The 72,089-nt window shown below is 42.6% G+C and overlaps 2 protein-coding genes across 4 annotated transcripts in view; one reads left to right on the forward strand and one right to left on the reverse strand.

The window, feature by feature from the left end:
* Positions 1-19,043: 19,043 nt before the first annotated feature.
* Positions 19,044-33,428, reverse strand: LOC129695362 (uncharacterized). Its single transcript, XM_055632245.1, has 2 exons — positions 32,748-33,428; positions 19,044-22,621 (listed from the first exon to the last, which is right to left on the reverse strand). Exons 1-2 carry the CDS (start codon positions 32,911-32,913, stop codon positions 21,801-21,803), a joined length of 987 nt encoding a protein of 328 aa, XP_055488220.1. The 5' UTR covers positions 32,914-33,428; the 3' UTR covers positions 19,044-21,800.
* A 28,146-nt stretch (positions 33,429-61,574) lies between these two features.
* Positions 61,575-72,089, forward strand: part of LOC129695363 (programmed cell death 1 ligand 1-like) — an 11,456-nt gene continuing 941 nt past the window's right edge. Inside the window, exons 1-6 of one of the 3 annotated variants that reach the window (XM_055632248.1) lie at positions 61,575-61,616; positions 62,255-62,323; positions 65,108-65,467; positions 66,584-66,862; positions 67,298-67,447; positions 69,551-72,089. The exon at positions 69,551-72,089 is cut by the window's right edge and continues 941 nt beyond it. In XM_055632248.1, coding sequence (XP_055488223.1) covers positions 62,269-62,323; positions 65,108-65,467; positions 66,584-66,862; positions 67,298-67,447; positions 69,551-69,591 — 885 coding nt within the window. In that variant the 5' untranslated portion in view covers positions 61,575-61,616; positions 62,255-62,268 and the 3' untranslated portion in view covers positions 69,592-72,089. Of the gene's footprint in view, positions 61,617-62,090; positions 62,324-65,107; positions 65,468-66,583; positions 66,863-67,297; positions 67,448-67,885; positions 68,247-69,550 lie in introns of those variants that run through there. The other 2 variants (XM_055632247.1, XM_055632246.1) reach the window with 2 other exon arrangements.

The following is a 72,089-nucleotide window of genomic DNA, read 5'->3' on the forward strand; positions in this document are numbered from 1 at the left end:
CCTTCCATCACAGTGAGGAGGTGTTGGAGATTCACTGTGATAGATGTTTGTGTAAATTGTGTTAGATTAGATTAGATTAGATTAGATTAGATTAGATTAGACTAGACTAGACTTTATTAATCCCCTTATTCAGGGGAAATTCAGATGTCCTTGCAGCACACTAATAAAAATACAACATAGCATTCAAGAAGAAATTCAACACCAAAACACAAAAACATCTGGCACAAAGTCCAGTCCCCATCCTCTTGTCCACCCAGAGTCGGGCCTATTGAGGCCTCCACAGTCGCCGCCACGGCGCCCGATGTTCTCGCCGGGTGATGGTGCTCCGGCGTCGGGAGAACCCCCAGCGGCTTGTGGGGCTTGTTAAGTGGGGCTTGTTTTTTTTTGTAATGTTAAGACTGTAGAATGACAATAAAAGGCATTCTATTCTATTCTATTCTATATACCAACTCCGAACAAACAGCATCTGTTGTCAGGAACGAACCCGGGCCTCTGGCGCAGTAAACCAGCAACTCTACTGCTGTGCCACAGTGCCGCTCTCTTGAATTCTTGCCACCTGGCTATCTTGAACTGAGCTCTCATAAGCAAAGGATGGATCAGATCTCCTACTCTACCGCTTTGCAGCCTTTGCACTTTTTAAAATCAGAATTTTCCCTGTAGTTATAATACTATATTCGGCACTCTTTTCCCTTGCTCTTTTTGAATTCACATTGAAATATCAACTCAGTGATTTTTCCACAAATATAGTGTGGAATTAAAAGTACAACAGCAATTATAATGATTCACTACGATGGGGTTCGCTACTGCCCAACAAGTTAATAACAAGTTGGGTTTACGTTTCCGATGGTTATGTCATGAAATACATTACAGCACAGTGAAGTGTAGGCCACAGGGCCTGTTGAATTCTATGATCCAAAACATGTTCTAAAGACCATTAGTAGCAGTTTCCTCCACAAGAGTCATTTCTCAAACGTTCAGAAGTAAATGATCATGAAAGGCGGCAAAGTGGTGCAGCAGTAGAGTTGCTCCCTCACAGCGCCAGAGGCCTGGATTCGATCCTGACTCTGGGTGCTGTCTGCATGGAGTTTGTGCGTTCTCCCCGTGACCTGCGTGGGTTTTCTCCGGGATCTCCGGTTTCCTCCCACATTCCAAAGACGTACAGTTTTATAGGTGAATTGTAAATTGTCTCCAGTGTGTGTAGGGTAGTGTTAGTGTGCAGGGATCATTGGTCGATGCGGGCTTGGTAGGCCAAAGGGCCTGTTTCCTCACCATGACTCTAAACCAAACTAAAAATGATTTAGATTTTCATCAATTCATCTACAGGTCTTAGGGGGTTTTTTTTGACAGAAAGTACTTTTTAGCCAAAGATCCCCAGAGAATAGTCTACAAATTCCCCTCTCCTACCATATTTTGGTAATCTTGGCCAATATTTTGACTCCTTGGTGAAGTTTATGCCATTGAGATTATAGACGTTTGTGAACAAAATGTTCAGAGAAACTAGGATGCCATAATATACAGGAGCTGTCCTTCAGGAGGTTAGCTGTCCAGATAAGGACATTGCTTTGATCCAAGTTCCCAACTATGAAAGGACAAATCAAACCTTCAATAATGGCGTGACCACCACTGGGATTACTGAATGTTACTCAACTAACATATTGATTCACATAGAGTTCATATAAATTAAAAGAAAGGTGAAAAGAGTAGGATCGACATTAGTCATCTTAGCCACAGCTAGTGAAACAGGTGGCTATGGAGTTAATGGAGAAAGAGATTAGTTAAAACAAATGTAGGTCCCTTGCAGTCAGAAACAGGTGAGTTGATCATGGGGAACCAGGATATGGCGGACCAATTGAATAACTACTTTGGTTCCGTCTTCACTAAGGAAGACATAAATGATCTGCCGGAAATAGCAGGGGCTCGCGGGTCAAAGGAGGTGGAGGAATTGAGTGAAATCCAGGTTAGTCGGGAAGTGGTGTTGGGTAAATTGAATGGATTAAAGGCCGATAAATCCCCAGGGCCCGATAGGCTGCATCCCAGAGTACTTAAGGAAGTAGCTCCAGAAATAGTGGATGCATTAGTAATAATCTTTCAAAACTCTTTAGATTCTGGAGTAGTTCCAGAGGATTGGCGGGTAGCAAACGTAACCCCACTTTTTAAGAAGGGAGGGAGAGAGAAAATGGGGAATTACAGACCAGTTAGCCTAACATCGGTAGTGGGGAAACTGCTAGAGTCAGTTATTAAAGATGGGATAGCAGCACATTTAGAAAGTGGTGAAATCATTGGACAAAGTCAGCATGGATTTACGAAAGGTAAATCATGTCTGACGAATCTTATAGAATTTTTTGAGGATGTAACTAGTAGCGTGGATAGGGGAGAACCAGTGGATGTGGTGTATCTGGACTTCCAGAAGGCTTTCAACAAGGTCCCACATAAGAGATTAGTATACAAACTTAAAGCACATGGCATTGGGGGTTCAGTATTGATGTGGATAGAGAACTGGCTGGCAAACAGGAAGCAAAGAGTAGGAGTAAACGGGTCCTTTTCACAATGGCAGGCAGTGACTAGTGGGGTACCGCAAGGCTCAGTACTGGGACCCCAGCTATTTACAATATATATTAATGATCTGGATGAGGGAATTGAAGGCAATATCTCCAAGTTTGCGGATGACACTAAGCTGGGGGGCAGTGTTAGGTGTGAGGAGGATGCTAGGAGACTGCAAGGTGACTTGGATAGGCTGGGTGAGTGGGCAAATGTTTGGCAGATGCAGTTTAATGTGGATAAATGTGAGGTTATCCATTTTGGTGGCAAAAACGGGAAAGCAGATTATTATCTAAACGGTGGCCGATTGGGAAAGGGGGAGATGCAGCGAGACCTGGGTGTCATGGTACACCAGTCATTGAAGGTAGGCATGCAGGTGCAGCAGGCAGTAAAGAAAGCAAATGGCATGTTGGCTTTCATAGCAAGAGGATTTGAGTATAGGAGCAGGGAGGTTCTACTGCAGTTGTATAGGGTCTTGGTGAGACCACACCTGGAGTATTGCGTGCAGTTTTGGTCTCCAAATCTGAGGAAGGACATTATTGCCATAGAGGGAGTGCAGAGAAGGTTCACCAGACTGATTCCTGGGATGTCAGGACTGTCTTATGAAGAAAGACTGGATATACTTGGTTTATACTCTCTAGAATTTAGGAGATTGAGAGGGGATCTTATAGAAACTTACAAAATTCTTAAGGGGTTGGACAGGCTAGATGCAGGAAGATTGTTCCCGATGTTGGGGAAGTCCAGGACAAGGGGTCACAGCTTAAGGATAAGGGGGAAATCCTTTAAAACCAAGATGAGGAGAACTTTTTTTCACACAGAGAGTGGTGAATCTCTGGAACTCTCTGCCACAGAGGGTAGTTGAGGCCAGTTCATTGGCTATATTTAAGAGGGAGTTAGATGTGGCCCTTGTGGCCAAGGGGATCAGAGGGTGTGGAGAGAAGGCAGGTACGGGATACTGAGTTGGATGATCAGCCATGATCATATTAAATGGCGGTGCAGGCTCGAAGGGCCGAATGGCCTACTCCTGCACCTAATTTCTATGTTTCTATGTTTCTAATGCATACATGGTTTGATGACACTGGGCCTGTACTCTGGGACTTTGTCGATTTAGGAAAATGAGGGGGACCTCATTGAAACATTCCGAATAGTGAAAGGCTTGGATAGAGTGGATGTGGAGAGGATGTTTCCACCAGTGGGAGAGTTTAGGACTAGAGGTCATAGCCTCAGAATGAATAGACGTTCCTTCAGGAAGGAGATGAGGAGGAATTTTTTTAGTCAGCGGGTGTCGAATCTGTGGAATTCTTTGCCACAGAAGTCTGTGGAGGCCGTCAATGGATATTTTTAAGGCAGAGATAGATAGATTCTTGATTAGTACAGGTATCAGCGGTTATGGGGAGAAGGCAGGAGAATGGGGTAAGGAGGGAGGGATAGATCAGCCATGATTGAAAGGCGGAGTAGACTTGATGGGCCGAATGGCCTAATTCTGCTCTTATCACTTATGACCTTATGGCGGTTGAGAGATTCCATTATCTCATAGATTTGCTAACAGTTCCCGTGTAGCTCTACAATTTTTTAATAAATGGGACGTGAAACATAAACCAGTACCGCACATGGTCAATAACCTTTAGCCTATAATAACATGCCAAACATGATGGCAAATTAAACTAATCTTCTTGATCATGATACACGATTCGCATCCTTCCATTCCATGCATGTCCATGTGCCTATCCAAAAATGTCTTAAATTTCACTATTGTACCAGCCTCCACCACCACCCCTGGCACCATGTTTCAGGCACCCACCACTCTCTCACTTTGAATGGGCACATTTTTACTTTGGCTGTGCGAACTTGGTTATAAATTATTGTGAAATATATAGAATTTACAAAAGATTACTTCAAATGAAAAATACAAGTCACAGGAAGCATTACAAACGCTTCAATTACAAGAGTTTTTCTATCACATTGCAAAGATGTGTGAGTTTGTAGGTTAATTGGCCTATGTTTTAATGTAAGGAATGGATGAGAAAGTGGGATAACATAGAACTAATGTGAACGGGTGGTCGGTGGGCGGTGTGGACTTATTGAGCTGAAGGGTCTGTTTCCACACTGCATCGTCAAATTAAACTAAGGGCTTTGGCTTTAAAGAGTAAATTATAGTTTTCTACTGAGTTTTTTAATATTTACTTTGCTTATTATTAATGTTGTACAATGTTGTAATAATTAGCAGATGTATCTTGTTCATTTTAGTGTTTTGATGTCCGTTGGAAGGTTTGTGTTTCATTGCTATGTCTGAATAACCTTGCATGATGGTGGCATAGGATGGTCAGTATGAGTATACCTTCCCAACTTTCATAAGTTATTATCCTGTGTTAAGACAAGGGAAAAGTGGCCAACCTAGGTGTGAGGAAAGGAAGGCTAATGAGTGTAAATGTGCGATGAACAGGATGTAATGGAAGTGCATCTGTGCTCATCTTTCCTGACTATCACCGGGCATCATTATATTATTTCCTGCTCTGAATTTGAGAGTGTTGGAAGATGCTTCTACTGCTGACCTCTTCAGCCAGCTTCAGCCACACCACCTTTACTACAGCAGCAGGTTTCCTCTTCCTGTTGATGGCGGCTAGATTAGCCCCAGAGCTTCATTAAATCTTCGTTAGTTCATAACTAGGCAATATCTGTTGCAGTACTAATTTCTCACTTTTGCTATCTCCTCCGAATTAACCATTGTTTTTTTTTTACACAGATTGACATGTTGGGACGTCCTCCGAGTTTCACGCCCAATTGGTCAAGTCCCATCTCCAAACCCACCATGGCTCCAACCAATGTTCAATTTTGATAGAATTACAAAATGCTACGTGCAACAAGTTTGTGTCATGTGGCCCTCAATTGGTTTATGTGGGTGTCAGATTAAAATTAAAACAGTGGCACCATGAAGTACTATGGACTTTGTATAAACGTTGGACTACGTACTGCGATTTGCACTATTATTGTTTGGTTAACTGGTATAATATTCATAATTTGCTGCATTATTGTTTATTGAACATTTAATGTTCCCATAAAATCTGCAGAATGGAAGGATTTGATAGTTCTGTTCCCTGTGTAAATGACAACTAACCACTCTTGACTCAACGAGAAGGCAGAGCTGAAATAGGAGGGTAAAATCTGCCACCTGGTGTACATTTTGACCATGTAATGTAATAAAATGTGCACAAATCAATTCAGCTTTAGTAGTTCGGTTTCATTCAAACTTGGAAACACAATTCAACACACTGGCATTACTTAAAAATTGGGACGAATTTCCAACCATGGTGAAACACTTTATGATGGATGTTGAAACTGTCGAGAAATATACCAGCAAATTACCAGCATGGCAACTTTGCTGGTTGTAAAGGAATAGGTAATATTTACTAGAAGTAAAGGCTTTGTCTACATGCAGAGGTTTAGGTTTAGGTTTATTACTGTCACTGAGATATAGAGAATTGATATCCAATTTGATAGACTTCAATCATGTCCACTCTTGACCTCCACAGCTTTAGGGTGAACACACCCAATGTCACCAGTCTCTTCACATAATTGAATTGGTCCACCCTAGGGATCACACTGGTGAATTTCCTCTGTACCCGCTCCAAAGAGATGGTGGAAGGCTGCTTTTTTTGGACTGAAAGAGGGTGATGGTGGAAGGTTGTTTTATTGGATTGGACTCCTGTGACATTGGGCCTCAGAGTTCAGTGCTGGGCCCATTGCTGTTTGTCATCTACATGAACGATTTGGATGAGAACGTACAAGGCATGATTAGCAAGTCTGCGGAAAGACACCAAGGTGGGTGATATTGTAGATAGTGAAGATGGTTGTCAAAATTGCTGCAGGATCTCAATTGATTGGGCAGGTGGGTCGAGGGATGGTTGGGTGAATTTAATAGAGTGAGTATGAGGTGTTGCATTTGGGGAAGTATAACTGGGCAGGACCTACACAGTGAATGACAGGGCTTTGGGGAGTGTTGTAGAGCAGAGGGATCTCGGAGTTCAATTACATAGTCCCTTGGAAGTGGTGTAGATAGGATGATCAAGAAGGCTTTTGGCACATTGGCCTTCATCAGTCAGAGTATTGAGTACAGCCGTTGGAAGGTCATGTACAAGATATTGGTGAGGCCACATTTAGAATTTTGTGTACAGTTTTGGTCAGGCTGTTATAGGAAAGATGTTGTTAAGTTGAAAATTGTGTAGAGATAATTTTCAAGGATGTCAGCAAGGCTCAGCCAGAATGATCCAGCCTAGAACCTGGAGTGGTAAGTGTTTGCTGCATTTTGGGGGAATCTGGGTTGGCTATTCCTCTGTATTATTCAGTTTAGAAAAATGCAAAATGATCACACTGAAACTTACCAAGTTTTTCTGGTGAGGACACCCTTCCTGGATGAGGACACTAGAACCAAGGGTCAGCCTTAAAATAAGAATCCGGCCAGTTAGGTCTCAATTCAGGGGATATTTCTTCACCACACAGTTGTGAATCATTTAGAGTTTTCCACCCTGGGGAGTTGTTATGTCTAATGATGTGCAGATGATAATAGAGAACTAATTGATCACCCTCCTCCAATGAAACAAAATGCTTGCAAAAGTATAATTGGTCAGAGAATGAAATTGAACTGAATCAATATCACTTGCAAATTATCTTTACTATTATTTAGAAATTCATCGTGAAGATAAGAGCACACAGACCCCCCACTAGAATTACTTTACTGTGGAACATAAGATGAATCTGATGAATTTAGCAATCGCACGTGAGTTGACCTCACCTTCCCCATTGTGGGAATAGAGGTCAAAATCATAAGTGACAGGAGCAGAATTAGGCCATTCGGCCCATCAAGTCTGCTCTGCCATTCAATCATGGCTGATCTACAGGTGCAGAGGTCATCAGACTGTTCAGGATTTTCCAACCATCATGGACAAGAGGTCCTATAGGAGCTGGTAATCCCTACAACCTGATTCCCAAAATGGGCTATTAGCAAGAAGTCATTGTTGGGAGCTTGAATTCAAAGAACCTACACTTCTGTCATCAAATTGATTCATTGCAAATTCTTATATACATTTACATCCATCCTACAAACTAGAACACATTGATGTCACTGTAGAACTGCACACAAATTAAAGATCTCTCCAGCAGTACAGCTAATTTGACAACATTTTTCTCGGATTGTCATTATATTTCTGCCCATCCTTGTTTGGGTGAGCCCACTTGGAAACACCGGCTGCTGCTTGACCCCTTGCTTAGTATCAGCAGGTATTTCCCCATTTTCATTGGCAACCATGAAATAAGGTCGCTGCCCATAAAATGATTCGAGCGAGTGAAGCACATCCTCGTCGGTCATCTCCTCAATTTTCTTCATATTCATTGTCCTGTAGAATTCATAATCACGTGTTTCTTCACTGGAACCTAGAACTGAAATATAGATCTATGAGTATCAGCAAATTATTTTGATTGATTTTACATTTGTCCTCCCATACCTGACACACACACACCCATTCTCTACTTCAAAGAGTGAATGCTTATAAGGTCATATGGTCATAAGTGATAGGAGAAGAATTAGGCCATTCAGCCCATCAAGTCTACTCCACCATTCAATCATGGATGATCTATCTCTCCCTCCTAACCCCATTCTCCTGCCTTCTTCCCAAATTCCCTGACTCCCACACTAAACAGCAGAGTTCACAGTCTCTGCTATTCAAGTAGTTTGTTGCACAGAGAAAGTTATACTAATTGTGGACTATTCTGACTATTCAACTGGATAGAAACTAAAGGCATATTTTGCATTAGCGGTGGCAGAAATGTAGTTACAATATGAGTCAACAAATGAACATTTAATTTTAGTCTCAATTCTAGAGTTAGACATTCAGAGCAGCCCCAGAGAAGTCCCTCCGAATGTTGCAATGTGGCAAAGTGACCATGCCTCTACAGTTGCCCAATATCCAACAGATTCGTTGTAGTTTTACAATAGTTTCATTTATTTTGCTCTGGGCTTAGAACCAATGATTTTGTGCTCACGGATGGCAGCCTCACTCGAGGCCATTGTGGTTGGAGAGAGAGCTTCAATATTGGCGAACTGATTCAACTACCTGTAACTACTTGTCCAATATTCCATTGAAATGCACATTATCTTGTCAACCTCACATCCCTACACAACACTGGAGAAAACAGGAGGTGTGAAGAAATGCTGCATTTAATCATAGAGCTCTGGGACCAAAATCGCACATTTACAAAACTCTCAGCAGTGTGAGACTCTTAGTGACTGTAGCCTTTTAAGAAACAGGTTAATCTCCCAATTTGAAAGGTATTAGGGATGAGGAATAATGCCTGGTTTAGCTGGCAATTCCTGCATCCTATAAAGACATGAAAACAATGAAACATTGCCGGGCCTCTGCTTCCCAAATCATCTTGTTGTATTGTACATTAAAACAATGACCAAGGCTCTTCCACTGTGCCACTTAACTCACTTCAGCAGTGGACCTGCCTATGTGTGAAGTACATTTCCAATATCTCTCCAAGGATTTCCCCATCATTCTCCCAAAACCTAAATCCCCATCATGTCGACTAGCAATGAAAAGGCTCAGCCCATTAAGTCATTTGCCCTAATTGACCTTATGACCTTATGACTTTCCGTGGTGATCCAGCGGCAGGAATTCTACAACCACACCGGGGTATCCCGAACAACGGATGCTTAAATGTGGAAAAAGAAACAAGATTATTAAATCTGAAGCAGAGATCTTGAGATCAAATTCTGTGTTAAAGTTATATGTCGAAATATTAGTACATTTGATGATTAGTACAAGTGTCAGAGGTTATGGGGAGAAGGCAGGATAATGGAGTTAAGAGGGAGAGATAGATCAGCCATGAGTGAATGGCGGAGTAGACGATGGGCCGAATGGTCTAATTCTACTCCTATCACATATAACTTCATGACTAATTCTTAGAATATAGAACAGCGCAGCAAAGGAAAGGACCTTCGGCCCACAATGGTTATGCTGATCACATCTGCCTGTACCTGAACCATATATTCCCTGCACTTCCATGTGCCCATCGAAAAGCCACGTATTTCCGGAATCAGAATCAGAATCAGAATCACACTTTATTCACCAAGTATGTTTTGCAACATATGAGGAATTTCATTGGCCAGGTCAGTCTTACAAGTAACAGATCAGTCAAAAACACATTTTAACATGAACATCCACCACAGTGACTCCTACACATTCCTCACTGTGATGGAAGGCAAATTAAAGTTCAAGTCCTTCCTTTTGTCCTTCCTCGGTCGGGGGCCTAGAGCCTTCCGTTGACGGGATGATCTTGACTCCCGTAGCCGGCGGCGTTCGGAATGTGATCCGAAAATTGATCACATCTCCGGGAAGGTAAGAACTTGAAAAAAAGTTTCCTCCAATCCCCTTCCCCCTCCCCCCACATAAAACATACCAAAGAACATTAAAACAAAACTTTTAACAAATTATTGAATCATTACTATGTTGTTCCATGCTCTTTCACATTATGTGAACCAACTATAAAGATAACATTATTGATTTTAATTTAGTAATCTTCTAGTTTATTTCTATTAGTTGTTTCTATTGTTCACTTTGTTCCTGGCCAATATTCTATCCCAATTCCTTCAAAACATCCAGCTTTTATTTCTTACTGCCCATTACTTCCAACAATAGGTTCCTATGATGCTTACCACTTCTTTTCCTCAGTCTTTGTTTGAATACTTTTGTACAGCATTGGTATGTTCATCTTTATTGCAAGAAGTTTTGGTAAAGTATTCAATGCTCGAGGTTGGGCCAGATCGTGTTGGCTTCGGCTATTGGTTTCAAAAGGAAGAAACTACATTAGTCTGATGTCGTTTCTTTCCCTTGAAATCAAAAGACGTAGCCAACACGATCTGCCCCAACCTTGGGCATTGAATACAAAAGTAAGAAGGCTTTGGTCCAACTTGTGGAACCTTGGTCTGACCTCTGTCAGAGCACTGCATGCATTTCCGGTCACCCGTTTAAGGAAAGATGCGATAGGACTGGAGAAGATGCAGAAAAGGAGATTCATCAGGATGTTGTCTAGGATGGAACTGTTCAGTTATGAGGAGAGACTGGAAACGCCAGCTCTGTTCTCCCTGGAGTCGAGGATGTTAAAAGGAGTCATGGGTGTGATATATAAAATTATGAAAGGTATACATAGGGTGGACAGCTGGAAACCTCTTTCCATATTGGAGGTAGATAAAGCTTGAGGATAGTTTGCACAGAACTACTGTAAATTCCAGCCTTGCTCAATGGATTCATCATTCTCCTCCACCACTGGACCACTGAACATTAAAGAAATTTCCCACATGGCAGGGATTTCCCAGATTATAATGGGAAATTTTGTTCTGAGTCCATGTCAGGTCATTCTTTAGAATGGGCTTCATTAGAAGACTGGAGATCAGACATGATTTAAATATATATTGTTTTCATTACTTTGTTTGATTATTGAAATTAATGTATTTAATTAGTTTGATTTAATAATGTCATCTGAAGGGGAGACCCTACCCGAAAGGTCATCTGTCCATTTCACTGCATAGATTCTGCCTGGCCAGTTGGATTCAAAGGTTCAAAGGTCAGTTTATTGTCATGTGTACCAATTAAGGTACAATTACCTCCAGCACTTTGGGGTTTTTTTACATTTAATATTTATATCTATATAATGTAAATGGCCTAATTCTACTCCTATAACTTGTGAACTACCTGTGACATGATCAGAAGATCAATGGTGTTGATATTTGCAACTTTAGATCTGAATTATGGCGCATATTGTGGGTCATGTTGTGGTAGTTCACAAGTTATAGGAGTAGAATTAGGCCATTCAGCCCATCAAGTCAACTCTGCCATTCAATCATGGTAGTTATTGTTATAAAATGACCAATGACCAATCAGGTGCCCATATCCCTCTGCCAAAGAGGAACAAAAAATAAACCTTCAGAATGTATTTTTTCCCTTCACCAGTACACACCCATTGGTTATAATTAAACATCCCGACAATACAGTTAGCCAGATGTAGACACCTAGTAAATTGGTCAAACATTATTAAAAATCATTGTCTCAGGATTGACAGCACCAGGACTAAACCCTAATGGCCCTGTCCCACGGTATGAGATCATTCCAAGAGCTCTCCCAAGTTTAAAAAAAATCGAACTCAGGGTAAGCATGGAGAACGAACGTAGCGGGTACGTCGGAGCTCGGGGACCTCTCTTAGTGGCTCATAACGTTAACGGCAGGTACTCGAGAAGGCTCGCTAATGGCAGGTAAGCACGTTAAGACTCGTAAAGGTTTATCAACATGATGAAAAATGTCCAACAGAGAGCCCCGAGTACCGACGAGTGGCCATTACCGTAAATCTCCGAGATCGAATCAGGGCAAACTCGGGAGAGCTCTTGGAATGAACTCATACCGTGGGACAGGGCTTTGAGTGTATTGGGGAAAAAAGTCCGAAACAACAACAGGCCCATGTGAAATTTAAAGTAGCTGGAAAAGTTGATAAGCAGAGCAGGGAAATAACAACCTGAAGCCTGAACTCGTTCAATGCTGGGAATGGTTCATCTGAATTGGGAACTCTTTCTTGAAGTTATGATTTAATATAATGGGGATTGATCCTATTATATATTACAGCTTCCATAATCTGAGAAAACACAGACTAAAATGGATAACTAGATACGAAAATTATTTAAAAATTAAGTGTTAAGTAAATAATGCTGGTAATAAATTAAATACATCCCCATCGGCAATGGTGGACCTTCAGTATTCCGACAATAACGAAACAGGAAGAAAACTCCATCACACAATCTTGCCACTGGGATATTTATTGTACATATCCAGATGTAGGAAGTTCCATGTACATAAACAACAGTTGGCTGAAAAGGAAGCTGGCTAGGAATTTCCTCAGACTATCTCCAACTCCCCCTCGGTAACTCCAGATAGAGTCATAGAGTCATAGAGACATATAGCGTGACAAACAGGCCCTTCGGCCCAACTTGCCCACACCGCCCAACATGCTCATCTACACCAGTCCCACCTGCCTGCTTTTGGCCCATATCCCTCTAAACCTACCCTATCCATGTACCTGTCCAAATGTTCCTTAAATGTTGCTATCGTACCTGCCTGAACTACCTCCTCTGGCAGCTCGCTCCATACACCCACCATCCTTTGTGTAAAAAAAAAACAAGGCAAAACAAGATGTTCCTTGGGTTTTCTTCATCCGACGTCCATGATATTGGAGATGTTCCAATGAAATACCCATCCCTCAATGAGTGCCTCAACCCTTTGATTGCCAGTTTCGGGTGGATTGGTTCTTTAAGTGTTAATTGTAACTCACTTCACTTGCCAAATCTGAACAAATAGACTTGTGCATTAAGGAAAGCCCCCAGAAACATGTAAGGAAAAATTGTAAAGTATTTGGCATGTTCTATGGGTAATTTCAAAACTATTTTACATTTCCAATATTTCAGTTTGAATTTTAATCACTCAATTCTCAATCTGACATTACAATTCTACCCAAACCCTATCTATCTTCCTGTATTAATGATTAGTAACAATGTACAACTGACTCCTAGAAATTGGCTACTGGGAAATTTTAACAAAACACATAATGATTCTGCATTAGGGCTGCGTCTACAGATCCAGAAGGGGCAAGAGGCTTCTGATACATATCAAGGTATGAGTGTTAGTGCCTGACTTTAACATCTCTCCATTAGGTTCTACATTTCACTCCACGCCTTCCTTCCTTTCACTGGAATTTAGAAGGATGAGATGGGATCTTGTAGGAACATAGAACATTCTTAAGGGATTGGACAGGCTAGATGCAGGAAAAATGTTCCCCAAGTTGGGGGAGTCCAGTTTAAGAATAAGGGGTAGGCCATTTATGACTGAGCTGAAGAAAACATTTTCACCCAGAGAGTTATGAATCTGTGGAATTCTCTGCCACAGAAGGCCAATTCATTGGATGTTTTCAAGTGAGAGTTAGAATCAGTTCTTAGGGCTAAGGGAATCAAGAGATACAGGGAAAAAACAGGAATGGGGTACTGATTTTGGATGATCAGCCATGATCATATTACATGGTGGTGCTGGCTCAAAGGGCCGAATTACCTACTCCTGCACCTATTTTCTATGTTTCTATGTTCTATGTTTCCTTGTCAGATTTCACCATTGGCATCCATTTCTCTTCTCCACCTCAAGTCTTGGTTATTATCTCCGTGTTTCTTTATCATGCCTGATTTATCTGCTAATCAACCCCTCCTCACACGGACAAGCATAAAATGCTGGAGTAACTCAGCGGGTCAGACAGCATCTCTGGAGAAAAGGAACAGGTGACGTTTTGGGTCAAGACCCTTCTGAAGGGTTGAGTTACTCCAGCTTATTGTGTCTATCTTCGGTTTAAACCAGCATCTGCAGTTCCTTCCTACACCCTCCTCACATGGGTCCACTTATCAATAGCTCTTGCCCCACCCCTTCCCCTCACTTCTTTCTACCAGCTAGTATTCTTTTATTCCATCAGTCTGAAGAAGGATCCCAACCCATAATGACATCTGTTAATTTCCTTCCACTGATAATGCCTGACCCGCTGAGTTCCTTCAATACTTTGTTTAATTTTTGCACAAGATTCCAAAATCTGGAGTCCCTTATCAGTCTGAAGAAGGGTCTCGACCCAAAACGTCACCCATTCCTTCTCTCCAGAGATACTGCCTGAGCCGTTGAGTTACTCCAGCTTTTTGTGTCCCTTATCAAGGTTGACTAATTGAGTTAACCTGTTTGTATTGCTGTTGAGGCCAATTCTAGCGTTCTGACTAGTGAAGCTCAATAAAAATAAAGATGAAAACAGAGACCTTCCGGTTCGAGTAAATTTAACAGCATTTCAATCAGGAAGCTAACATGATCAGTGTATTCCTCACGATCTTGGAGATATATAACACGGAAACATGCCCTTCAGCCCACAGAGTCCACAATGACCCTCAAGCACCTACTTACACCAATCCACATTAATCCCATTCTACCCACATCCTTCTCAACTCTTCTCAGAAGATAGTCACAAAAAGCTGGAGTAACTCAGCTGGACAGGCAGCATCTCTGGAGAGAAGGAATGGGTGATGTATCAAGTCGAGACTCTTCCTCAGACGCGAAACATCACCCATTCCTTCTCTCCACAGATGCTGCCTGTCCCGCTGAGTTACTCCAGTTTTTTGTGTCTATCTTCTGTTTAAACCAGCATCTGCTGTTCCTTCCAACAAATCAACTCTCCTCAGAATCTGCCATTCATTACCCACTCAATTTACAGCAGCCAATTAACCTTACAGAGGAGCACTCAGAAGAACTCCACAGAGCTGCCGAGACAGCACCTGAGGCTAGGATTGAACCCAGCTCTCTGGTACTGTGATGCAATATCTCTACTTCCACAGCAGGACCTTGTACTGCTTTAAATCAGAGTGTAACTGCAATTACATTTACCTACCCTGAGGAAGATCAGAAACTATCTTTCCAATTTCAATCATTTCAATACTCACCAGACTGGAGAATAAGTAGAGAGTCTTGGTCATCACCGCCACAGATATGAAGCACAGTTTTTACATAATCCTCGCCACAAAGATGCACAAAATGTGCATCTCGGTCCATTGGCATTTGAGAATCAACGAAGGACAATAGCAGCCCAGTAGCTATTAAAATCACCAGGTGCTTCATTTCAGCCATTGCTCTGAGCACTTTGTTACCTGTACCTTTACATTTATTCTTTTCTTCTGTTAATACTAATGTTGCTACTGTGTAGTGACTTATCACTGTCTCGCATTAACCAGTGGTCTCATTGTCTCACTCGCTTTGAAATTTTTCCAACACTTCAAAACCTTAATGTCCTAACCAAATCTAACTACAACTTGTTCCCTGATTAATGTTTAGTCTAATCAATCAGTGCCCGGAACTGATAGCCGATGGTTCAAAGGTCACCCGCAGATATCTCAAGACCCGCGAGTGTGTAAAACATGGTTCACAAAAACAACTCCAGACTGGAATGGTGCAGGACACAGGCAGAGCAGGAGGCAAACCGTGAGGCCACTGTGCCTGCCACATTGAGTTGAAAACCATTTTGGATCTCTAAACTCTGACCTGCACCACCTTGGAACCTCTTGTTCTTTAAGGTGCGATTAGACTGCAAGTATGGTGAACACCTGGGGTAATTAACATAGAACACAGAACACCCAACAGTAAAGCACAAGAACAGGCCCTTTGGCCCACATTGTCTGTGCCGAACATGATGCCAAAACAAACTCTTATCTGCCTGAACATTATCCGTTTACCTCCATTCCTTGCACAGCCACATGCCTATCCAAAAATCTCTTAAATTGCAGATGGGCAGGGAATGTAGAGCAAGCAAGGACACTGCAGAAGGACTTGGACAGGTTAGTAGAGTGGGCAGAGAAGTGGCAGATGAAATTCAGTACAGCAAAGTGCAGAGTCATGCATTTTGGTAATAAGAATAAAGACGTAGATTATTTTCTAAATGGGGAGAGAATCTAGAAATCGGAGGTGCAAAGGGACTTGGGAATGCTGGTGCTCAAATTTACCGCTGACAGCATAGACACGTGTTTATATGTTTGATTTACATGTTTTTGAATAACACACCACTTTTCAAGCAGTAATCTGCTGGTAAAATGCGAGGTGCTTTATGATGGTCTTGCCCTAAGGCAGCAATGATGAACTTGTAACAATTACAGCAACCATCTTCCTTTGTGTTCACAATGACTACAGCCAGTGAACGTTTATGTCCTCATTCTCATTGGCTTCTTTGGTTTAGTTTAGTTTAGTTTAGTTTAGATCAGTTTAGTTCTGCTTAGTTTAGTTTAGGTTAGTTTATTTTAGGTTAGTTTAGATATACAGCATAGTTTGGGAACAGCACTATTTAGGACCGCAAGAAATTGCAGAGAATGGTGGACGCAGCCCAGGCCATCACACAAACTAACCTCCCTTCCATTGATTCCATTTACACCTCATGCTGCCTCAGCAAGGCCACCAACAGAAGCCAATTAACCTACAAACGTGCACGTCTTTGGAATATTGGAGAAATGTGGGAGGCCTTATTTAAGCCCTTTGATAAGGTGCTAAAGAGGCTGCTGAAGTGATGGGGCGGCACGGTATAGTTGCTGCCTTACAGCGCCAGAGACCTGTGTTCGATCCTGTCTATGGGCACTGACTGTATGGAGTTAGACAAAAATGCTGGAGAAACTCAGTGGGTGAAGCAGCATCTATGGAGCGAAGGAATAGGCAATGTTTCAGGTCGATACCCTTCTTCAGACTGATGTGGGGGGGGAAGAAGAAAGGAGGAGGCGGAGACAGTGGGCTGTGGGAGAGCTGGGAAGGGGAGGGGAAAGAGGAAAAAAGCAGGGACTACCTGAAATTTGCGGTCAATGTTCATACCGCTGGGGTGTAAACTACCCAAGCAAAATATAAGTTGCTGCTCCTCCAATTTATGGTGGGGCCTCACTCTGGCCATGGAGGAGGCCCAGGACAGAAAGATCGGATTCGGAATGGGAGGGGGAGTTGCAGTGCTGAGCCACCGGGAGATCAGGTTGGTTATTGCGAACTGAGCGGAGGTGTTGGGCGAAGCGATCTCCAAGCCTACGCGAGGTCTCACCGATGTAGGGCAGTTGACACCTAGAGCAGCGGATGCAATAAATGAGGTTGGAGGAGGTGCAGGTGATCCTCTGCCGCACCTGGAAAGACTGCTTAGGTCCTTGGATGGAGTCAAGGGGGGAGGTAAAGCAACAAGTGTAACATTACCTGCGGTTGCAAGGAAAAGTACCAGGGGAGGGGGTGGTTTGGGTGGGAAGGGAAGAATTGACCAGGGAGTTATGGAGGGAGCGTTCTCTGCCGAAAGCCGAAAGGGAAGGAGATGGGAAGATGTGGCCAGTGGTGAGATCCCGTTGGAGGTGGCGAAAATGGTGGAGGATTATCTGTTGTATGTGACGACTGGTAGGGTGGAAGGTGAGGACAAGGCGGAATCTGTCCTTGTTACTAGTGGGGGGATGGGGAGTGAGAGCGGAGTTACGGGGTATAGAATATAGTAGAAGAGGGAAACCCCCATTCCCTAAAGAATGAGGACATCTCCGATGCCCTGGATTGGAACACCTTGTCCTGGGTGCAGATGCGACGTAGACGGAGGAATTGGGAGTAGGGGATGGAGTCCTTACAGGAAGCAGGGTGGGAAGAAGTGTAGTCCAGATAGCCATGGGACTCAGTGGGTTTATAGTAGATGTCGGTCAGAAGCCTGTCAACTGCGATGAGATCTAGAAACTGTAGGGAGATGTCAGAAATGGTCCAGGTGTATTTGAGTGCCGGATGGAAGTTAGTGGTGAAATGAATGAAGTCAGTGAGTTGTGTGTGGGTGCAGGAGGTAGCACCAATGCAGTCGTCGATGTAGCAGAGGTAGAGTTCGGGGATTGGGCCACGGTACGCCTAGAACAAGGATTGTTTGACGTGCCCGACAAAGAGGCAGGCATAGCTTGGGCCCATGTGCATGCCCATAGCTACGCCTTGGATTTGGAGGAAATGGGAGTAGTCAAACAAAATGTTGGTAAGGGTAAGGACCGGCTCTGCTAGGTGGAGGAAAGTATCAGTAGACGGGGATTGGTTGGTTCTGCGAACAAGGAAGAAACGGATTTAAGACCCTCCTGGTGGGGGATGGAGGTGTAGATTGACTGGACATCCATGGTGAAGATGAGGGAATGGGGGCCTGGAAAACGGAAGTCATGGAGGAGACGAAGAGCGTATGAAGTGTCTTGAACATAGGTAGGGAGGGATGGGATGGAGTGGAGGTTTGTGGAAATAATTTTGGTGGGACATGCACAGGCAGAAACAATGGGTGTGCCAGGACAGAGAGGTTTGTGGATTTTGGGGAGAATGTAAGATCGGGCCGTGCGGGGCTGGGGAACGATGAGGTTGGAGGCTTCGGAGGACAGGTAGCCGGAAGTGATGAAGCCAGTGATAGCGTTAGAGATGGTGGCCTGGTGCTCGTCTGTGGGGTCATGGTCCAAGGATAAAAGACTGTATGGAGTTTGTACGTTCGCCTTTTGACTACATGGGTTTTCTCCGGGTGATCCTGTTTCCTCCCACAATCCAAAGATGTACAGGTTTGCAGGTTAATTGGCTTTGGTAAAAATGTAAGTTGTCCCTAGTGAGTAGGATAGTGCCAGTACACGGGGTGATCGCTGGTCGGCACGGATGGTGGGGGCGCTGCGAAACGGCTGCCTGCCAGCAGCATGCTAGTCAATTCTACTTTTTTTGTTTTTTTTAGTATACCCAAATGTATGTTTTAATGTCTCTCGGTGTGTCTTGGGGTGGGGGGTGGTGAGAGGGGATAAGGGGGGAACCGCTTTCGGTCACCTCCTCCACAAATACGTTTTCCATGTTGCCTCCCTCGCAGCCTAACACCAAGGATTGGTGCAGCCTTTCCTGGAGACAGGCCCGGAGCTTTAGCAGCGTGGACATTTTCATCGCGTAGCGGGCGAGCCCTTGCCGGGGGTCGCCAGAAGGGGGTGCTCCGATCGCTATCCCACGGCAGCCTGAAGTCGCGGACTGCGGTGCTTCTTGCCGCGGGCGTGGATTGCGGAGCTTCCAGCTGGCGCGGCGTCTGGAGCCTGGGAACCCTCATTGGGGATCCCGGAGGAGAAGAGCTCCGACAGCTGACCCACGGCCTACAACAGCTTGAAGCCGCGGTCTGTGGTGCTTCTTTCCGTGGGCGCGGCGGGGACTTACTTACTTTCCATCCGGAGCTGGAGCCCTCACCGAGAATCCCTGTAGAAGAGCTCCGACCGCCGGCCTATGTCATCTTCAAACTGCAATCTCCGGTAGGGAAGCACCGATTCGGGACTTACCTTGCCTGTACATCTGGCCGCCCGCAGCTACGACTGCGGAGGTTTATGGTCCCGACCACGGGGAAAAATGGAGGAGGAATGACTGAACTTTGTGCCTTCCACCATAGTGATGAATGCTGTGGTTAATGTTTTATGTTAAATTTTTATTGTGTATTGTGTGTTCTTTTTTTATTGTACCGCTGCTGGCAAATTCATTTCACTGCACTTCATTGTGTATGTGATGAATACATTTAACTATTGACTATTGACTATTGGACCTGGTGGGCCGAAGGACATGTTTCGAGTCTAAAAGTCTAAAGTTGAGTATTTGAGGGAGAATACTAGATTGGGTAGAAGGCTAGCCAAATAGAAGAAGGCAAAGAGTGGGAATAAAGGGGGCTTTTTCTAGTTGGCTGCCAGTGACTAATGGAGTTCCTCAAGAGTTGGTGCTGGGGCCACTACTCTTCACATTGTATATTAATGCTTTAGATGAGGGGATTGAAAGCTTTGTGGCCAATTGTGTGGATGATACGAAGATAGGTGGAGGGTCAAATAGTGTGGAGAAAGCAGGGACTCTGCAGAAGGACTTGGACAGGTTGGGAGAGTGGGCAAAGAAGTGGCAGATGGAATACACTGTAGCGAAGTGTGGAGTCAAGCATTTTGGTAACAGGAATAAAGGAGTGCACTATTTTCTCAATGGGGGGGAGAATTCTGAAATTGGAGATGCAGAGGATCTTGGTGCAGGATTCCAAAAGGTTAATTTGCAAGTTGAATCCATAGTAAGGAAGGTACATGCAATTTTAGCATTTATTTTGAAAGGACGAGAATATAAATACAGGGATGTACTGTTGAGGTTTTATAAGGCGTTGGTCAGACCGCATTTGGAATATTTTGAACACCTTTGGACCCCATATCTGAGGAAGGATGTGTTGACGTTGGAGAGGGTCCACAGGAGGTTTACGAGAATGATCCCAGGGATGACTGGGTTAACATATGATGATTGTTTGATGGCACTGGGCCTGTACTTGTGGAGTTTAGAAGAATGAGGGGGAATCTCATTGACACTTACCGAATAGTGAAAGGCCTGGATAGAGTGGATAAGGAGAGGATTTTTCTTCTAGTGCGAGAGCCTAGAACTAGAGGGTTAAGCTTCAGAATAAAAGGATCTACCTTTAGAAAAAGTGGTGAATCTGTGGAATTCATTGCCACAGATGGCTGTGGAGGCCAAGTTATTGGGTTTTTGTAAGGCAGAGATTAACAGACACTTGACTGGTCAGAGTGTCAAGGGTTATGGGGAGAAGGCAGGAGATTAAGGTTGAGCGGGAAAGATAGATCCGCCATGAATGAATGGGAGAGTGAACGCGATGGGCCAAATGGCCTACTTCTGCTCCTATGAATTTATGGACATTAAACCGGAGCAACTGGAGAAAACTCACGCGGACACAAGGAGAATGGACAAACTCCAGGTTGAGAAGACGAATATGGAGAGAAGGCAGGTACGGGATACTGAGTTGGATGATCAGCCATGATCATATTGAATGGCGGTGCAGGCTCGAAGGGCCGAATGGCCTACTCCTGCACCTAATTTCTATGTTTCTATGTTTCTATATGTTTTAAATAGCAGTCAGTTGCATTACTTTTGTTCTCTCCACAACTCTGCAACTTATACTACATCTCACTTTCCCTGATCAGACAAAGGATTCTTGACCCAACCGTTCAAATTCTGTTTCTCTCCCAATTTATATTGCTGACCTGCTAAATGGTTGCAGCAATTTCTGCTTTTGTTTCTGTCATGAAAAGTATCCAGAATCCTAGGAAACTGATCCCACTCCATTGGTTGCACAAATGTCATCAGTCAGAGAATGAAAGGCAACTGAAATAAATGAAGAGTGGGAATGATTTTTACTACATTTAGAAATTAAGTGTTAGGACAAGACCACACATACCAAATACAGATCCTGACATAATTATTTTACTGCAGGTATGCAGATAAATTTGATGAAATTGCACTACTCTGTTCAAATTTTCCCAGCCCTTGTTGGAAATACAGGGTCAGGTGTTATTAGACTGTTGAATATTTTCAAACTATCTTTCAAAGCCATGCAATTCTGACGTCTAAAATAGGTTATCGGCAAAGTGTCCTGGTCGGGAGCTTGAATTTACAAAACGGACCCTTCTTTCTTTAAAACCACTGATTCTGCATTCATGTGTTACAAACATATGTCAAAGTACAGAAGGTCTCGGATCAAATGTTGCCAAATAGAATTAGCACAGATAATTACAACAGCCAGCATGGATATGACGAGTCAAAAGGCCAGTTTCATTGCTAGAAGACTACGACATTCTACAGACTAGATTACAGTTGACATCACTAGATGTATGAGCATATTGTATAGATTTCTTTCGCTGTACAGCTTATTTTGCAACATTTATCTCTGAGTACAACTCTTCTTCCTGTCAACATTATTTTGCGGAAACTATTTGGAAAAGCAGGCCGCTTCTTGTTCTCTCCCTCAGCCTGATGGACATCATGCAGTCTCCGCCTGTCGTAATACGGTTTCCGCCCATAATACGACTCAAGCACTTTCATCACTTCGTCATCCGTCATATCCTCGACCTTCTTACTTTCCAATTTCTGGACATGGTCCATTTTCTCTCTTCCCCGATCTCTTCCCCGATGGTGATGTCGAGGTGAAATAAAGCCCTCTCTCCGCCTGTCGTAATACGGTTTCCGCCCATAATACGACTCAAGCACTTTCATCACTTCTTCCTCGGTCATATCCTCGACCTTCTTACTTTCCAATTTCTGGACATGGTCCATTTTCTCTCTTCCCCGATCTCTTCCCCGATGGTGATGTCGAGGTGAAATAAAGCCCTCTCTCCGCCTGTCGTAATACGGTTTCCGTCCATAATATGACTCAAGCACTTTCATCACTTCTTCCTCGGTCATATCCTCGACCTTCTTACTTTCCAATTTCTGGACATGGTCCATTTTCTCTCTTCCCCGATCTCTTCCCCGATGGTGGTGTCGAGGTGAAATAAAGCCCTCTCTTCGCCTGGAGTAATACGGTTTCCGTCCATAATACGACTCAAGCTCGTGAATCACTTCTTCCTCGGTCATATCCTCAACCTTCTTACTTTCCAATTTCCTGAAGTGGTTGATTGGATATCTGTTCCGATTGGGATCTAGAGCTGAAATAAAGCTTCATCTGTAAACACGGATCACTGAGACTGTTTTCACATTATTTGCCTCAGTCCCAGCTATGCATTGCTTCTCTTTGCCCAAGAATGTGTTCGTTCATCTCACCCCATGACTGCTCAGACCCATACTTCAAATGTAACATAATGGGAAGAAAAAGTCACTGATGGTTAGCTATTTTAATTTGTTCACTCGCATTTGATCAAATTTGTAAATGTTAACAAAAATAGGAACTCTTGGCACGTTTACACAGTTTATGGCAATATGGAGGTTTAAATACACACAACATGCTGGAGTAACTCAGCAGAACAGGCAGCATTTCTGGATAGAAGGAATGGGTGATGTTTTGGGTCGAGACCCTTCTTCAAACTCTTGACGTTTCATAATGAATAAAGGTCTCGACCCGCAAAGTCACCCATTCCTTCTATCCAGAGATGTTGCCTGTCCCGCTGAGTTATTCCGGCATTTTGTGTCTGCCTTCGGTGTAAACCAGCATCTGCAGTTCCTTCCTACACATGGAGGTTAAAATGCCTGGCAATAGATCAGAATGTTAACTGTCATGATTCAAGAGTACAACATTCAATACCATAAATATCAAAAAGGACACATCCCACCCTGCCAACCACCTTTTTACTCTGCTTCCCTCTGGGAGGCGATTCAGGCCTCTGCAGGCTCGCACTGGTAGACTAAAAAATAGTTTCTACCATTGTGCGCTAAAAGAGCTTAACTCCAATAGTGAACACTGGGAAGCAAGAAGTTACTTCGAGGAATACCGCTAAATTATTTTAATGTCTTTTAAAAATGTATTTATATTCTACTATTAACTGTACATATGTGCATTGGTGTTGTGTTGTATTTCTTTTAACGTAGGAGAAGCAAATGGAATTTCGTTGCTCAGTTTTGTGCAATGACAATAAGCATATTCTATCTATTCTACTCATTTAGGACAGTTACCCTTTGCCCAACTTTACACCTGCCGATGTTAACTTCTATATTTTTGCCCATAACCCAGCAGATTCGTTCAAGGGTTGTTGAATGTATACTTATTTTCCCGACAGGATAGGCGTCATGTTTCTGGACTTCCAGCAGAGCTCTGACTCGACGAGATGCAAAGCTCCACCATTGAGGATCTGAGTCACTATCTCTTCCCCTGGTATTGCTTCATACAAATGGTGTGTGCACATTGTAGAAAGCCATGCCTTTGTATAAAGCTCGGCATGGATGAGTTGGGCTGAATAACTCTGGGCTGTATTACTCGATGACTCTGTTCTTGCAATGTTCACATCCCATGACTTCTACATTGGATCAGTAAAGTAACCTGAGCAATGGGTGCTAATCCAATGATGGGACAAGGATACTGTCTATCACACACAATGGCTCTGCAGCAGTGCAGCTTAGTTTTTAGTTTTAGTTTTTAATTTTTAGAGATACAGCATGGAAGCAGGACTTTTGGCCCACTGAATCGGCACCAACCGTCGATCCCCGCACATCAATCCTAGGGACAATTTACACTTATACCAAGCCAATTAACCTACAAACCTGTACGTCTTTGGAGCATGGGAGGAAACCCGAAGATCTCTGAGAAAATCCACGCGGTCACAGGAAGAACGTACAAACTCTGTACAGACAGCGCCCGTAGTCAGGACCGAACCTGGGTCTCTGGCGCTGTAAGCGCTGTAAGGCAGCAACTACCGCTGTGCCGCCCCCAGCTCCAGTGACCCTGGTTCAATTCAGCCCCCCAGTGTTATAGACACGGAATTTGCACCTTCACCCTGTTTCTTCACACATCCCAAAACAATGCCGGATGCTTGGCTGGTTACTCCGGGAGACCGTAATGATATAGCAATGTTACAAAATTTTGAGATTTAAAAAATCAAGTCTGCAATTTATCCCATCAGATAAAGCATAACAATAAGTTTAATTTGACACCTAATTCACTTTCATATCTCAAGTAATAAAAAAGTTATGGCCATTTTCATACTCGGAAATTAGCATGTTCCCTATTGATTTTCTATGGACATAACAAAAAAACTGTGATCGTGGACAGTCAAAAGCCCATAACCTTCTTAAAAATTAAAAGAACTGAATGAAATTTTCAGTTATCATAGATTGAAGCATTCTGAAACAAATATAAAATAATCTTACTTGGATGACCTGAAATTAAAGCATATAATTAGTTAGTTACCCAATTGTAGCTAATTTCAAACTTCAATTACTATATCTAAACATCTATCCATTTCTTAATAAATGATTAACATTTTTAAATAGCCCAAGTGTCCAAATAATATTCACAAATAATTCACAATAAAACATGATTTTTAAATCTCATTTATATCAATTTATAGGCCAAATGGAAGGAATTTAGTGTTCAATTGCTGTAAATTAAAGTCAATATAAATCGGCTTTCTAGTGGGTTCCTGCGAACGCGCTGGTTTAGAACGTTCACATTGCGCTGGATTTGTGCCCTCAAATGCCCAGAAAAATACTGCGGGATATAAAGAGCCCAAAATGAACTACTCGCTATAGAAAACTTTAATTACAGGGTTATATACAAGCCCCATTTAATGTAAAAATAAGGTACATACCTTTAATTGTTTGCTTTATAAAACCCTGGGGCTGCGAGAGGTTGCGGAGTGAGAGAGTGATTTTTAAACTACTATAAATATTATACAAGGCCATAAAAACTAATAATACCTTTTGCGACGGGGTCTTTCAGCGATTTTCCGTTAATGATTTACTAGGCTGAACATTTTCGATTGGAACAGCCTAGTAAAAATCGCGTTTTAAACCCGCCCCCTCTAAACAGCGCCAAAATCGCGCACACGGGGCAGGGCAGATGCTCAGCCACGATTCAGGTAGGTTTTGTAACATACCTAAATGATAGGAGAGTCATTGGATTGGTGTGATTTGTGAGGGAATAGATGGGATAAGTAAATAGGAGAGGAACCAGGGTTAATAAGCTTGATCTTAGAGAGGGCATCGATTCCACAGGCTAAACAAGCTGCTTCCCTGTCAGGAAGAAATAAAAAGAAATGTAAGTTGGATTATTGCTCAATGGGAAGGTTGCTCAGCCCACTTGTCCCCTCGCTTGATATCCAGTGGTTGGATCTGCTTGAATGATGAATGGTTCATCAGCATGCATATCACAGGGAAGTAGGTCACTAACAAATGGAAACAGTGCAAACAGGGTTGCAAAAGATTAGTTTTTCTGCAACAATATTTATTTGATTAGTACTTTAGCCCGTATACGCTCATCCACTCAGGACAGCAATTAGTAATACCATTGTTGAATTCTCCACCATATGTGTCCTGCACTCACCAATGACCAGAATCCTACCTGGATCAGGAATGTAAGAGCCCAAAGTGATGTGAGAAGCTGGTTCACACTGAATTATGGTTCTCCAAACCTTTTGTTGCTTGCTGCACCCATCCCATCATCACTTCCACTTACCCACGGCCACTTATCGATGGACACCATGATTGAATGGCAGAGTAGACTTGATGGGCTGAATGGCCTAATCCTGCTCCTAGAACCTATGAACTTATGAACTTGGGGAATGACTCCTGAGCTTGCTGGCAATTCCCAAATCTCACCCAGGAATAAATTAATCAACCAGCCCTATTTTATCCAAGTTGCTTCAGTCAATTAGACCAATGCTCCAGGCATCGCCACTGTCCCTGGCAGCACAGCCAGTTGTTCCATAGCCTTCGTGTTAAGGAATTAACAATCTGCTGGAGTAAGTCACTGAGTCGAACAGCATCTGTGATGGGGATGATTGACGTTTCAACATGAGAAGTCCTGGTGCAGGGTTTGCAATTCCCCTCACAACTGCTGCTTGACCCATTCAATTCCTCCAGCATTATGTTGCTCCGGATTCCAGCATCGACAATCCCTTGTGTATCCAGCCTTTATGTTAAGGTGCATTCTTCATATTTCCCCTACACTTCCCACAATTGTCTGGAAATTTAAATTCCCATCATGTTGACGTGGATGCTAAAAATAAAAACCAGTCGACTAAGTTATTTGTCCTATTCCTTCTTCTGATTGGTGCGATCAACCGAGATGCTGAAGAAGAATCCTTACCCGAATCGTCACCTGTGCATGTTCTCCAGCACTTTCTGCCCTGTTGTGATCAGCCTTGTACTTTATTTGTACTGCCTCTAGATGGCCCCATAGAGCAAGGGTTCCCAACCTGGGGTAAGTTTCCTCCCAAGAGGTAAATTTCACCTACCCAGGGGGTAAATTTGTTGATTCTGAATTTGTACATATTTTTTCTCATTGGCTGACTGTGTTTGGTTCTGGTATACCAGTATCTGTTCATCATTAGTTGTTCATAAATAAGTGAAATAACATTGTTATGTGCTATAATAGTTGCCTGGGGTAAACGGGACGAAAAAGGTTGGGAACCCTGCCATAAAGCCTTGTAATGTCCACTCCCCCCATGGATGGTTCATTGTCATGTGGTCTCATTTCCTTCCAGACACTGGTGACCAAACAGGATCACTTGGGCACAGAACTACATTCTAAGCTCAACTCTACAACCAGTAGAAACAAAGAACTGCAAATGCTGGCTAATACATGGTGCTGTAGTAAAACAACGGGTCAGGCAGCATCTCTGGAGAACATGGATAGGTAACATTTTGGGTCACAACCCTTCTTCAGACTTACGGGCTCAGACCAACCAGTATTCCCCAGGAGTACAGCCCTCTGCTTGAACCGTGAAATGATTTAAATATTTCCGAGTAGTCTTGCAGACCAACTCACCACTATTCACAGGGATTCTTGCAGAGCGACTCACAAAGAATTCCACACAGTCATGAAAAGGAAAGAAAACTTTATGATCTTAAACAAAAATGATCAAAGAGATTACATGGATGGATAATTGAAATCGGTAAAGGGCTTGTCCCACTTAGGCGTCATTTGCGCGTCAGTGGGCGCCGCGCGTGAGCGTGCGTCACTGCCTACATCACCACGCACAATGCGCTCATCACGTGCACGTCACGACGCGCGTGTCATGCGTCGTGATGCGTAAATGATGTCGCGTAAATGACGCCCAAGTGGGACAGGCAATTTAGTCATGACCGGAAGATGACTCACACAACGGGTTCATTTCAATGTTAGGATTGCGAAAAATGGGTAATTACAAATTAGAAAATTAACAGATACAACCGGAAAGAAGCATAATTCTAATTTGATATCAAGTTCTATAATTAACCATGGCATTATTTTCAAAAGAAGCAGTAACCTACTTGGCTAACAGCCTATGACGAAACATTGACTTAGAGGCTACAATCTTTGGTTATCTACACTGAATTATAAATATGATTAAAAACTATTTCAGGTGAAACATAAAGCAATTTTATACGATGGCATGCCATGCCTGCAAAACCTTTTGCTGTATGTTGAACATGCGTGTTGAAAATTATCACCCTAACACATGAAGCTATTTCTCAACTTAATCTGAAATTGGCTGATCCTTTAGGGAAAAGAACGGCTAATGTCCTGTAAAACACAGATTGAAAACAAAGGTTATAGAGAAAGTTATTGACATATAATTTTAAAGTAAATAATATTGGTAAGAGATACTAAAAAAAAATCCAATAGCAAGAAATAGCATAGACTAAGCAAATTAGTAGAACTTTTAAATCCTTGAATCTTGGAAGCAGGTGAATTGGGAAGGGAATCTCTATCCTTCATTTCCAGTCTTGGAGCATTTATTGCACAGATCCAGACATGATTATCTCAATGGCCAATTAATATTTGCTGCACAACAATGGTCAGCATTCAACATTCTGGAGCAGACTTTCTTTAAACAGCTGCCATTCCCCTATGTAATCCAGTGGTAGAATGAACCTTAAGCCGGCCATCATATTGCAACAATTCCCAGCCTTGAAGAGCTCCAAAATTTCTGATCGGAGGTTACTGGTTGATTAGCTCTTTAGATGTGATTTATAATTGACTTAATCTGCCTGAAACTGAACAAGTAAGCTTGCACACAAGGGAAGACCATTTAAAATATACAAAGAAACAAAATCTGTACTTTTAATAATTTATTACTTGAGAGATAAAGTACTTTTGTGGCTAGGGGTGCTTTTATAGGGGTGTACAAAATCATGACGGGAATAGATTGAGTAAACACACAGTCCTTTGCCATATAGGGGAATCAAGAACCAGAGGACATAGGTTTGAAATGAGGGGGGGAAGATTTAATGGGAACCTGAGGGGTAACTTTTTTACGCAAAGGGTGGTGGATGTACGGAACAAGCTGCCGGACGTGGTAGTTGAGGCAGGTACTAACACAACTTTTAAAAAACATTTAGACTGGTCCATGAATAGGATAGGTTTAGAGAGATACGGGCCAAAATCATGCAGGTGGGAATGGTGTTTGTGGGACATGTTTGTCAGCAAGGACAAATTGGGCTGAAGGCCCTGTTTCCACACAATATAGTCATAGTTTAGGAATGTTACAAAATGTTGAGATTTTTTAAATCAAGCCTGTATTTTATCCCATCAGATAAAGCATAAAAAGAACTTTTATTTGACACTTAATTCACTTTCATATCTTCAGTATTAAAAAGTTATTGCCATTTTCATACTCGGAAATTAGCATCTTGTTCCCTATTGCTTTTCCATTGCCTTAACACAAAAGCTGTGATCGAGGACGGATCATAACTTTCTTAAAAATTAAGAGAACTGAGTGAAATTTTCAGTTATTATAGATTGAAGCATTCTGAAACAAATATAAAACATCTTCCTTGGATGACCTGAAATTAAAGCATATAATTAGCTAGTTACCTAATTGTAGCTAATTACAAAATTGACGGAAATAGTAATAAACACCCCGACTGCCTTGAAAATTCAAAAATGTGGTATTCTCAAGATCAGAACTTTAATATTATTGTATTATATTTTGTATGTCCGTAACAGATAGGTGAATAAATTACAATTTCTAGCAATAGACCAAGTCTTTATGGAGAAGATCAGTTGCTAGCTGGTACATTGACATATCATAATCAGTAGCATCATCATATTCCTCAGGTTGTAACCAATAAGCAACTCTGTACACCTTGTTTTTCGTCAACTTTTCAATTTTGGCATTGTAAACTACAAGTTTTTGCTCTTCAAACCATGCATGACATGCCTTTCTGCCCACTACTTTCCCATTAAGAATGTCCTGTACATTTGGAGTAGCAAAAATTCGGATAATCTCTGCGAAAGCTGTCTAAATCAGTCTCTTTTGCTGGGCATTTGGATTGACAATTTTGCATTTCTTCTTCGGAGACATCTGTTTATAATGTAAAGGAAAAAAACACTGAACAGCATTAACAGAAACAAGTTATTATTTGCAATTTTAGAAAACAGGTAGAAATGATAAAGTTAAACGCTAAAACAAATAGTAAATACCCAACAACAAATTCACATTCATCAGTTTCATCAAATCAGTTAAATTCATCTAATCAATTAAATTCATCAAAATTCAATTACTAGATCTAGATATCTATCCATTTCTTAAGAAAAGGTTGTTTTTTTTTTTTAAATAGCCTGTATCCAAATAACAAACTAATCCCATTCACACAAGAATTCACAATATAACATGATTTTTAAATCTCACTGTCATGAACATATGCAAAAATGGAAGGAATTTAATGTTCAATTCCCATAAATTAATCTAGAAACACCCACTCTCAATATAATCCAAATTCTTATTTTTTGCACAATACATGTGACTAAAACTGTTGTGGATATATAGTATAAAAATATTGATTATGGATAGACAATTACACAAAATGTAGACGATTCAGATGCTCTTATGACATGATTGTCCAAAATAAATGAGAATTTTAATCATCTTGCGAGTGGCTGTTTCTGGAAGGCAATCGATTGGAACATTGCCGCTGCCATGAATTTTAAGCCCATATCGGCAGGCGAGACATGGCCGAATCATTTGGGGACTAAATAACATTTTTGCATCGTAAAATTAGACTACAGCCATCCCAGGAAACAAGATTATATGTGAAATAAACAACCTACCCTTTGTTTTGTCCTGATATTGCGATCCGTCACGTTGAAAGCGTTGAGGGCGTTCGGTCACGTTTTACTTTAATCCAGCGATTAATTTATCCAGCAATTTAAAAAGAAAATGGGAACGGAAGTCCGATCGATTTTTCTTCATCGACTAGCAGCCCGAGGAAGTCCCTCTCCGACAAGCGATACAAACCTGTATTTTAATCCCGCTCCCCCCCCCCCCCCAAAGGCGCTGGAGTCGCGCACACAGCCCGTGGCAGATCCGCAGCACCGCTGAAGGTAGGTTTTGTAACATCGCCACATAGTTTCTTACAGAGTGGAAAGGCCCTTCAGCCCTCCGAGTCCATTCGACCAGCGATCACCCCGTAGTCTAGCACTATCCTGTACACTAGGGACTATTCAACATTTAGCAAAGCCAATTAATCTACAATTCTGTACATCTTTGGAATGGGGGTGGAAACCAGAGCACCCAGAGAAAACCCCAATGGTTACTGGGAGAATGTGTAAACTCCATACAGGCAGCATCAGTAGTCAGGATCGAACCTGGGTCTCTGGCACTGTAAGGCACAACTCTACCACTGCGCCGCTGTGCTGCCCTAATATGAAACATTTAGACACAGTATGGGAACAAGCCCTTCAGCCCACCGAGTCCATGCTGAGCATCAATCCCCTGTTCGCACTAGTTCTATGTTATCCCACATTTGCATCCACTCCCTACACGCAAGGGGCAATTTACAGAGGCCAATTAACCTACAAATCCTCACGTCTTTGGAATGTGGGAGGAAACCAGAACGCCCAGAGAAAACCCACACAATCACAATGAGAACATGCAAACTCCATATAGACCCCAGCTTAGGATCGAACCTGAGTCTCCGGCTCTGTGGGGCAGCAGCTTTACCAGCTGCGCCACTCTGCTCGCAGTACCCATTTTCCAACATTTCTGTTTTAATTTACGCAGTTGAGTCAGTTGTCTCATTTTATAACATGCATTTATAAATTTACCCCTTCCTCATCCACTTACCTGTACTGGTAATCAGTGATTATGCATGGCTGACTCACAGCTACGGGCCACGGGGAAACACTGACAAAAAAAACACTCATTGTCTCTGCAATAGGACAGCCCATACAGAACCAGAGGCAGTAGGATAATGGAATCCTAACAAGGTACGAGTGTCAGACTCAGGTTCAGCAGGAATCTCTTGCAACAACTGACTAATTCATTTTCCTCCCCTTTATAAAAATTTGCTGAGGCCAATTCTATCTCCACTGACTGACGAAGCTTCAAAAAGTTAGTTGAAAATCAAATCTACAATCTTCTGATCCACATGAATGTATCAGTCTATACTTTAGTCAGGAAGATCAACGCTAATCGTACCTCAGCATTAGAACACCGCGGACAATCTCTTGCACTACCATGGTGGTGATCTAGGTGTGTTTTGCACTGGTGTCTTGTTTTGCACAGTCTTTTTACTGTCTTGCAGAACCTGTGTGTAATGTTTGTTTGTGTGTGTTGTCTGAGACGATGTGCCGGCAATGGTGCTACAAGCAAGATTTGCACTGTGTTGGAAAGAACTGCAGATGCTGGTTTACACCGAAGATAGACACAAAAAGCTGGAGTAACACAGCGTGACAGGCAGGACCTCTGGATAGAAGGGATGGGTGAGACCCTTCTTCAGACCGAGTCAAGGGAGAGGGAGACACAGAGATAAAGAAGGGCAAGATGTGAAAACGAGACATCAAAAGAGACGAGGGCAAGGAAAATCAAGGATTTTCACTGTACCTGCACCTCACCACACTTTTACATATGACAATAAACTTGAATTCAATAGCTCATAACTAACTTGACAACTTATTTTACTTGTCTGAATTTTATATTCATGAGAGTCCGGATGTTTTTTATATTCTATATATATTATTTATATATAATGAAGGATCTTTCAATATTATTGATGAAGATTATGCAGTCGCTGGATTACTCAATACAAGACAAAATTCACCTCACATTCTAACTGTAAATACACCTGAACTCTTGCCTTTTTGTAAACCATTGAATACGACCAATCTTGACTGATAGCATTGCATTCTTTACTCACCAATAGAGTTAGGAAGGATAATCTTTCGCTTGTGTCCCTCACAAACACGAAATGTTTCCATGTAATAATGATTGCCACATAGATGTGTATATTTCCTGTTTATGAACGATTCTACAGAGTTTACAAAAGCCAGCCCAACGACCAGAATGGGCACCAGATGACTCATTTTAACTGTTTTAAATACCCTGCTACTTGGTTGACCTGGACTACAATAGTCACCTCTCCTCTCTCAGGTTTATAGCTTTGCTCACTCAGAGTGATTCATCACAGTTCTGCATTAAACTACTCTTTCATTTTCTAATGACTTTTGAAAATTCTCCAACGCCTCAAAATCATAATGTTCTAACCGAATATAACTACAACTCGTCCTTTGACTAATATTTAATCAAACCAATAGGTCTCTGTAATTGATAAACAACAACTCACAGGAGCAGGACTAGTCCATTTAGCAACTACTCCAGCTCTCAGCCAGCCCAAAAACATCAACAGACAAACGTCTAACCAGTTTCCTGGAATCTACGTGTTGGCAGTTTAATTATGCAGGCAGGAACTGCAGATGCTGGTTAATACCGAACATAGACAAAAAATGTGGGAATTACTCAGTGGGACAGGCAGCATCTCTGCATAGAAGAAATGGGTGATGTTTCGGGACGAGGCCCTTTAGTTTAGTTTAGTTTAGAGATACAGCGTTGAAACAGGCCCTTTGGCCCACCGGGTCCGTGCCGACCAGCGATCCACGCATATTAACACTACTCTACACACATTAGGGACAATTTTTACATTTACCAAGCCGATTAAGCTACCATTTTTCGGACTGACTATATTGGTAGGTTAATTGCCCTCTATACATTGTCTCTAGTGTGCAAGTGAGAGCTGGAACCTGAGGGAGAGTTAATAGGAGTTAATAAAATGGATTAGGATAGGATTATTGTAAAAACGAGTAGTTGATGATGGGCACTGTGGGCTGAGCCACCTGTTTCCATTTTGTATCTCTCTGCGACTCTGAGAACAACATCCTTATAAAGAGATCAGTACGTGCCCTGTGCCTCTGGGCATTATACAGAGGCAGAGGCAGGTCACACTGACAATCAATGCATTACATTGATTTGACACTAGTTCTGGCATTTTGAACCCCCTTGCTCCCACCTGCACTATCTCTCACTCTTCATTTCAAAGACAAGAGATGGCATGGACAATACAGAACACATCAGAGAGCTCAAAATGAACGCCCGCAATGATATGTGGACCGTCAGCAGCAGCAGATAAGAATGCCACTTAACATGCAACCTAAAAGAGAGCCACAAAGTGCTGGACTAACTCAGCGGGTCAGGCAGCATCCTTGGAGAACATGGATAGCTAAAATTTCAGTGTGAGGCCCTTCTCCAGTCTGAAAGAGGGTACCAAGCCTAAATGTGCAGAAAGAAACTGCAGATGCTGGTTTAAATCAAGGATAGACACAAAATGCTGGAGTAACTCAGCGAGACAGGTAGCATCTCTGGAGAGAAGGAATGGGTGATGTTTCGGGTCGGGATCCTTCTTCAGACTGAAAGTCACGGGAAAGGGAGACAAGAGATATAGACGATGATGTAGAGAGACATAGAACAAATGAATGAAAGATATGCAAAAAAGTAACAATGATAAAGGAAACATACCATTGTTAACTGTTCAAGAGGGCTTGAACAGCGGTGAGGAGGCAAGGCCCAGACCAAGGGTGAAGCGCAGTGTTGTGGGTAAGTGCAGCAGTGAGGCTTTGTCTCAAGAGGCTTCAACGAGATCGCTGAGAAAAAGGTAAGAGCAGATTAAGGTGAAGTCTGTTTTTTTCTGGTAATTCTTCCGAAGTTTTTGCTGTCGTAAGAGATGAAAGATGAAAGAAGGTGATCTTGGAATGCTCCTCCTAATGGATGTTGGGTGTCAGTGCCCCTGAGGACTGTTCCTATAGTAAATGCGTTCAGCTGCAGCTCCTTGAGGAATGCTTTAAAGAACAGGAGCTGCAGCTGGATGGTCTCAGAATTATCCGGGGGGTAACATAGATAAGGGTGTTACCGTGGGATAGTCACGCTCAAGGTGCCGGCAGGAAGTAGATGGGTGACCACCAGGAAAGGGTCAAGACAGAAAGTGCAGGAATCCCCTGAGGCCATTCCCTTTGGATACTGCTGTGGTGGAGGAGTTGTCAGGAGAGTGCAGCAACAGCAGCAGTGGTCCAGCCTGTGGTGTCATCCCTGGCTCTGAGGCAGAGCGAGGAAGAGAAAAGTCAGACAGAGCCATAGGGATAGGAACTCGTTAGTTAGAGGCACAGACAGGATCATATTGAATTGCGATGCAGGCTCAAAGGGCCGAATGGCCTACTCTTGCACCTATTTTCTATGTTTCTAGGATGGCTTGTGACCTCCTTGCCATATGGTAGGCTTATGCCCCTGTCCCACTTAGAAAACCTGAACGGAAACCTCTGGAGACTTTGTGCCCCACCCAAGGTTTCCGTGCGGTTCCCAGAGGTTTCTGTCAGTCTCCCTACCTGCTTCCACTACCTGCAACCACCTGCAACCTCCGGGAACCGCACGGAAACCTTGGGTGGGGCGCAAAGTCTCCAGAGGTTTCCGTTCAGGTTTCCTAAGTGGGACAGGGGCATTACTTTCATAGGTCAAGGAAGTAGGTATAAGTAAGGGTGCACAGGAGGGTTATTAGAATGACTTTGGAAAGGTAGTAGAGGAGGTTTACCAGCATTATACCTGGACTAGGGAGTTTTAGCTATAGGGTGAGGTTGTCAGCCTTGGATTGTAGATTTAGCTCTTAGGGCTAACGGAATCCAGGGATATGGGGAAAAAGCAGGAATGGGGTACTGATTTTGGATGAACTGCCATGATCATATTGAATGGCAGTGCTGGCTCAAAAGACTGAATGGCCTACTCCTGCGCCTATGTTTTATGCTTCTATGTTTTCTCTGGAATAGCAGAGGTTGCAGACATATATTTTTTAGCTAGTTTATTGTCACGTTTACTGAGGTACAGTGAAAAGCTTTAGTTATGTGCTAACCACTCAGCAGAAAGACAATACATGATTACAATCGATCCATTTACAGTGTACATGATAAGGGAATAACATTTAGTGCAAGGTAAAGGCAGCAAAGTCCGATCAAAGATAGTCCAAGTGTCACCAAAGAGGTAGATAGTAGTTCAGGACTGCTCACTGGTTGAAGTGGTTTTGGTTCACCTGAAAGTATATAAAATTACTAGACTAAGTAGGACCCGTCGGGTCCCATGTTCACACGGGAGGGCTGGTCCCCCAACGCAATATTCCACCTCTCCACCAATTCCAATATTGGTGGCCAGTGGGGGGTATGGAAATTGGGGGCCAAATGGATTATTGGGGTGGCAGCTCAGTCACTCAAGCCTGATGTGCTGGCAGCTCACATCACGGCTGGTGGGCTGGCAGTTGACTCACGGCTATTCCTTGAAATTCCATTTCAAGCAGGGTGCAAGGCCACCAAATTCATGTTCAGTTTCATACCAGTTCAAGCAGGGTACAAGGCCATCAAATTCAGATGCAGTTTCCTACCACTTTAAGCAGGGTGCAAGGTCACCGAATTCAAGTGCAATTTCATACCACTTCAAGCAGGGTGCAAGGCCACCACATTCAAATGCAGTTTCATACCATTTCATGCAGGGTGCAAGGCCACCAAATTCAAATGCAGTTTCATACCATTTCATGCAGGGTGCAAGGCCACCACATTCAAATGCAGTTTTATACCATTTCATGCAGGGTGCAAAGCCACCACATTCAAATGCAGTTTCATACCATTTCAAGCAGGGTGAAACCACCATAAAACTACATAAACACCACACTCACAGTTCAGTAGACATTCAGCGTATTCAGTTGATTCACAGCTACACAGAGTCATGACCTCTCCCTCTCCCATCTTGCAGCGACTGAGCCACACCCACACTTCCGGGTTTTATAATCCCTCCCCCCTCCCACCAGAAGGGGGTTGGCCTTCGTGGCGTGATTGACAGGAACAGTTAGACAGGCACATGGATAGGACGGGTTTAAGGAACATGGATAGTCTGGGTTTTTTAAGGGATATGGACCAAATGCGGGCAGATGGGACATGTTGGCCGATGTGGGCAAGTTGGGCCGAAGAACCTGTTTCCACACTGTATTACTGTGACTCTAACCTGAGGGGTAACTTTTTCACACAAAGAGTGGTAGGTCTATGGAACGATCTGCTGGAAGAGGTAGATGAGGCAGGTACTATTGCAATGTTTTATAAACATTTAGACAGGTACATGGATGGAACAGGTATTCGAGGAATATGGCCCAAATGCAGGCAGGTGGGACTAGTGTAGTTGGGATGTGCAGTGACCTTTGAGCAAGTGTTAGCGGAGTACACAATCCGTGACAGTAAATGCTCTCACTCTGATCGTACCAGTCATGTTTCTGTATCTCCATGTGTTCTGGGAACAGAAGATGGTCCTGACAGTGCATTGACACATGCTACTCCTTTACAATTGGCCGTGAAAGTAATTGTCGAGGACGCCAAGGAACATCACGTCCAGTCCAGTTCTCAGCGGACAGGATGTAGGCAGGACAGATGAACAGATCAGAGTAACTCCCAGCAACTCCACAAGCAGCGTTTCCAAATGTCCAGTCACCATCTTCTGGTTTATTTAATTTAGTTCAGAGATATAGCGCGGGAACAGGCCCTTTGGTCCACAGAGTCCTCACCGACCAGCGATCTCCGTACATTAACACTGCCCTACACACATTAGGGATAATTTACACTTACACCAAGCCAATAAACCTGCAACCCTGTAGGTGTTTGGAGTGCGGGAGGAAACCGAAGATCTCAGAGAAAACCCACGCAGCCACGGGGAGAACGTACAAACTCCATACAGACACCACCCGTAGTCCGGATCGAATCCAGGTCTACTAGCACTGTAAGGCAGAAACTCTACCTCTGTGCCACTTTTCCGCCCTGGTTACCAAAGATTTTGACAGTGCCACCAAAGGTCACAGAACACTGTACATTGCAAATTGTCTGCACTCACTGTGAAACCACCATGTGGAAACTACATTAGTCTACATGGCTGCGCCACACAAATGTTGGATTTGTTTTCCATTGAAAGGACCAGTATCACTGACAAATATTTCAAATAATCATATAGAGTAGGTTCATAAGTTATAGCAGCAGAATTAGGCCATTGAGCCCATCAAGTCCACTCTGCCATTCAATCATGGCTGATCTGTCTTTCCCTCTCAACCCCATTCTCCTGCCTTTTCCCCATAACCCCTGACACCCTTACCAATCAAGAATCTATCAACCTCCACCTTAAAAATATTAATTGACAGCCTCTGCAGCCTTCTGTGGCAATGAATTCTGAGGCTGGAGGGACTCTGGTCCTAGACTCTCCCACTAGTGGAAACATCCTCTCCACATCCACTCTATCCAGGTACAGAACGAAATATGACCATTGTGCTCTAATTACAAATTGCATATTCTCAGTGGGAAATCACATTACAGAATTGAAATCCAGATATTATAAAGCCCTGCACATAACTCTCCATTCACTTAAATTTGCTGCCTGTAGGATACATTGCCAAAACATGGGTGATCAAACTGCCTGAGTTATTGCAACAGGAGCAGGCTTGTCTAGATTGGGTAAATACTGCCCAGTGGGATGACTGATATGGCGCAAACTCCAACCATCAAAGCATTATCCTCACTCTTCCTCATCTTCCCTCGACCTTTCCTTGCAATTGCAGACACATTCCTCCTCTAATATCTCGAACTCACTATCCATAGCAAACTTACCCAGCACATCTCCTTTAAACCTTGCCCTCTTCCCTTCAAACTATGCCCACTAGTCTGTAATATTTGCACCCTGGGAAAAAAGGTCTTCTTCTTCTTCTTTCGTTTGAGGCAGCAGAGGTTATGTAATGCTCTCCAGGTGCTGTAGCCAGTTCAATATGCTGTTGTTGAGGGCCATGAGGTCTGCCCCTCCACCAGGGGGGCGGAGGACAGCGCAGTCGAAAAAGGTTCGGACTGTCCACTCCATCTATACCTCCCATAATTTGTTCTACCTCAATCGTGTTTCTGCTCAAAAACAAGTAACAGAAAACATTCTGGAGAAAACAATCCAAGTACGTTCAACCTCTCTTTCCAGCTAATATCCTCTACTCCGGGCAGCATTCTGGTAAACCTCTTCTGCACCCTTTCCAAAACCTCACATCCTTCCTGCAATGGGGCAACGAGAACTATGCATAATACTCCAAATATGGCATCACCAAAGCTGCATTATAATTTCTTGAGCAAGAAAGAACTGCAGATGCTGGTTTAAATCGAAAGGTAGACACAAAATGCTGGACTAACTCAGGCAGCATCTCTGGAGAGAAGGAATGGCCGATGTTTCGGATCAAGACCTTTCTTCAGGGTCTTGACCCTTATACTCAATCCTCTGACCTGTGAAGGCAAGCATACCACACACCTTCCTTACCACTCGATTTAATTGCATCGCCACTATCAGGTCGCTATGCACTTGGATCCCAAGACTCCTTTGTACATTAATGCTGTACATTTAAGATGAGAAGAAAAGGATTTAATATGAAGACAGCTTCACATAGTAGGTGGTGGGTATATGGAATGAGCAACCTTGAGGAAATAGTTGAGCCACGTACAAAAAACATTTAAAAGACATTTGGATTGGTACATTGACATGAAGTATTTAGAGGGATATGGGCCAAATGCAGGTAAATGGGATTTGCTTCAATGGAGCCTCTAGGTTGGCATAGACAAGTTGGGTCAACGAGCCTGTTTCCATGGTATATGATTCTATAACACAATATGTTTAGTTTAGTTCAGAGATACAGTGCAGAAACAGGCCCTTCAGCCCACCAAGTCCATGCTGACCAGCAATCCCTGTACACTAGCACTATCCGACATATACTTACAATTAACCTACAGACCTATACGTCTTTGGAGTGTGGGAGGAAACCAGAAAGGTCACGGAGAGAACGTACAAACTCCGTACAGACAGCACCCGTAGTCAGGTCTCCGGCTCTGTAAGGCAGCAACTCTACTGCTGTGCCAGTGTGCCGCCCCATGTGATAAACATATGTCAAAGCCTGGATATTTCTGCTAGTTTAAAATAGAAAGATTAAACGAGAACTTACCGTTTGAAGTTTGATCTTTATTTTATGAGAAGCTGAAGGGAATACGTGAAGAACCCGCCAGTCCGCATGTGCGTCAAACTTTAGAGCAGCTGTATGAAGCCACAGAATTGTTGCTGACCTAAGCTATAGAAAGATTAACGAGCTGAGAACTACCGAATGATCTTTATGAGAAGTAGGGTTGGGAGTGGAGGGCCTTTGACTGAAAACCCCTTGTCTGAGTCGCCAGAGTGCACAACACAATCTCTTCGACCCGCCACTCAATCAGGAATACTGGTATTGTGAGCCTACGGATTATTATAAATACATTGTTGATTCACAACATGAACCTGCAGGTCAGATTAAAAATGTATATTATATGCCAGACCAGCTTCCTACTGGTAACTGCCTATCCCAGAGAGGATGGCAATGATGATTCTAATGAACCAGCAACTCTACTAACTGAGGAGAAAATAAACCATGTGTTGAGGAAGACTTCAACTACTTCATTCTACTGAGCAGTCTGATAACCTCAATCACAGATGATGATGAGGCAGTGCTTCCCTGGTCAATATGACCCATATGGCCAGCCAGTTCCATGATGGTTTACCCCGAACCAGGGTAACCAAACTGTTCATATGATTCAAACTGCCTGTACGTGCTTCTGTTAACATGGGGCATTTCTCGTGTCACCATCTGATTCTTCAGATGTTCCAGGCAAACGGCCAATCATATCTGGCATAGATGTGGGGACAGCATCCCCTTGACCCAAATCGTCCGACAGGGCGTCCCACAGACTTGGCTTTGACTTTGCCGGGACTAGCTGTGCAGATCGTGCTCTATCGGTATCATCATTGTACTTATCATCATTGTACTTACTAGACAGGTTGCACCTGCTAGTGACTCCGAGTCCTTACTCCCTTCTGGAGCCTCAACGGAGTAGTTCAGGGAGGAAATAGAGCGCAACCCTCAGCGTACTAGACAGAGTGGGAGAAATACTGCAACCCTGCCAGGTGTTGTCACAGTTCATATGATTTAAGCAGAAGCATAGCCCTATTGGTTCATAGATTTGACTGCTTTGTTGATCCCCATGGTTGGGGCCTTTTATGAAGGATCTCCAACAGTCCCCTCAACTGAAGGGAAATTATCATGACGCACCCCTGCACTAGGTATAGCGCCACAGGTGTCTAATAGACACAGCTGAAAAAAAGCTTCCCAAGCCAGGAGCTCCGAACAGCCACCTGCTCCAGTGGAGTCCCATTCTGTGCCGTAATGGCAAGTCAAATTTTTCTACACCATATGGTGTATGATAATAAATGTCCTATCTGCTGCGATAGTCACAAACGTGACCAAACTACAACCGCTATTACAAACTGCCAGCTCTATTTTTAACTACCTTAATCAGCCCTTCAGATTTTGACTTAAATTAAAGAACTATGTGCTGGTACCAGCATATGCTGCCTCAGCAGCATTTCTATGTTTAAAAATTTATAGGCGCTATGGCAGCTGAGGTTACCTAACGTTCGCTGCCCTGGCCACGGCTAACACGGCCGCTGTTAACTTATAGCAGCGATTTGAAACCTAGCCGTGGCTATATTTAAACACCATCTGTTGCTAAATTTAGCAGCGAGCTCCCAAGCTCTGCCGGCAGCCCCGTCTCCTAATGGAGTTTCCACGGTGGCTTAAATCTGGCCACCTACTCCCGTATAGAGCCCAAAGCCGGCAGGCAATAACAAAACCGAGCTCATATGGAGCTTCCACGCTGGCCTCCTAAATCGGCCGCCTGCTCCCGTTCGGAGCTCCAATGGCGGCAGTCACCTCCATCAGCTACTCCGGGACCGCTATCGCAGCGGCCCGCCGAAAGTAAAAATTACTTACCTGCCAGAACAGTTGCGAACTGCTCCAACTCGCCGCTTTGCATCTTGCATATTGACGTGCATGCGGACTGGCGGGCTGTTCACGTAGTCACTCACGTGACTTCGAAATAAAATGAAATGTGAGCCACTAGGTGGCAAGGACAAAGTGCTGGAGTAAATCACCAGGTGAGGCAGCATCTCTGCAGGACATGGATAGGTAACATTTCGGGACAGGACCCTTCTTCAGATTGAACCCAACTAGAATCATTGCCTATCCTTTTTCTCCAGTGTTGCCTGACCTGCTGAATTACTCCAACACTGTGTTCTGTGCAAGATTCCAGCATCTGCAGTTCCATGTGTCTCCACTAGGTGCTGACATTGCTACACTGCCACCTCCAGAGCAGGAAGCTGTTTCTGGGCTATTTTGGGTGAAATTGAAGAGAGACATAAAATGCTGGAGTAACTCAGCGGGGCAGGCAGCATCTCTGGAGAGAAGGAATGGGTGACTTTTCAGGTCGAGACTTTTCTTTGGCGATGCTGCCTATCTCTCCGAGTTACTCCAGCATTTTGTGTCTATAGAAACATAGAAATTAGGTGCAGGAGTAGGACATTCGGCCCTTCGAGCCTGCACCACCATTCAATATGATCATGGCTGATCATCCAACTCAGTATCCCGTACCTGCCTTCTCTCCATACCCTCTGATCCCCTTGGCCACAAGGGCCACATCTAACTCCCTCTTAAATATAGCCAATTAACTGATCTCGACTACCCTCTGTGGCAGAGAGTTCCAGAGATTCACCACTCTCTGTGTGAAAAAAAGTTCTTCTCATCTCGGTTTTAAAGGATTTCCCCCTTATCCTTAAGCTGTGAACCCTTGTCCTGGACTTCCCCAACATCGGGAACAATCTTCCTGCATCTAGCCTGTCCAACCCTTAAGAATTTTGTAAGTTTCTATAAGATCCCCTCTCAATCTCCTAAATTCTAGAGAGTATAAACCAAGTCTATCCAGTCTTTCTTCATAAGACAGTCCTGACATCCCAGGAATCAGTCTGGTGAACCTTCTCTGCACTCCCTCTATGGCAATAATGTCGATTTAAACCAGCATCTGCAGTTCCTTCCGACAGCAAGAGTAGTGCTGATTGATGATGAATTTACTCTCGATATTGATGCTGTAAGTGTAGCGCTTCTATGCCCTCTACATGAGCAGCGCCCCAGGTTCATCAACTTTAATTCCCTTATAGGTGTTAGTTAACCCTTAATTTAAGTATTTATGCACTCTTTTAATTTGGACAATAGGGCACCTTTAATACAATATTAAATGGTATACCTTACTGTAGAAACAGTTAAAATAAATCAACTGACAACTATGTTCCAATCAATTACCTTCACATTTATTCTATTAATTAAAATTAATGATATGTTGGTCAGGGAAATACAAAATAAAATATCAATAACCAAAAATATGGTGTTTCTCACACGGATATTCAAACAACACCACTCAATAAATCAATCTTTTATAGTACCTTTAAGTACTAATTACTATGTGGGCCCACACACTCACTCACACAAGCCGGCAACATTAAAAACAAAACAAGAATAACCCCACGTTGCAGGCCTGGTTGAAGCTGGAGAGCGTCGCGGCCAAATACAGTGGAAGCCGACAAGTGCACAGTGCAGAAGCTCACAAGATGGCGGGGAGTTGGCTGACCAGAGAGGACCCCATGTGGCAGAAATCTTCCTTTTCCCTCGTTGTCTCCAGGGCTCAACTAACCACTGCTCTCACTCTCCTCGTAATCACAAAGTCCACACAGCGACAGTCTTTAGTCCACCCCTCCGAGCTGAAGGGATAGCAGTTAGCCTAGGCTTCTTCTGTCTTCTTCTGGACTTCTTCGCTCTCTCTCCTGGACTTCAATTACCCACAATTCCCAGCTCCCGCCCCCAAACCAATCACCACACAGGAAAAATGATCTAACTCATTAACAACAAATCAAAATGCAGAACACATATTCACAGCAAAACTTATATAAATGTCTTAATTAGAAAAACTAATATGAAGTTACACAGGGCTACATAAGTAAGAATGTCATTGTTTTGTTTGGGGATATATGACAATAAAACACTCTTGAGATGGAGAATTCTTCTTCGGAGATAAGTTACTCCAGCATTTTATGTCTACCTTCGAGTCATAGAGTGATATAGCATGGAAACAGGCCCTTCTGCCCAACTTGCCCACACTGACCAACATGTCTCAGCTAACCCAGTCCCACCTGCCCATGTTTGGCTCATATCCCTCCAAACATGTCCTATCCATGGACCATGGAAGTTGATGGGAATGTGAGGAGAATAAAATGGGGTTAGTGTGGGAATAAGGACGCTTGCAGGTCGGTTCGGATTCAGTAGCCCAAGGCCTGTTTCCATGTCGAATGTTTCTGATTAGAGTCATAGAGTAATACAACATGGAAATAATCCCTTTGGCCCAACTTGCCCACACTCACCAAGATGCCGCATTACACTCGTCCCACCTGCCCATGTTTGACCCACATCCTTTTAAACCTTTCCTGTCCATGTACCTGCCCAAATATTTTGACGCTTCCTGCCCCAACTACTTCCTCTGACAGCTCATTCCATATACCCAACATCCGCTGTGTAAAAAAATTGCCCCTCAGGTTCCTATTAAATCTATCCCCTCTCACCTTAAACCTCTGCCCTCTGGTTCTTGATTCCCCTAACTTGTATAACAGGCCCTGTGCATTTACTCTATCAATTCCTCCTATAATCTTATACAGCTCCATAAGATCACCCCTCATCCTCCTGTGCTCCGAGGAATGAAGTTCTAACCTATTCAACCTCTCCCGATAACTCAGGCCCTCAAGTCCTGGTAGCATCCTCGTAAATCTTCTCTGCACCCTTCCCAATTTACCATTTTTTCCTATAACAGGGTGATGAAAACTGAACACAATACTCCATATGTGGCCACACCAATGTCTTGTACAAATGTAACATAACATCCCAACTTCTATACTCAATACTCTGACTGATGAAGGCCAAAGTCCAAAAGCCTTCTTGACCACTCTATCTACCTTTAACGCCACTTTCAAGGAACTATGTTGGTCCCTCTGCAAGACAACACTCCCCAGAGCCCTGCCATTTACTGTAAAGCTCCTGCCTGAGTTTGATTTACTAAAACGCAAAACCTCGCGCTTATCTGTATTAAACTCCATTAACCTTCTTGAAAAAACTCAATCAGATTTGTGATACACAATCTCCCAAGTATAAAATCATTATGCGGACCATCCCTAAATGCCCCATGTCTATCCAAATACATATATATATTATCCTTCAGAGTATTCTCCAGCAACTTGTCTGCCAGAGACGTTAGGCTCACTGGTGTCTAGCTCCCAGGCTTTTCCTTGCAGCCCATCTTAAAGAGAGGCACAACATTAGCCACCCTCCAGTCTTCCAGCTCCCATATCATTAGCCACCCATATCTAACGATGATTAATATATCTCAGCCAGGACGCCCACAGTTTATTTTCTAGCTTCCCACAGTGCCATTAGATACATCTAAGCAGGCCAGGGAGATTTATCCATCTTCACTTGCCTTAAGACAAAGAGGAACTAATTAAAGTCAGTGCTCAGGTTCAATCGGCAATGTTAAAATCCACGGACAAAGCCAGAACTCTTGGTGTAATCATGGACTCAGACCTGAATTTCAACAGCCACTTTAAGACAATTACAAAGTCAGCCTACTATCCCGTTAACAATATGCCATGGGTTAAAGGACTTATAGTACAGCAGGATTTGGAAAAACTTGTCCATACATTTGTCTTCATTAGACTTGACTACTGTATTGCTGTCTTCACAGGTGTCCCTAAAAAATCGATTAGACAGCTGCAGCTGATTCAGAACGCTGCTGCTCAGTCCTCTCGAAGATCAAGTGGATCACATCGCTCCAGTTTTGAGGTCTTTACACAGGCTTCCAGTCTGTCAAAGAATCGAGCTCAAAATATCACTGTTGGTTTATAAAGCACTGAATGGCCTACGATCAAAATACACTTCTGATCATCTGCTACATTATGAACCATCCAGACCTCTGAGATCGTCTGGGACAGGTCTGCTTTCTGTCCCCAGAGTCAGAACTAAACATGGAGAAGCAGCTTAGTTTTTATGCACCACATATATGGAACAAACGTCCTGAAAAATGCAGGTCTGCTCCAACTCTCAATTCTTTTAAATTGGGGCTGAAGATCTTTCTGTTTGACGCTGCTTTTAAATAAATTAAATAATTATTTATTTCTTACACTGCACTGTAACTTTTATTCTTGTATTTTATACTTGTCTTATTCTATTTTAGCTTGTTTTTACTTTCTATTATTTTTAATGACTGTTTTTAATTGCTTTAGATTGCTTTTTAATGGTTTGTGTAAAGTACTGAATTGTCTTGTCGCTGAAATGTGCTATATAAATAAATTTGCTAGCTTGCTTAAGACGTCCAGCACCTCCTCAACTGCAGTACTGACTGTCCTCAAGACACTTCCTGTCCTGTACTGTCCTGTATTCCCCAGTCTTCACATTTTTCTCCAAACCTTCCAACGGATTTGCTTTTAAATGCGCCCACTACTGCTTCGACCTAATATTAACCAATCAGGCTTGCTTTTCAACACTCCCCCGTCTCCAACCTGAACTTTACTCTGACTTCTATGGCTTCTGGATGTTCAAGAGGCCGGACTGCATTCCTGTGACTACAAATCTGCTGGTGTATGTCAGCCACGGATGTTAGAGTAGGAAGCAAAATCCAAAAATGCAGCAAATACTCAGCAGGTCACAGTGCCTGCAGTGAAACAGGTGTTTACAGGTCAACCTGCCAGCCTTAAAATGAGTTTCCAAAACATACAAAGAACATTCTATATTTAACCTGGAATAACAGGAAATTGATTAAAATGGTAAATCATTTTCATTCTAAGAATTATGTTAAGAATGATGGCAATCAAACTGCGCCTTCTTTTCATTGAGATCCCCGTAGATATTAAAATGTCACAGTTGTTTCATTCCCACCTTGTGTTACAATGGGTTTCAATTCTTTAGAAACTTCCTTATTCCTTCCAGCAACTTCACTGCAATAATGAAATGAATTGAGGCTGGATCCAGAACATATCATTGCAAATATTTCTGTAATCACTGAGTTAGATGACTCATAGAGTCATGGAGTCTTAGTGTGAAAACAGACCCTTCAGATCAACTTCCCCACACATCCCAGCTACACTAGTCCCACCTGCCTGCAGTTGGCCCATATTCCTCTAAACCTGGTCTATTCATGTACCTGTCTACATTTTTTAAAACGTTGTAATAGTACCTGCCTCAACTACTGTACCTCTTCCAGCAGATCGTTCCATACACCTACCACCCTTTGCATGAAAATGTTACCACCCAGGTTAGAGTCGTAGAGTGATACAGTGTGGAAACAGGCCCCTCGGCCCAACTTGTCCACACACTGGCCAACATGTCCCTGCTCCACTAGACCCACCTGCTCGCGTTTGGTCCATATCTCTCCAAACCTGTCCTCTGGTCCATGTACCTGTCTCACACTCTCATGATTTTTTTCACCTGCTGCTTCCATTTTTCTATCCATTCAACCAACTCTCCTTGACAATGGGATCTCACTCTCATCTATGCTATCTACATTACCACCCACTCTTGTGCCATCTGCAAAAACTTGCTTACCATGGTCAAGGTTATTGTCACGTACCAATTAACGTTCAGTGAAATTTGAGTTACCATACAGCTATACTAAGTGAAATGTACATGTACATCTTGAAATAAGTGGCCACCCCAGTTAGCTGGAGCTCAACATTAGAGAAAAGTCTTCAACAAAGTGTCACGGAAGAGATCTCTGGAATATTAATGGAATGTAATTATAGGACCGATAACCAGTTGTGCAAACATTGATTGGGAAACCAGAGCTTCTGGGTTTTTTGTCAGAGCACTTGGAAGCGGAGGGAGAAATTATTTCTGGGGTGATTTCCTCTAGTTGGGAACTTCAATATTGGCAAACCTCACTTGAGGAGCGGTAATCTGCTTGAGGGCACGGTCATTCTGTTGCCTCAGACATCTGTCTCAGACAATGACTCAATGGGATATAAAAAGTGAGGTGGAGCACCATGGATTTGTAACAATGATAGACACAAAATGATGGAGTAACTCAGCGGATCAGGCAGCATCTCTGGAGAAAATGGATTGGTGACATTTTGGGTCAGGACCATTCTTCAGAACCGAATCGAATCATCACCTCTCCATTTTCTGACTCTACACTTTGTGTCTACCTTTGGTATAAACCAGCATCTACAGTTCATTTTTATTACCTATGCATTTGTAACATGTATTTTCAGGTTTTGGTGAATTTCATTAAAAATGAAAACATCCTCGCCATCTTTGGAAAACGTTTCTATATCATAAAAAAAAAAGATTCATGCCATCTTTGGAATCTTTGGAAGAGATGAAGTCCAGATTGCTCACCACAGACATCCAACAGCCCGCACGGAACAGTTTTACTGTTTTAAGTTTCATTATATGGAGCTTAGCATTTTTAACACTGGTACAAGTGTTATTAACCTCACAAACCCAATGGTCTGCAGTTCCCTCACTTTACACAGCTGTTAAATCTGGCATTTTGTTTCAATTCTTTAAATGTCCAGAGATATTGATAAACTATTGAAAATCAAATAACAATGTAAATGTTTTTTTTAATGTACCATGTTCTTTTGGAAAGTGAACATGAAAATTAAATCACTCGGAAACGCATCTAAATTATTAAAAGCATGAGTGAAATGAAGAAACGTAACCCATATTCCTTCTTCACAACTGAATGAAGTGAGTCAGCAGAAATCCCACAACATTTGGCAACAGGATGATTGTGCAGAATCTGCAATGTAAAATGCTGGGAACCCTCGCAAACACATAATCCATGGACAGTCCTCCAGCAGGGAATAAAGACTGAAGATCCAGCAAGGACAAGTCAACAAGATCATTGTAAATTATAGAAACACGGAACTTCAAGTCAGAGATCCGTCACCAGAACAATGATGATGATACCTTATTGTCACGTATTTAGGTACAGTGAAATTCTTTGTTTTGTATATAATACACAAGTAGGCAATGAGTCCCCACATATCTGGCACTGTCTAAGTTACACAAGTAATTATTATAGCCTCTTTGTTCTTGGTGCCCAATATCTTTTAATCATTATTATTGTACCTGCTTCAACTACCTCCTCTTACACCTCTTACTTGTTCCATATGCCCACCTCCCTCTGTGAAAAAAATTGCCACTAAGGTTCCTATTAAATCTTTCCCCTCTCATCTTAAACCTATATCCTCTGGTAAAATACCCTGTGTGTTCACCCTACCTATTCCCCTCGTGATCTTCTTGGATCTTATTACACCTCTAGAAAACACCCCTCATCCTCTCTCTATAGTTGGGATCTCAAGTCCTGACTACATCCTTGCAAATCATCTCGGCACTCTTTCCAGCTGACCAACATCCTTTCAAAAGCAGGGTGCCCGAATCTGAACACAATACTACAAATGCAGCCTCAGCAAAGTATTTTTCTTTCACCCTGAAGAAGGGTCCCAACCCAAAACATCGTCTGTTCATCCTCTCCACACTTACTGCCTGATCCGCTGAGTTCCTCCAGCTCTTCGAATTTTGCTCAAGTTTCCAGCTTCTGCAGTTTCTTATGTCTTTTTGCAACAGTTTCAAATTCGACATTCATGATACTAGCTATATATTCCAGATACATTTGACTTAAATGTATTTAAATACTTCTGCCACAGTGCTGAATTCCAACTCAGTGTCTCTGAGTCATTAGCTTAGATGCTCAATTACCAGCCCAGTAATAAACACACTATGTTATGGTATGGTATAAATATATCTGTGCTCAGTCAGGATGGTGCAATGGGGCCAGAAGGTTGAAACATCATTGTCATCAACCAGATTGCAATACGGTAAAGGTAATTATAACCCAACCTGCAGGAAACAGACACAAAGTAAGTTTCACGCACTCCACACTTTGAATTTTGTGCCAAGTAAAATTGGTCTTGGATAATCAGTGAGGTTTGCAATCTTGTAGGACGGAACTGCAGATGCTGGTTTAAACCAAGATAGACACAAGATGCTGTAGTAACTCAGCAGGACAGGCAGCATATCTTGATAGAAGGAATGGGTGACGTTTCAGGTCGAGACCCTTCTTCACAAGAGCAGTTTCTTCAGAAGAAGGGTCTCGACCGGAAACGTCACCCATTCCTTCTATCCAGAGACGCTGCCTTTCCTGCAGAGTCACTCCAGTATTTTGTGTCTATCTGAGGTTTGTAATCTAATTAGTAAAAGGGAACAATGCAGATGGACAGCCAGATTGGCAAGTTTGAGGCAAGGACTGCTAATTTTACTTATCTTTTCATTTAACATTCTATATTTACTAATCAGGTTGATGGCATTCACTCAGAAGTATATTTGACCTGGACAAAAATCACTTGGAGATGATTTTCATGAGTCCCAGGTTAATGATAATTTAAGCTGGGTCTTCTCTCTTTGATGTCTAGGAGGCTTCAAAGGCAACCATATCCAGGTGAACTAAATATAGAGGGCAAATGGTCACAGTCTTTTCCCCAGGGAAGTGAAGTCTGAAACTAAAGGGCATAACTTTAAGGTGAGAGGGGAAACATTTAAAGGGGACATGAAGGGAAACCTTTCCACTCAGATGGTGGTGAGTATATGGAATAAGCTGGTTGAGGAAGTGGTAAAGGCAGGTACCATTACAACAATTAAAAAATAACATTTGGACAGGTTCGTGGATAGAAACCTAGAAACGTAGAAACATAGACAATAGGTGCATGAGTAAGCTATTCAACCCTTTGAGCCAGCACCACCATTCAATATGATCATGGCTGATCATCCAAAATCAGTACCCCATTCCTGCTTTCTTCCCATATCCCTTGATTCAGTACTTTTTCCCCAGATCCCTTGATTCCTTTGATAGGAAAGGTTTCGAAAGATATTGGCCAAATGCAGATAAATGAGACTAGCTAAGATAGGCAAACTGGTCAGCATGGGCAAGTTGAGCTGAATGGCCCATTTCCCTGCTGTGTAACTATGAATGTGACCTTATGAAAGTTGAAGTGTTACCTTCCACTTTATTCTGAAAAGCAGTTTCAGTTATTCTACTTCTTAAACTATGAGAAAAGTTTGCGAAGAACAGACCAGTATACCCTTGATTTTGGTAGGCTAAGGATAATCTAATCAATGAGTGTAAAATGATAAAACGATTTAGCAAGATATGGAGTATTTACAGGGGTGAGTTCAGAAGATGGAGACATTCAGAAGTGATGTTGGCATATAGTCTTTCACAATTGGTCTGAAAATCTGGAACACACTCTCTTTCCCAATGAGCTGTTGAGTCTAGATCCATTAAAAAATCATTAAAACTGCCTCTGTTTTTTTTTATTGGAACATGGTACTGTGAGGAATCAATGAATTAAAATGCATAATTCCCATAACTTCATGGAACAGGTTCTAAAGATCAGTGGATTATTTCTGTTCCCCTATAGTAAAATTATGGGCAGCACAGTGGTGCAGCAGTAGAGTTTCTGCCTTACAGTGCCAGAGACCTGGGTTCGAACCTGATTATGGGTGCTGTCTGTACAGTGTTTGGAAGTTCTCCCCGTGACCATGTGGGTTTTCTGCTTTTCCCCAGGTGCTCTGGTTTGCTCCCGCATTCCAAAGTCGTGCAGATTTGTGGCTTAATTGGCTTCTGTAAATGGTAGATAGTGTGCAGGAACAGAAGTAGCGCATGGCAGATTACTGGTTGGTGTAGACTCGGTGGACCAAAGGGCCTTTTTCCACGCTGTATCACTAAATGAAACAAAACTATTCCAATGATCAGATGTGAAAGCAAATGGAAATATTTTGTAAATACCCGTCCACTCTAACCCCTTACCAAAAACAAGCAGATGATGAAAAACATACGGGGCCTTATGTTGGGGTGAAACAGGGGGGAAATGGGGGCAGGAATGAGCCAGGGATAAAAATGGAAATTCCAGTGTGGTACCTTCTCGTTAGTGTGATTGTTTAGCCATGCACGTGACAACATTAGTTCCCTCATTACTTCATATTCAACAGCTCCATTAACCAACTTCCCTCTTGCGGAACGCTTGGGTCACAGAAATAGAAACTGTTTTGTTTTCATCGGCAAGCCAATAAAATAAGTCTGAAAACAGTACGTGTAAATCACAGGTGACTTTTTGCATCTCTTTCAAAGTTTCTCGTGTTGGCATTTGGAATTTAATGAATTCCAAAGAGAGGTGTGAATTTGCTGTACACTATGGTTACATTCCATTGTACTTTCACAGTGTGGTTGATGATACTATTATTTATTATTTGTTACAGGATGACAATTGCTATTGTAGTTTTAGGCTCATGGGCCTAAGAAAGGATTCCAAGCCAAGTGAAGGGGGAAATGTGAAAACTTTTGAGAAGCATAAACGGGCAGCACGGTCGAGCTGCTGCCTCTCAGCGCCAGACACCTGGGTCCGATCCTGTGTGGAGTTTGCACGTTCTCTCTGTGATCACGGGTTTCCTCCGGGTGCTCCGGTTTCCTCTCACATCCCAAAGCCATGCAGTTTTGTAGGCTATTTGGCCTCTGTAAAATACAAGTCGTTTGTAGAGAGTGGATGCAAAAGTGAGATAACATAGAACTCGAGATCTGATATATTAAAAAACACAATTGTCAGTCCAGAATGCACTAAAAAAAAGCAGAATTAAAGGAGTTACCTGAATCAGAAATGGATAAATAATTTAATTAGAAATATATTATATAACAAATAGATTTATTAATAAAGTGCTTACTAATCGCAATCTGGTGCGTGAACAAAGCTGATAATATGTTACAGTCGGAAGCATAGAGTTGTACAGCATGGAAATGGGCCCTTTGGCCCATCACATCCATGCTGACCGTTTTGCCCATCTACATCTGAATAAATGAATGACTACCGTATTGTTACATGTGATAAGTAACAGAGTAATTCTTTGCTTGTATACCCAAGGTATACAAATAGTCGCCACATAAAGGGCGCTAACAAAGTTACAAAGTATCGACACCAGCTCCCCTTCTGTTCTCCCCCCGCCCCCTCCTCACAGCTGTCCCCCCACGCGGGGTCCTCCTTTGTTGCTTCCCCCGGCGGCGGCCTCCTCACTCCCAGGTGGTCCGTCCTCATCCATCTGTTGGCCTCTCCTATACAGTCGCTGCACAGACCTCTCCATTATCACCGCCAGGTCCTCACGAGATGCCTCCGTGGCACCGACCCAGGCCCCAGCCGTGTCCTCCGCAGATACAGCGGCCGTTTCACCGCGGGGTCCGTCAACTCGCAGGACTCTGACCCACGAGGCTTCACCGACCCGCAAGGCTCCAGCCTCGGCTACTCCGCGGCCTAAATCCCACTTGCCCACATTAGGATTGTGTCATTCTATGCCTTGCCATTTTAACTATCTGTCTCAATGCTACTTGAACATAGTGATTACATCTGATTCGTCTGGTATCAATTTCCAGGTACAACCACTCTCGTCGAAAACGTTCCCTGCAGATCCCATTTAAAACACGTTCCTCTTACTTTAAACCTATACCTCCTGTTTTAGCTAACCCTTCCAGGGGAAAAAGATTTTGATCTTCAGATAGATTCGACCTTATCTACGGCTTTCAAAATCATAAAAACCTCTATCAGGTCGCCCCTCAGCCACCTTCACTGCAGGGAAAACAAGCCCAGCCTATCCAATCTCTCACCTTAACTAAATCAATCACCTCAATCACTTGGCCTGCCTGATTCCCTATTAGTAGGTCAACCTTTGCCCTGTGTAAGAAAGAACTGCAGATGCTGGTTTAAATTGAAGGTAGACACAAAATGCTGGAGTAATTCAGCGTGACAGGCAGCATCTATGGAGAGAAGGAATGGGTAACGTTTCGGGTCTGAAGAAGGGTCTCGACCCAAAACGTCACCCATCCCTTCTCTCCAGAGATGCTGCCTGTTCTGCTGATTTACTCCAGCATTTTGTTTTTACCTTCAACATTTGCCCTCTTCCTTGTGAGGCCCTCTGCATATTGCCTAAGGAAACACATTTGACCTATTCTACCCCATCTATGCCATTGGCACAATGACAATCCCAGTCTACATTGGGAAGGTTAAAATCCCCTACTATGACAACCCCATTAGACTTGCAGCTGCCTGCAAATGGTCTTCCTTTTGTATTTTAACTGGAAATATTTGCCTTGTAAATTTGAGTGGTGTATTACTGTAATGATGCACAGGGAATAAAGATGTGGTATTATTATATGAGTAGTGCAAAATGACAATATAAATTTCCATTGAGGACGACCACCTCCTGCAGCCTAACACATAGATGACCATTTTGACTTCTGAGAGGCAATATTCTTTCACATTACTCATATAACAATACCACGTATTTTGTTCCTTATGCATAATTTACAGTAATGCACAACTTGTTTGCCTTTTTCGCAATATACTTACATCTCATTGGTTTCTCTTTAATAACATCTGTCAGAGATATCTTTTTGCCCCCCTGATTTCCATCTTAATCCCCTATTAGGGGCTCCTCAACCCCCTATTAATTTCACTTCATCCCAGCTGCCTATAAGTAACCTATGCCGCCTTTTTCCTGACCAGGCCCTCAATTTGGCTTGTCAACCAGGGACTTACTCCCACCAAGAACACACAATTATTGAACTCTCACTATCACACTTTTAAAAGCATTACTTTTTCCTGATGTCCCTTTGCCTGCAAGAGTCAACTCCAACCAAGTTTTAAAAGTTTCAACCTAATGGTAATCAAAGCTGGCCGAGCTACAGTTTACAATTTTTACTTATGGGCCAGCCCTGTCTTTATCCACAACTACTTTTATGCTAAAATAACGGTGACGTAGTGGTGGTCACGGTGACGCAGCAGTAAAGTTGCTGCCTTACAGCGAATACAGCGCCGAAGACCCAGGTTCGATCCTGATAACGGGTGCTGTTTGAACGGAGTCTGTACGTTCTCCCCGTGACCTGCGTGTGTTTCTCCGAGATCTTCGGTTTCCTCCCACATTCCAAAGACATACTTGTAGGCTAATTGGCTTGGTAAATGTAAAAATTGTCCCTGGTGGGTGAAGGATAGCGTTAATGTGTGGGGATCACTAGTTGACGAGGACCCGGAGGGCCGAAGGGCTTGTTTCCGTGCTGTATGTCTAAACTAAACAAAACTAAACTAAACTGTTGCCCCTGGCCCCAAAAGACTCGGCCAATGTCACTTCAATCACTTGCCCTGACAAATTTCCAAAAAGCAGGACAAGCTTTGCCTGGCGGTGGAGGCTGGTTCTCTGGATACTTTCAGGTGCGAGCTAGATAGGGCTCTTAAAGATAGCTGAGTCAGGGGATATGGGGAGAAGGCAGGAACGGGGTACTGATTTTGGATGATCAGCCATGATCACATTGAATGGTGGTGCTGGTTCAAAGGGCCGAATGACCTACACCTGCACCTATTGTCTATTGTCTATTCCTGGTAGGGCTCTCAACATATTGCCTGAGGAATGGTTAAAATCCCCTATAATGACAATGCGATAAATCTCACAGCTGCCTGAAAATGATCTTCCTGGTTTTAACTGGAAGTACTTGTATCGTCAGCACGAGTTGTGCATTACGGTAAATTATGCAAAAAGAACAAAATGTGTGGTATTTTTAAATGACTAATGAAAAATAATAGAAAATAACAATGTAAATGTTTTAACTTATCTTGTTTTCAACTGGATTCTCACAATCAACTTCCCATTTCCATCTGATTTTGCCAGTAATGATCATAGCATACGAACAGGAAAGAACAGCTCCATACACGTCTCTGACATTAAAGAGGTTTTGATCATCTGGGAATGCAATGTAGCAGTACTGAGGACAGACAACTGGAATCCATGAATTCAAATTGCACTTTGCATAGCTGTAAGTGTAAATTTAATAGATGTTTAATCCTATCCGGAATGTCTTAAATATAAGATAGACACAAAATACTGGAGTAACTCAGCAGGACAGGTAGCATCTCTGGATAGAAGGAATTGGGTGAAGTTTCGCGTTGAGACCCTTCTTCAGACCTCTCCCTCAGTGTCCTAAATATAATCTCATGTCACCCACCCTTAACACCCTCAGAATCTGCCAAGGAAAAGGAAATAAATGGAACCAAAACAATATCAGACAATCACAGGAATAAATAAAGTCATTTTATCTGCAGCAACAACTATATCTTATGCTATTAAAGAGTTAGGAATATCTGAAAAGCACAGTGTCTTCTAGTAAACAGATATAATGGAGAAATGTGCATTTAATTCGTGCAAGCACTCATTTAAAAGTTTTAAAAGTTGCTTTAAATTAAACAACATAAAAATAGGCCCTTCAGTCTGCCACAACACTACCTCAGCAATGAATTGTTGTGGACTTTTTAAGGTTACATTATGTACATTGGCTTGCACTATTATAATCTGGTTACCTTGTATAAATGATCATTTATTGCGAATGTACATTTAATTGGTTTGTTGTAATGTTAATTTGCCTGTAAAGCTGCAACAAAAATGCTTTGATCACCCCGACTGCTGATGGTTCGACTGCCCCGACCGCGAAAGAATAAAGAGGGAAGAAGCTTGGACTTTATCGTCTTCAATCACAGTGGGGAATGTGGGGAATCCGCTGTGGTGGATGTTTATGTTAACCTTTATGTAGTTGTGTGTTGTGTTGGGTTTTTTTAGTATGGCTGTATGGTAAATCGAGTATCACTGTACCTTAATTGGTACACGTGACAGTAAAAGACCTTTGAAACCTTTGACAGGTTACAAACACCTGACTTACTTTCAGCCTATACATACAAACTAGCATTTGGCTGGCAGATGGGAAGGTCTATTGGCTGCTGCAGGGCTGCAGGGTTTTTCTCTGGAGCTGTTGCTCCACAATGCCAAAAAACTATATTCTGCCCTCTGGTATTTTTCTCTTCACTGATTGTATTATATTCATAAATAGTATTAAATTAATACTGGATAGCACGCCAACCAAAGCTTTTCACCGTATCTTTGTGTATGAGGTAATAATAAACCAATACCAATCTTCTACCGTGTGGGAACTATGCTTACTACCGCATCTCTGACTTGAAAACTGTTTGGGTTACTGTCAGTTCGAGGGAATTGAAACCTGTCAAAACCCAGTGAGAATGTGTATTGTTTCTAATCAACAAAAGTAGAAAATAAATCAAGAAAGGGTGATCTACAGACAGAACAATGTGAACAGGCAGTACAGTAGCGTAGCAGTGGAATTGTGCCATACAGCGCCAGAGACCAGTTTCGATCCTCACATCAGGTGCTATCTCTACAGAGCTTGTATGTTCTCCCTGTGGCCGCCTGATTTTCTCTAAGTGTCCCAGTTCCACCACATTTCAAAGACGTGCAGGTTTGTAGGTTTATTGGCTTCTGTAAATTATCCCTAGTGTGTAGGATAGAACTAGTGTACGGGGTAATCGCTGGTCGGCGTGGACTCGGTTGGCCAAAAGTCCTGCTTCCACGCTGTGTCTCTAAAATTAAAACTAACACTGAAAGCTAACTGGAGGAAAATGAATACTGATAGAGCAAGCAAAGGTCTCCTGGACCTGGACAAGATATCATGGAATATAATTGCTAATTGTGTCAGCTATCCACAAATGAAAGAGCCCCTCCAAGTTTAAACACTCTGAAAAATCCAAAACATCCCGCCATGGTGGAAATTATTAATTCCAGGCATTACATGGTTTCCACCAACACCATTAGTTTCAAGTCTCCATTTACAATATTTACCAACTCTTTGCAAAGGAACTTTCTGAATTCAGGAAGAAATAGGGGAAGACCATCTAGGTGCTCCAGCCTACTCCATCATCCAACATGATCATGGCTTCGCTATTTTTCTTCATTTTGGGGATTTTGTCATTGCTGTTTGGGCTAACGTTGTCCATCCGTAAATACCTTTGACAAGGTAGCAGTGAGCTCCTTTCCAGAACCACTGTGGTCCTTCTGATTAATGCGTTGGGTAGGGTGGTCTAGACCCACCAATGATATGCTTAATGATCAGGATAGTGTGCAACTTGGAAGGGAGCCGGCAAGTGTTGGTGCATTTGATCGAAACATAGGTACTACAGCATCCAAGCCAATGTCTCTCATTGTTATTGTATTAATCTCCTCTTTAACCAGCAATGCCACCCCACCTCCTCTTCCTTTCTGTCTATCCTTCCTGACAAATCGAATACCCCTGCATCTTTAGTTCCCAGCCTTGGTCACCCTGGAGCCATGTCTCCGTAATTCCAACTATATCATATCCCTTAACAACGAACTGAGCATTTAATTCATCCACCTTATTTTGAATGCTCCTCACATTAAGGCACCAAGCTTTCAGATTAGTTTTTCTTATCTCCCTTCTACCTTTTGCTTCTGTCCTCCTTTTATGGCCCTCTGTCTCCTTGTATTGGGTCCCATCCCCCTACCCTGTTAGTTTAAATTGGTCCTTTCCTCCCATCTCTTTCCCGTTAGCTGCATGGTACGTGTCCACGTCGTTGACTCCACCCTCCCCACTGTTTAGTTTAAACCCACCCGTGTAGCACTAGCAAACCTGCCTGCCAGTATGTCGATCCCCCTCCAATTAAGGTGCAACCCATCCCTTTTGTACATGTCACCCCTGCCCCAGAAGAGATCCCAGCGATCTAGAAACCAAATCCCTGCCCCCTGCAGCAATTCCTCAGCCACACATTCAGATCCATATCTCCCTGTTCCTCCCCTCACTAGCATGAGGTACTGGAAGCAACCCAGAGATAACTACCCTAGAAGTCCTACTTTTCTGCCTCCTACCTAGTTCTCTATACACATGGTGCAGAACCTCCTACATCATTTGTAAAACTACAAATGCACAACTACTTCCGGCTCTCCCCTTCCCTCACGAGGATGGTCTTAAGTCCGTCTGAGACGTCTTGGACCCTGGCATCATGGAGGCAGCACACCATCCTCGAGTCATCTGTTGCCACAGAATCTCCCCTCTGCCCCTCGGACAATGGAGTTACCCACCACTATGGCTCTGCCGGACGTCGGTCTTGATGGTCGCGTCTCAGTGCCAAGATTCGAATCACAGACCTGTCTGCCACTTAGACTGAAAACTTTGTCTGCCCCAACGGCTCCCAAGAGGGCGTACCTGTTTTCACAAGGTACTTCAACCAAGGTCTCCTGCACTCCCTTCATCCCCTTTCTTTCCATCTCTACCAGTCGCACCTCCTGCACTCTTAGAGTGACGAACTGACTGTAGGTCCTGTCCAGGAAGCTTTCGTCATCCCAGATGGACCACAGGTCATCCAGCTGCTGCTCCAGTTAGATAGACACAAAAGCATCCAGGAGAAAAGGAATAGGTGACGTTTTGGATCTGGAGGTCCAGACTGAAGAAGGGTCTCATCCCGAAACATCACCTCTTCCTTCTCTCCAGAGATGCTGTCTGGCCCGCTGAGTTACTCCAGCATTTCGTGTCTATCTTCGGTTTAAACCTGCATCTATAGTTTCTTCTTATACATTTGATGTCCTTGTCCTTCTCTTGGTGGTGCTATTTGGGGATTTGGAAGATGCTGTAAGTGTGGACCATTTTGTAGATGGTAATCACTTCAGTCATTGTAGCTTGTGGTGGAGCACATGAATGTTCAGTGAGATGGAAGGGATGACAAATTAAAGAAGTTGCTTTGTCTTGGATAGTGAAAAGCATGAGAAGTGCTGCACTGATCCAGGCAAGTGGAAGGTATTCCATTGTGTTTCAGGCAAGTACCCAGCCAATGAAGGGAAGATCATCATCATCATCGGTGGTCATTCGAAACGAGTATGACTGTCCTCTCATGGAGGATGCCTGTGCGTGACTTTGTTTAACTTGGGGAGACTGGTGCACAGGCAGCCACCACATGGTCCTTGACAGACCTGGGTCAGGATCCAGTGGCATGGAGTCCAAGACAACCGGGGACCTTTTCCTGCTGCAGCCTTCATCCGCCTTCCCAGCCATTGTGACGCTCCACTAAGGTCAGCCATCATCCTCCGCCTGTTCCACTGTTGAGGTCTTGGTTGGATTGCTCTTTGTTAGGGACCTCCCCCTCGACCTTACTGCCATGGGTGGCCCTACCAGGAGCATAGCTCCAGATGGCATAGCTCTCAGGATCTCAGGACCACACAAGTTTCTCCACCACGACAAGGTGATAATCCACGGAGAAGGGAAGATAGGTGTCATTCATTACAGTATTCAGAACCTCTGACCTGCTTCTGTAGTCATTATATTCAGACATGTGGTCAATAGTGATGCCCAGCAGACTGATGGAGGGCGAGATCTCGGCTTGGTCTAGGATAGGTGGTTCAACTCATTATCTGAGACTTAAGACGCACAAATAAACATAAAATTATTAAGGGATTGTACAGCCTATATGAAGGAAAAAATGTTCCCCATGTTGGGGGAGTCCAGAACCAGGGGTCACTGTTTAACAAAAAGGGCTAGGCTAATTAGGATTGAGATGAGGAAAAACATTTTCACCCAGAGAGTTGTGATTCTGTGGAATTCTCTGCCACAGAAGGCAGTGGAGGCCAATTCAATGGATGTTTTCAAGGGAGAGTTAAATATAGCTCTTAGGGCTAACGAAATCAAGGGATAGTGGGGAGAAAGCAGGAACGGGTATTGATTTTGGATGATTAACCATGATCATATTGAATTGGCTTGAAGGACCGAATGGCCTACTCCTGCATCTATTTTCTATGTTTTTACGTTTCTAAATATTAGCGGCCAATTATCTGTCAATGATTGAATATCATCTCGGTTTTACCTCCGACACCAATTCCTTGCCTTGCCCTTCCTCCATATCCCCTTGACTTCTTTAATATTTTCTCTGCTTTGCCTTTCTTTGCTGATTTGGTTCCAACTCCTCCTCCTAACTCTCCAATTAAATTTAAAATACATGTCCTGCATTGAGATTGATTAGAAGATGACCCCGTTTATTCTGGACACTCCACCAACAAACGCCGCAATGGTCAGAAGGAGGTGCGGTTGGATCTAGTCACCGCGCAAGATACTCCTATTCCTTATTCAAAACTGGGCCGTAGTTCTTATTCAAAACTGGGTCTGAAAATAGCGATGCAGAACCTAGTCGCGTTCTCTTGTCAGGGAGGGTGGCGGGTGGGTGAAGGCTTTCACTGTGACATGAGAACTGTTCTTCAGAGCACATCAATGGTGACAGTGGAGCCGGGATTGCTGAGTTGAAGGTGCTGTTTCCCCCATGGAAGGGACAGGTATGGGTGTACACAAAAATGCTGGAGAAACTCAGCGGGTGCAGCAGCATCCATGGAGCGAAGGAAATAGGCGACGTTTCGGGCCGAAACCCTACTTCAACCGAGGAAGGGTCTGAAGAAGGGTTTCGGCCCGAAACGTTGCCTATCTCCGTTGCTCCACAAATGCTGTTGCACCCGCTGAGTTTCTCCAGCATTTTCGTGTACCTTCGATTTTCCCGCATCTGAAGTTCCTTTAACAGATATGAGTGTCCCGGCTGCCGGGAAATGAAGCAACGCTGCTGTGGGGCCGTCTCGTCTGTTTCTCTACACAACATTGATATTTCCCTGATTTGGATTTATTTCGGACTTTCCTTGACTGACGTGTTTATTGGATTACGTCCCCAAAACGTGACCGTAAATTTTGTGAGTATATAACGCAGGCTTGCATCCGACAGTACAGTTGAAGCGCTGCTGGTGGAAATAGTTCATTGCAAGCTAACGAAGAGGAAGGTAAGCCAGACTGCCGACTGTTGTCCTGCTCCGAGCCTTAACATCGTCTGAAGCACGTTCCCCTTGCTGTCCAAAGCGAGTTAGTTGGTTGATACTGTACATAACAATAGGGATAAATAATACAATTCACTGAAACAAATATTAAATGGGAATTTGTGTAAGAAAGAACTGCAGATGCTGGTTTAAACCGAAGACAGACACAACACACTGGAGTAACTCAGCGGGACAGGCAGCATCTCTGGAGAAAAGGAATGGGTGAAGAAGGGTCTCGCCCCTAAACGTCACCCATTCCTTCTCTCCAGAGATGCTGTCTGCCCCGCTGGGTTACTCCATCTTTAAATGGGAATTTAGCGGTGGTATTAGGATGGCTTGTGAAAAAAGGTAGTGCAACGATTTTTGGGCACCGACCACCCTGTGTGTAAAAAAAACCTTGCCCAGCATAATTATTTTAAACTTTGTCTCTCTCACTTTAAAGCTGTGCCCTCTTGTCTTTAACCCGGTAACATCCATATCAATGGTCAGGTTAATAAGAATCTCATATTTTAATTGATTAATGCTTAAATTGAATAACAAGACATATGTTAACCATTTCTTTAATATGATATAATTAATGATTTGGATATTGTGTTTTTGTGCAGATAACTTTGGAACGATGAAGATAATATCATTACTGTTTATTCTGGGAGCTCATCTTCCCTTGGATACAGGTATGCAATTAAGCTTAGAATTTACAAAGTAGTGTCTCATCAATAGAAAGGTACCTTAATGAACCAAAGTGAAAATGAAAACATTGCATAGGATGGAACTGCAGATGCTGGTTTACTCCGAAGATAGACACAAAATACTGGAGTAACTTAGCAGGACAGGCAGCATCTCTGGATAGAAGAAATGGGTGGCATACTGGGTTGAGATCCTTCTTCACACCGTCTAAAGAAGGGTCTCGACCCAAAACATCACCCCTTCCTGCTATCCAGAGATGCTGCCTGTCCCGCTGAGTTACTCCAACATTTTGTGTCTAAAATGGAAAATATCATCTAACTGTTACAAAGTGTGTGAGTTGAAGCAAATCACTTCAGTGGCTTCTTTCTGAACTCTGGTTGATGATTCATTCGAACTATCATTAGCCTAAAGCCATGCACATCATTCCTGGAAAGACAGCTCTATACATGCAAAACAATGCTACCATGTTCTGCATTCAGTGCACGTGCTTTCCGCTGTTCTTGTGACCTTGCTGATTCAGACCAAAATGAATCAAACAGTCCAAAATTATCCCAGATATAATTTCTGGTTTAGTTTAGTTTAGAGATACAGTGCAGAAACAGGACCTTCGGCCCACCCAGACCACGGCCGACCAGTGATCCACGCACATTTACACCATCCGACACAATTTACAATTTACCAAAGGGACAATTTACAATTGTATTGAAGCCAATTAACCAACAAACCTGTACGCTTTTGGAGTGTCAGAGGAAACCGAAAATCCCACTGAAAACCCACGCAGGTCACGGGGAGAATGTACAAATGTACAGACAGCACCAGTAATCAGGATCGAACCCCGGTCTCTAGTGATGTAAGGCAGCAACTCTACCGTTGCACCACCATGATGCCCTAATGGTGAAATGAGATTTGGGTAATATTAAGCTGTGAGTGTTGGGGCAGAGTTAGCTTCAGCATCCCTGGGTTAATGGAGGCTTAATTGAACTGCTCAATGATGACCATCCAGCAACTTATGCTGCAAGTACTTGGTGTGCATAAGAATAGAATTGTGCTTCTCCTCAGAACCTTCAGAGATGTCCCCTCCTGGTTCCCCCTTTCAGGCCTCCACAGCAAAAGGCTTCAGGCGACGATAAAACAAGTGCAGAAAATATCGTCTGGTCATCTACCTTCCCCATGGCACTCTGCTGAGTCTTCACAGTGGAGATGGAAATTCCCAGAGAGAAGTTTCCTGGAACAATTCCCAGCCCTCAAATATACTGAACAAAGTTCTAAAATATTTCCAGTGTGTCAAATTTAGAGAAAAGATATGAAACTGTTGACAAAACCAAATAAGTTCCCATGATTTAGTCATAAATGCCAATCACATGCAGTGTGAAGCAGGCTTAGAATGATTATACTGCCAGCTGAAGAAACGAGGAACTGCAGATGTGGTTTTATGCAAAAGGACACAGAGTAACTCAACGAGTCAAGCTGCATCCTACAAGCTGCAAGCTACATAGATAGGTGACATTTCAGTTCAGGACCCTTTCTCAGAATGATTGCATGGGGGGCACGGGGGTTGGTAGAAAACCCCCTGTTTGATTAATTTTGTTTGTATCAGCAAGGTCACAAAAACAGTGGAAAGCAATTGCGCTGAACACGGAACATTGTATGGGGGGGGGGGGGGGGGGGGGGGGGGGGGGGGGGGGTAGAGAGGAGATGCAGGACAAAAACCAGGTGGATACAGGCCTGTAAAAAACATCCCTCACCTATGTCCACCTTATTCCTGCCAGGCTTTGTCCTGCCTCTCCTCTCTTCCAACCTCACCCTCCTACCATTAGTCTGAAGAAAGGTCCCACCCAAAACATCACCTATGCATGTTGTCCAGAGATGCTGCTTGACCTGCTGAGTTACTCCAGCACTTTGTGTCAGAATATATTTTCATTTACCAAAACTGAATTATCTCGATGGTTATAAGCAGTGTTTTAGTATCAGACAGAAACGTGCCAGTACACGCAATTAATAAATATATGTGTCATGTAGTCGGAAAACAAAATTGTGGCGTTTAACTTTTTTGAGACGTTGGTATGCCATGAACGTGCATGAAAAAGGAGCACTGGTTTTAAGTAAGATAGACACGGAGGGCTGGAGTAACTCAGTGGGTCAGGCAGCATCTCCAGAGATAAAGAATGGGTGATGTTTCAGGTCTGGACCCTTCTTCAGGCAGAAAGTAGAGAGGAGGGATCTGAAGATAAGAAACGGCCAGAACAAAGCAGGACCGGCTACAGATGGCCAAGGAAGGCTGGAGCCCACAATGGCCCATTGTTGGCTGGGGAAGAGGTGATTGAGTCCGGGTTAAAACATGGTCGTGGAGCAGTTCCGTGGTCTAAGTTCCATGAGCATGGCCTCTGTAGGAATCACAGAGGGGGAGCAGTGAGTGAAGGTCTCACAGAACCCTCTCTACATATGTATTCTCTACAAAATACATGTTAATGTAGATTTATGGCCACCATTTCATCTCTCAGGCATTTGCATTTCAAACACTGTTTTCTGGCCAGATACGAGTTGTTGGCTTTGGTTAACCACAGGGTGAATTTCCATGGCCTTTCTCCCGGTTGTCCACCAGTGGAAGAGCAGTAGACACCTTGGGAAGATGGCATTCTTCCAGAGCTGTCAACCAGCAACAGTGAAGGACTTACCCCAGGAGCCAGGAGAACTTCCAGAGAAATTCACTCTTTAACATTTATTTAGTGATCATTTGAGTAACACCAATTTCTGTTCTGTTTTTTTTCCAGCTCTTTTCATGGTCACTGCTCCTAGATTGTCCTACACAGCATCGTATGGGAATAACATTACCATGGAGTGTATATTTCCAGTTGAATCCAATTTCCACATGAATACATTAAAGGTATACTGGTATCACATCCTGGACAATGGAACTTCTCAACTGGTGTACAAACTTTTAAATGGGAAAGCAGCGCTCCAGGACCAGTCCTTTGAATACAGAGAAAGAGTGTTCCTGGCAATGGATAAACTCTTCGGTGGACGTGCGGTAGTGGAGATCACCCAAGTGAGAGTTAGTGATGCAGGGACCTACCGCTGTATTATTGCTCTCAACGGGGTGGACTATAAAGAAACAGCATTGAAAGTCACAGGTAAGCAAGTTGTTCCTCTTCTCTGCTCCAGCAGCTAGCTGGCTAATTGTAATCATATTTGTATTGTTCTCATCAAAATACATTTTTAACATCTAGTGAGTTCTTGATCTGGACCGTGCCATCCCACGAACTCACAGAACAGAGACTTGAGACTCCAAGGAATAAAGTCCTAGCCTACCGAACCTCTCCTTGTAGCTCAGGCCCTCGTGTCCTGGTAACATTGCCAGGACTTGAGGGCCTGAGCTACAAGCAGAGGTTGTGCAGGCTAATACTTTACTCCTTGGAGCGCAGGAGGCTGAGGGGTGTTCATATAAAGTTGGAGACGATCATGTGGGGAATTTGATAGATGCACCCTAGGTGTGAAAAAGTTGCCCCTCAATCTTTCCCCTCTCACATTAAGCTATGTCCTCTGGTTCTTGATTCCCCTACTCTGGGTAGTCTTTTACCCAGAGCAGTGGAATCAAGAACCAGAGGACATTGCTTAATGTGAGAGGGGAAAGATTGAGGGGCAACTTTTTCACACCTAGGGTGGTGGGTATATGGAATCAGCTGCTGTTAGCAAAGGTTTGGAGGGATATGGGCCAAACATGGGCAGGTGGGACTAACATAAATGGGGCATATTGGTCAGCAAGGGGTAGGTTGACCTGAGGTCCCTGTTTCCATGCTCTATGACTCTATGTAAAAGAAGGTGAGAAATGTTCATCACCAGGGTCTACATGTTATGCCCTAATAATCAACTTGATATTGAACCGGTTTCTTGTCCATTGACATTGGGTGGGAAACTGCATAGTAACCAAAAGCTCAAAAGGAGGAGCTTGAGAAAGTATCAATGAGAAAGAAAGTTTTCTGCTGTTTTAAATAGGCCTGATCACAAATGATTCCAAAATGCCATCTATAGCTATTGAGCTTTTGGGGGGGGGAGGCTTTCATCGTTCATCTTTCTATCGCTCTCTTCTTCTTTAGCCAAGAATTTGGTAATCTGCCAGACATCCCTTTAACGTTTGAGACATGGTATTTTGTCTGATTTTGCCTCTGTGAAGAGTCTTGGATGTTTTATTATGAATAAGTTGTAGCATCATTCCAAATTAAATCAAACATTTCCATTCTATTTTACAGCTTCCTATAATGACATCAAGACCCTCAACACCAAGGAACAAACGGAGACAGAATTTATTTGTCAATCGGCTGGGTACCCATTAGCTAAGGTCATGTGGTATCACGCAAATGGCACTGACCTTAACAAAACAGCCAATACCACCCACTTTACAGGCTCCAATGGACTATACAACATACGAAGTATACTTAGAATAAGGGCTGAGACAAACGAAACATATTTATGCATGTTCTGGATTGAAGAACTTAACACGTCTACTTCAGCTGTTTTACAAATTAAAGGTAGGTCACTTGTATTTATTTTGTTCAACAAATTTCAAACTGTATTTGATGCATTCGTAAAACTAGTACCATCATTGTCATGATTCACATAATTTTGTGCACACTGCTCTGAATTAAAAATGAGACAAATGGTGAAAATGCATGAAATTAGCAAAAGGCTATCTTTTTATTTTGCATTCTCTTCTAATTAATAATTCAGCTCCACGAGCAACTAAAATAAATGTAGATATTGAGTAAAAAGCCAAAAACCTGAGAGGGTGATGTTAGGAATCGTTCACAAGGGCATAGACTCTCTACTCTGTCACCAAGCAGTGGGACATTATGAAAAGATTACAGCAAACTGGTTAACAAGTAAATGTAATCTTTTCATGCCTTGGCTCATAAGTTAGCTTGAAATGCACATAGATTAATTATCACTACTTCTATTTCCTTTAGAAATCAAAAGAAAAGATAATGACCAGATTCCTACATTTACTACAATGAGAAGAAGTTACCTCATTGTGGCAATCACTATTCCTTCGATAGTTCTTCTTGTAATCATTATGATCCTGATCTGCATGATAAAATCAAGACGATCTCACAAAGGTAAGTCACTGTTGAACATGACGAAACTGCAAATATATGTCACTAGTGAGTTGAGATGTTTCAATCATTTTACCCTGATTGAAGTGCATTTACAATTGTTAGTCGATTAAATATTTGGTTGACTAATAAATTCAATAATACTTTAGTGCAGAGGAAAAATCTAAACAGTATATTTGTGAACTATATCTTGCTCAACGCTATTTTCCAACGACCCTTCAGAAAGAAAATCCTCTTGTCAAAAAGATAGGCTTGGTGCTAAAAAAAATCAGCAAACTTTATCTTTTTTGTGTAAATATCACTTTATTAAGGGAAAACAAAACTTTAAAGTAAACTAAAATGTGTCTCAGCCAAGGCAGATTTAAAAGTTTTACTTGTTTTAAAATAACTTTGTGAATAAATCAATAAAACTAATATTAAAGTGTTGTCCTCCTTGTGCAGGGTGCACTCCAGTCCCTGCAGCGCCCCCTCATCTGGTTTAACAGCCCTCAGACTCCCTTAGTGCCGGGGAGCAAACATCGGACAGGTTCCTGCTCCCGATTGCTTTCCAGTGATCTTGCAGGCAAGTGTACTTATGCAGATATTGGGCAAGGATGGGATTATTCATTCAACCTCGCAGGTCTTATGTTTGGGCATGGGAAAAACATTTGAAGGAAAGACAAAAAATGATTGGAGTATCTCAACGGGTCAGACAGCATCCATGGATTCCTAGTGCTTCCAAGATGGCGTCCAACCCAAGCCGCTATTTGTGTGCCAGTCACAGAAGCGGATCTGAAACCATACATTACAATCGCTCCACACTTTTAAATATGTACACTGTGAATGGCTTGATTGTAATCATGTATTGTCTTTCCGTTGACTGTTTAGCACACAGTGAAAGCTTTTCACTGTATCTCGGTACACGTGACAATAAACTACACTGGTGAACTGATAGGTGACTTATCGGGTCAGGACCCTTCTTCAGATATTTGCATTACCGATGGGCTCAAACCTCCCAACCTATCACATGGCAGAAGTGTTGAAGAGTTGCAACTTTTCTCAAACTTCTGTTATGTGATAGTTCCTATAACCTGGACAATTTGATAATGAACTTCAGACTCGATGAAAGTAATAGATCAGCAATTATGATTCAACAGAAGAAAAACATTCACATTGTGTGCAAACTGGAAGTGGTTGATCTTTCAGCATCCATTTTCCACCACCCACCTCCTACCATAGCAATCTCCCACTCCCAACCTCTCTCCACCCAAATGTAAGGTCTATCGCACAGTTGATCAATAGCATTCTTTCCTTTCTGCCTTTGCAATTGTCATGGACCCCATAACTGCACCTGCAAAGTAGGAACTTGAATCCCCTTATCGTTCAAAATCTGAGATTGGAATGGAGAGGCAGACAAAGTTTATTAGTAGCAGCATATTAGGCTTGTGGTATCCCAACCCCCCAGATCTCTTTCCAAATTGTCTACCAACCCATAGTTTTTATACCCATTTTCCTTCAAGAATATCATTTCAGAGAGGTTTTAGTGAATAGGGTTTCAATCCTCCTAAACTCTCATCTGTTTTTCATTTAATGGTCACTTCTTGTCCAGGGTGTATAAAATATGCTGCCATGTTGCCACACTGACAAGTTATGTACATCATCAAAGTTAAGTAGACCGGGTATTTGTTTCAACCCGGAAATGTGTTACGCCTCCAATCTGAGTCGTAAACCTTGCAGATCTTTCAAAAAGCACCAGAGATATATTTCTTGGCATGGCAACAGTCAGTGATTTATAAATGCACTCTATTGTCATGTAATCATTCTTGATATTTGAGTTGTATTTATGACTTTATAAAGGTGTGTGGCCTATATTTAGTTACAGCAAATGACAGGCCACAATTGAACAACTATTGTTGGAAGGAACGTGAACCACAGAGAGAATGAAATCAGTGAGGTAGCTTCAATTATGTTTTTAATTAGTGGGGAGTTACCAAGATAAAGAGAAGTGAGAGGTATTGTTTTAACAAATAGAACTGAAATATTCCATTGGGTCAAGGTTTCTCTTGTATGACTAATCTGCAGTAAATAGTTATACTCACATTTATTTATTTTTTCTTTGTGTTTTAGGCAAGACTTACAAAAATGAATATGGACTCTTCAATGCTTGAAGTAGAAGGAATCATGTGAATGCAACGCCTGGAGTTTATTTTGGAAACTGACAATTCTCGATCTTTCAATTAGGTTATCCCAGCATTAAATCGCACCTTTTTCAGGGAAAAGACTGTGAATGTGAACTTTTAAATTAGCCATCAGAAGTATTTCATTCAGTATCCTAATTCTTAAGCAAAGCATCCCTGGCCCCTTATCAGTCACAGACTGGATGGAAATCATGTCTTTCTATTCAATGATATGGAATAAACATCACCCAGTCCTTCTCTCCGGACGGAGATGCTGCCTGTCCCGCTGAGTTACTCCAGCATTTTGTGTCTATCTTTGGTATTCAATGGTTGATTGGGGTGGAAGATTGCAACCTTCACATGGTTCCCTGTTTCAACAAATGCAATCAACCTGGCATGCGCAATCAAATAAGATCAAATAGATCAAGTTGTCCTACAACTTTAAGCTGTGCATGCCATACGCAAGATGAAGAATGGTTGCTTTTTCACTTAACTGATCCACCTGTCCTCAGAATTGGCTCCAGGCAATCAGTATTATACATGTGTGGAGTAATGCCAACTGTTTAATGAATGAACAAGCTCCCAGGCTGGGTGTGTAGGTGACTTTTCTCCTTGGAATGACTGCTCTGTCCCCACAGCTGACGGCAAAGAAAAACCTTTGAGAAATGTTGTGATGTATTGAATGCAAGATAATAAACATCTCTGACGGACAAATTATCACAAGGATAAACAGCCGCTGACGGGAAAGTATCAGTTTCTTTTGTGGATGGGGAAATTCCTGAACTCACAACTTCAAGTGGAATTTTGCCATACGCCAGTGCAAACACTTAGCACTGCAAGACTTTCCAAAGCAAATTATAGAGGAGAGCAGAAGAAATATTTGTCTGAAACTTGAGAGTCAAATCAACTTTCTGAATGTTTTTGCAAACTGAGAAAACGTCAAAACACATTTGAGTTCTGGAGTGAAACTGGAAGGTACTGTAGCTTTATCCACTCCATTCAATGCCTATCAATAAATTGTTGCTGACATCCCAAACCTATTCACTCTTCAGGAACTTGCTCATTTAATTAGGAGAAAGGCTTGAGAAGAATGCAATCACGGGTTAAATCACGAAGATCAATCAAAGGAGACTACTTAAGCCTTAAGGACTTATTAAGAATTGATTTCAAAATATTACTGTTGCTTTCTAAAGTCTACGGCCAAAATACATTTCTGATCTTCTGCTACATTATGAACCATCCAGACCTCTGAGATCGTCTGGGACAGGTCTGCTTTCTGTCCCCAGAGTCAGAACTAAACATGGAGAAGCAGCGTTTAGTTTTTATGCACCACATATATGGAACAACCTTCTGTAAAAAATGCAGGTCTGCTCCAACTCTCTGTTCTTTTAAACCGGGGCTGAAGACTTTTCAGTTTGACGCTGCTTTTAATTTTAATTAAATTAAATAATTATTTATTTCTTACACTGCACTGTAACTTTTATTCTTGTATTTTATACTTGTTTTATTCTAATTTAGCTTGTCTATTTTAAAATGACTTTTTAATTGCTTTTGGTTGCTTTTTAATGCTTTGTGTAAAGCTGTATTGCCTTGTTGCTGAAATGCGCTATACAAATAAACTTGCTTGCTTGATATGATTAATAAAACGTTGATATGATCTTGGCCAATTAGCAAATTATAGCAGTGGCAGAATTGTATGGAATGCGAAATCAATGCAGATATCGTTTGCGATATTTTTAAAAATACTGACAAGCAAACAGAGGAGCAATTCTTTCAGACTCTGAATCCTTCTAGAATTTCCTATAATTTATGAGATTAATGTTATACTCAAAAATAATTAAGTTTTTCTTTACTTTACTGAATCTCATGTCACATACACCTTTACTTTCTCTCAGTCATTATTTGTTTACTATGAAATACATTGCATATCCTTAAAGTTTTTCTGGTTAGCTGGTTAAAAAAAGAATGCCTGGAGGAATATTCAGTTTATTTTCTTATTAAGAGGATTTTTTTGTTGAGAATGATATTGACAATGTGAAACTGGGGGAGAAGGCAAATCCGTTTAAGCAAATCAGTAAAAACTATACATTTCAATTAGTCATACGGAAAGGATATTATAACTAACTGCTGCAACTATTCTTTTCTATATGGTTTGTGATGTCCGTTATGGTTTGTAAAGAGAGCTGTTATTGCACAACGCCTCAGAATTTCAAAAATATGAACATTTTAAAACCCATAAATAAGCTAAACGTGATGTAAATGTAAATATATTGTACTAATGCCAGTGTTTTAAATAGATTGTGCTTATATGCCTTGGGACTTTTGATGCAATTTTATATTATGTCTTAAAAATATAATAAAGTTGATATATTTTGAAAATTATATTTCTTTCTTTCTTTGTACATTTATGTGTGTCCAAAATCACTGCAATGCTGTTGGTCATGTAGAATGTGCTATGAACATATTGAATGCAAAATTGCTTGGCTCCC

The sequence above is a fragment of the Leucoraja erinacea genome, chromosome 3 (genome assembly GCF_028641065.1).
Source record: "Leucoraja erinacea ecotype New England chromosome 3, Leri_hhj_1, whole genome shotgun sequence".
NCBI classification, from domain to species: Eukaryota; Metazoa; Chordata; class Chondrichthyes; order Rajiformes; family Rajidae; genus Leucoraja; species Leucoraja erinaceus.

Excerpts from the sequence above, each read along its gene's own strand:
- LOC129695362 (XM_055632245.1), bottom strand. The coding sequence starts at position 32,913 with ATGAGTCATCTGGTGCCCATTCTGGTCGTTGGGCTGGCTTTTGTAAAC. Across the intron at positions 22,622-32,747 it reads TATCCTTCCTAACTCTATTG|CTCTAGATCCCAATCGGAAC; the intron begins GTGAGTAAAGAA and ends GCTTTATTTCAG.